Genomic DNA, 71,514 nt, shown 5'->3' on the forward strand with positions numbered 1-71,514 from the left:
GTTACAGGCTGGAATCTAATCATGGGGTTCGGGGGTTTATATATAGAATAACTGATACCCGGGAGTGAGTTACAGGCTGGAATCTAATCGAGGGGTTCGGGGGTTTATATATAGAATAACTGATACCCGGGAGTGAGTTACAGGCTGGTAGCTAATCGAGGGGTTTAGGGGATTTATATATAGAATAACAGATACCCGGGAATGAGTTACAGGCTGGAATCTAATCGAGGGGTTTGGGGGGTTTATATACAGAATAACGGATACCCGGGAGTGAGTTACAGGCTGGAATCTAATCGAGGGGTTCGGGGCGTTTATATATAGAATGACAGATACGCGGGAGTGAGTTACAGGATGGAATCTAATCGAGGGGTTCGGGGAGTTTATATATAGAATAACCGATACCCGGCAGTGAGTTAGAGGTCGGAATCTAATCGAGGGGTTCGGGAGGTTTATATATAGAATAACGGATACCCGGGAGTGAGTTACAGGCTGGAATCTAATCGAGGGGTTCGGGGGGTTTTATATATAGAATAACGGATACCCGGGAGTGAGTTACAGGCTGGAATCTAATCGAGGGGTTCGGGGGGTTTTATATATAGAATAACGGATACCCGGGAGTGAGTTACAGGCTGGAATCTAATCGAGGGGTTCGGGGGTGTTTATATATAGAATAACAGATACCCGGGAGTGAGTTACAGGCTGGAATCTAATCGAGGGGTTCGGGGGTTTATATATAGAATCACAGATACGCGGAAGTGAGGGACAGGCTGGAGTCTAATTGAGTGGTTCGGGGGGGTTTATATATAGAATAACGGATATCCGGGAGTGAGTTACAGACCAGAATCTAATCGAGGGGTTCGGGGGGGTTTATATACAGAATAACAGATACCTGGGAGTGAGTTACAGGCCGGAATCTAATTGAGGGATTCGGGGGGTTTATATATAAATTAACGGATACCCGGGAGTGAGTTACAGGCTGGAATCTAATCGAGGGGTTCGGGGGTTTATATATAGAATCACAGATACGCGGAAGTGAGGGACAGGCTGGAGTCTAATCGAGGGGTTCGGGGAGTTTATATATAGAATAACCGATACTCAGGAGTGAGTTACAGGCTGGAATCTAATCGAGGGGTTTGGGAGGTTTATATATGGAATGACAGATACCCGAGAGTGAGTTACAGGATGGAATCTAATCGATGTGTTCGGGGGTTTATATATAGAAGAACGGATACTCAGGAGTGAGTTACAGGTTGGAATCTAATCGAGTGGTTCGGGGGGGTTTATATATAGAATAACGGATATCCGGGAGTGAGTTACAGACCAGAATCTAATCGAGGGGTTCAGGGGGGTTTATATACAGAATAACAGATACCTGGGAGTGAGTTACAGGCCGGAATCTAATTGAGGGATTCGGGGGGTTTATATATAAATTAACGGATACCCGGGAGTGAGTTACAGTCTGGAATCTAATCGAGGGGTTCGGGAGGTTTATATATAGAATGACAGATACCTGAGAGTGAGTTACAGGCTGGAATCTAATCGAGGGGTTCGGGGGGGTTTATATATAGATTAACAGATACCCGGGAGTGAGTTACAGGCTGGAATCTAATTGTGGGGTTCGGGAAGTTTATATATAGAATAACAGATACCTGGGACTGAGTTACAGGCTGGGATCTAATCGAGGGGTTCGGGAGTGGTGGTTTATATATAGAATAACAGATACCCGGGAGTGAGTTACAGGCCGGAATCTAATCAAGGGTTTTGGGGGGTTTATATACAGAATGACAGATACCCGGGAGTGAGTTACAGGCTGGAATCTAATCGAGGGGTTCGGGAGGGTTTATATATAGAATAACGGATACCCAAGTGTGAGTTACAGGCTGGAATCTAATCGAGGGGTTCGGGGGGGGGGTGAGGTTTATATATAGAATAACAGATACCTGGAAATGAGTTACAGGCTGGAATCTAATCGAAGGGTTTGGGGGGTTTATATATAGAATCACAGATACCCGGGAGTGAGTTACAGGCTGGAATCTAATTGAGGGGTTCGGGGAGGTTTATATATAGAATGACAAATACCCGGGAGTGAGTTACTGGCCGGAATCTAATCGAAGGGTTTGCGGGGTTTATATATAGAACAGCAGATACCCACAGGTGAGTTACAGACCGGAATCTAATCGAGGGGTTCGGGGCGTTTATATATAGAATAACGGATATCCGGGAGTGAGTTACAGGCTGGAATCTAATCGAGGGGTTCGGGAAGTTTATATATAGAATAACTGATACCCGGGAGTGAGTTACAGGCTGGAATCTAATCGTGGGGTTCGGTGGGGGGAGGGGGTTTATATATAGAATAACAGATACCCGGGAGTGAGTTACAGGCTGGAATCTAATCGTGGGGTTCGGTGGGGGGAGGGAGTTTATATATAGATTAACAGATACCCGGGAGTGAGTTACAGGCTGGAATCTAATCGTGGGGTTCGGTGGGGGGAGGGGGTTTATATATAGAATAACAGATACCCGGGATGGAGTTACAGGCTGGAATCTAATCGTGGGGTTCGGTGGGGGGAGGGAGTTTATATATAGATTAACAGATACCCGGGAGTGAGTTACAGGCTGGAATCTAATCGTGGGGTTCGGTGGGGGGAGGGGGTTTATATATAGAATAACTGATACCCGGGAGTGAGTTACAGGCTGGTAGCTAATCGAGGGGTTTAGGGGATTTATATATAGAATAACAGATACCCGGGAATGAGTTACAGGCTGGAATCTAATCGAGGGGTTTGGGGGGTTTATATACAGAATAACGGATACCCGGGAGTGAGTTACAGGCTGGAATCTAATCGAGGGGTTCGGGGCGTTTATATATAGAATGACAGATACGCGGGAGTGAGTTACAGGATGGAATCTAATCGAGGGGTTCGGGGAGTTTATATATAGAATAACCGATACCCGGCAGTGAGTTAGAGGTCGGAATCTAATCGAGGGGTTCGGGAGGTTTATATATAGAATAACGGATACCCGGGAGTGAGTTACAGGCTGGAATCTAATCGAGGGGTTCGGGGGGTTTTATATATAGAATAACGGATACCCGGGAGTGAGTTACAGGCTGGAATCTAATCGAGGGGTTCGGGGGGTTTTATATATAGAATAACGGATACCCGGGAGTGAGTTACAGGCTGGAATCTAATCGAGGGGTTCGGGGGTGTTTATATATAGAATAACAGATACCCGGGAGTGAGTTACAGGCTGGAATCTAATCGAGGGGTTCGGGGGTTTATATATAGAATCACAGATACGCGGAAGTGAGGGACAGGCTGGAGTCTAATTGAGTGGTTCGGGGGGGTTTATATATAGAATAACGGATATCCGGGAGTGAGTTACAGACCAGAATCTAATCGAGGGGTTCGGGGGGGTTTATATACAGAATAACAGATACCTGGGAGTGAGTTACAGGCCGGAATCTAATTGAGGGATTCGGGGGGTTTATATATAAATTAACGGATACCCGGGAGTGAGTTACAGGCTGGAATCTAATCGAGGGGTTCGGGGGTTTATATATAGAATCACAGATACGCGGAAGTGAGGGACAGGCTGGAGTCTAATCGAGGGGTTCGGGGAGTTTATATATAGAATAACCGATACTCAGGAGTGAGTTACAGGCTGGAATCTAATCGAGGGGTTTGGGAGGTTTATATATGGAATGACAGATACCCGAGAGTGAGTTACAGGATGGAATCTAATCGATGTGTTCGGGGGTTTATATATAGAAGAACGGATACTCAGGAGTGAGTTACAGGTTGGAATCTAATCGAGTGGTTCGGGGGGGTTTATATATAGAATAACGGATATCCGGGAGTGAGTTACAGACCAGAATCTAATCGAGGGGTTCAGGGGGGTTTATATACAGAATAACAGATACCTGGGAGTGAGTTACAGGCCGGAATCTAATTGAGGGATTCGGGGGGTTTATATATAAATTAACGGATACCCGGGAGTGAGTTACAGTCTGGAATCTAATCGAGGGGTTCGGGAGGTTTATATATAGAATGACAGATACCTGAGAGTGAGTTACAGGCTGGAATCTAATCGAGGGGTTCGGGGGGGTTTATATATAGATTAACAGATACCCGGGAGTGAGTTACAGGCTGGAATCTAATTGTGGGGTTCGGGAAGTTTATATATAGAATAACAGATACCTGGGACTGAGTTACAGGCTGGGATCTAATCGAGGGGTTCGGGAGTGGTGGTTTATATATAGAATAACAGATACCCGGGAGTGAGTTACAGGCCGGAATCTAATCAAGGGTTTTGGGGGGTTTATATACAGAATGACAGATACCCGGGAGTGAGTTACAGGCTGGAATCTAATCGAGGGGTTCGGGAGGGTTTATATATAGAATAACGGATACCCAAGTGTGAGTTACAGGCTGGAATCTAATCGAGGGGTTCGGGGGGGGGGGTGAGGTTTATATATAGAATAACAGATACCTGGAAATGAGTTACAGGCTGGAATCTAATCGAAGGGTTTGGGGGGTTTATATATAGAATCACAGATACCCGGGAGTGAGTTACAGGCTGGAATCTAATTGAGGGGTTCGGGGAGGTTTATATATAGAATGACAAATACCCGGGAGTGAGTTACTGGCCGGAATCTAATCGAAGGGTTTGCGGGGTTTATATATAGAACAGCAGATACCCACAGGTGAGTTACAGACCGGAATCTAATCGAGGGGTTCGGGGCGTTTATATATAGAATAACGGATATCCGGGAGTGAGTTACAGGCTGGAATCTAATCGAGGGGTTCGGGAAGTTTATATATAGAATAACTGATACCCGGGAGTGAGTTACAGGCTGGAATCTAATCGTGGGGTTCGGTGGGGGGAGGGGGTTTATATATAGAATAACAGATACCCGGGAGTGAGTTACAGGCTGGAATCTAATCGTGGGGTTCGGTGGGGGGAGGGAGTTTATATATAGATTAACAGATACCCGGGAGTGAGTTACAGGCTGGAATCTAATCGTGGGGTTCGGTGGGGGGAGGGGGTTTATATATAGAATAACAGATACCCGGGATGGAGTTACAGGCTGGAATCTAATCGTGGGGTTCGGTGGGGGGAGGGAGTTTATATATAGATTAACAGATACCCGGGAGTGAGTTACAGGCTGGAATCTAATCGTGGGGTTCGGTGGGGGGAGGGGGTTTATATATAGAATAACAGATACCCGGGAGTGAGTTACAGGCTGGAATCTAATCGAGGGGTTCGGGAGGTTTATATATAGAATGACAGATACCTGAGAGTGAGTTACAGGCTGGAATCTAATCAAAGGATTTGGGGGGTTTATATATAGAACAACAGATTCCCGGGAGTGAGTTACAGACCGGAATCTAATCGAGGTGTTCGGGGGGTTTATATATAGAATGACAGATACCCGAGAGTGAGTTACAGGCTGAAATCTAATCGATGTGTTCAGGGGTTTATATATAGAAGAACGGATACTCAGGAGTGAGTTACAGGCTGGAATCTAATTGAGTGGTTCGGGGTGGTTTATATATAGAATAACGGATATCCGGGAGTGAGTTACAGACCAGAATCTAATCGAGGGGTTCGGGGGGGTTTATATATAGAATAACGGATATCCGGGAGTGAGTTACAGACCAGAATCTAATCGAGGGGTTCGGGGGGGTTTATATACAGAATAACAGATACCTGGGAGTGAGTTACAGGCTGGAATCTAATCAAGGGTTTTGGGGGGTTTATATACAGAATGACAGATACCCGGGAGTGAGTTACAGGCTGGAATCTAATCGAGGGGTTCGGGAGGGTTTATATATAGAATAACGGATACCCAGGAGTGAGTTACAGGCTGGAATCTAATCTAGGGGTTCGGGATGTTTATATATAGAACAACAGATACCCAGGAGTGAGTTACAGACCGGAATCTAATCGAGGGGTTCGGGGGGTTTATATATAGAATAACAGATTCTCAGGAGTGAGTTACAGGTTGGAATCTAATCAAGTGGTTTTGGGGGTTTAGATATGGAATAACGGATACCCGGGAGTGAGTTACAGGCTGGAATCTATTCGAGGGGTTCGGGGGGTTTATATATAGAATAACTGATACCCGGAGTGAGTTACAGGCTGGAATCTAATCGTGGGGTTCGGTGTGAGGGGGGGGGGGGTTATATATAGAATAACAGATACCCGGGAGTGAGTTACAGGCCGGAATCTAATCGGGACAGGAGGTTATATATCGAATAATATCCGAATGTCATAACTTCTTTTTGTGAAGCCCACTGACCAGAAAGAAACAGTTACAGAGCAGGACTCCAAACTGCAAGGATCTGTTACGGAACGCATTGCTATCTTTGCCCACCATCTAAAGGTGAACCAATAAAGTAAAATTATAGCCTGTTATTTTCCTGTCTTGTTTGTGAAATTATTGAACTGCTCCGTTATCACTGTGAAGAGCAGCATTGTCTGCCTTGGGTGCCTCTCCGGAAGTAACAGTACTGGAGGCAGCATTGAGATTCGTATGTAGTGCGCAGTACTTAGATTTATCTGTTTCATAGGAGCAGGAGTCGGCCATTCGGCCCCTCGAGCCTGTTCTGCCATTCAATGAGATCGTGCTGGTCTGTAGCTACTCGCTGTAATGTACGCCCCGGTGAGTAAGCTCACGGGTTTGTAGAGCTGTTGCGTTGTGAGTGGCTGAGCCAGTCACGTGATGTTCACAAGACTCAATAAAACCCCGGCCAGTTGGGTCTAGGTCATCCACGATGAGGTATGCAGTTGTGAGCCTGGTGGATGAACCGGTACTGTGTAGTGCGATTGTTAAACCTTTGTTAATAAACCAACTGGTTCTTAATAGCAATGTATGGCTATGAATGCTTAAGCAAAGAACCCATGAAGCAAATACATTACACCCACCTTGGTTCCGTAACCCTTAATACCCATACCCAGCAAAAATCTATCAATGTCAGCTATGAAAGCTCCTATTGACCCCCGGCCTCAACAGCTTTTTGGGGGAGCGAGTTCCAGATTCCCACCACCCTTTTGGTGATGAAGTGCTTCCTGCCATCACCCCCTGAATGGCCTGGCTCTAATTTTAAGGTGATGCCCCCTTGTTCTGAACTTCCCCCACCAGAGGAAATAGTTTATCTCGATCTATTCCCCTACTGGATCCTTTAAACCACCTTCAACACCTCAATTAGATCACCCCTTAATCTTCTGTCCTCGAGGGAATACAAGGTTCCTCGGGGAGAGTTGCCTGTCCATACACTCCCAAAATAACGAGGGAGTGCAGCGTAGGTTTACCAGAGTGATACCCGCACTCCAAGGGTTAAGTTACACGGAGAGATTACACAAATTAGGGTGGTATTCCCTGGAATTTAGAAGGTTAAGAGGCAATCTGTTTGCAGTTTTCAGGATATTAAGGGGAACAGAGAGGGTCAATAGAGAGAGACTATTCCCGCTGGTTGGGGAGTCTAGGACTAGGAGTCATAGTCGAAGAATTAGAGCCAGACCTTTCAGGAGTGAAATTGAAACATTTCTACACACAAAGGGTGGTAGAGGTGTGGAACTCTCTTCCGCAACTGTAGTCGATGCTAGAAAATTGTTAACTTTAGATCTGAGATTGACAGATTTTTGTTAACCAAAGGTATTGAGGGATATAGGACAACGCTAGTTATATGGAACTAGATTGTGGATCAACTATGATCTGATTGAATGGCGGAGCAGGCTCGAGGGGCTGAATGGCCTCCTCCTGCTCCTATGAGACCAATGGTGAGCATTAAATCTCAGGCCTCCCAGTCTTCCAGATTTGTTTAGTTGTGAGGAAAGATTGGATAGGCTGGGTTTGTTTTCTTTGGAACAGAGGAGGCTGTGGGGAGACCTTATTGAGGTGTATAACATTATGAGGGGCCTGGATAGAGTGGATAGGAAGGACCTGTTTCCCTTAGCAGAGGGGTCAATAACCAGTTGGCATAGATTTAAAGTAATTGGGGGGAGGTTTAGAGGGGATTTGAGGGGAAATGTCTTCACCCAGAGGGTGGTGGGGGTCTGGAACTCACTGCCTGAAAGGGTGGTAGAGGCAGAAACCCTCACCACATTTACAAAGTATTTGGATGTGCACCTGAAGAGCCGTAACCTACAGGGCTACGGACCGAGAGCTGGAAAGTGGGATTAGGCCGGGTAGCTCTTTGTCAGCCGGCACGGACACGATGGACCAAAAGGGTCTTCTTCCATGCTGTACATTTCTATGATTCTATGAAGTCCAGTTAAGTCTAACACCGCAGCCGATCTCGAGGGTCGAGCTGTTTTGAAATGCAACCAGTTCTGATGAGAAGGAACCATTAGGTCTGTCAGAATCAGATAGCAAGACAGATAGTAGGGGACAGGTCGAGCTGGGGGGCTGCACTCCGACATCGTCAAATCCGGCTCCAACCTTGTCAGTTAGTGACTTGACCTTCTCTTCAGGTGTGACAGGCTCTGCGTCTTCATTTATGCCATCGAAACACCACCGGCTTTGCTTCAACATGTACCAACTCATGTCAGCTGTGGCTCAGTGGGCAGCACTCTCGCCTCTGAGTCAGAAGGTTGTGGGTTCAAGTCCCACTCCGGAGACTTAAGCACAAAAATCTAGGCTGACACTCCCAGTGCAGCGCTGAGGGAGTGCCGCACTGTCGGAGGGGCTGTACTGAGGGAGCGCCGTACTGTCAGAGGGTCAGTACTGAGAGAGCACTGCACTGTCGGAGGGGCAGTACTGAGGGAGGGGCAGTACTGAGGGAGCTCCGCACTGTCGGAGGGGCAGTACTGAGGGAGTGCCACACTGTCGGAGGGGCAGTACTGAGGGAGCACTGCACTGTGGGAGGGGCAGTACTGAGGGAGTGCCGCACTGTCGGAGGGTCAGTACTAGTGAGGGAGCGCTGCACTGTCGCAATGGCGGTACTGAGGGAGCACCACACTGTCGCTGGTGCAGTACTGAGGGAGCGCCGCACTGTCGCTGGTGCAGTACTGAGGGAGCGCCGCACTGTCGGAGGGTCAGTACTGAAGGAGCGCGCACTGTTGGTGGGGCAGTACTGAGGGAGTGCTGCACTGTCGGAGGTGCTGTCTTTCAAATGAGACGTTAAACTGAGGCCCCGTCTGCTCTCTCAGATGGCCATAAAAGATCTCACGGCACTATTTCGAAGAAGAGCAGGGGGAGTTATCCCTGGTGCCCTGGGGCCAATATTTATCCCTCATTCAACATCACTGAAACAGATTATCTGGTCATTATCGGATTGCTGTGTGTGGGAGCTTGCTGTGTGCAAATTGGCTGCCACATTTCCTACAGTGACTGCACTTCATAAAGTACTTCATTGGCTGTAAAGCACATTTGAGACGGCCGTCGTGAAAGGCGCTATATAAATGCAAGCTCGTTCTTTAATAAATATGGCATTGCCAGCGTCATTTAGGGTTTCTGCATTGTGTCAGCACCTGCTCGGGGCAGTGTCACTGCTTTGACCCAGTTGGCCTTTCCCAGCCCAGTCACTTGTCATTTACAGCTTCTTACATTTGATGTGCAATGGCAGATCCTCGGGTTGGGAACCGATGAGGATTTTTCACAGGAAGCTGTTCAGCGATCATTTCCTCTGCTCGGGGAGTCGGTGTTGAGCACTCATTACCATGTCGGCCGTGGCTCACGGGGTAGGACTCTGAGGTAGTGGGTTCAAGTCCCACTCCAGAGACTTGAGCACAAAACCTAGGCTGACTCTCCCAGGGCAGCACTGAGGGAGCACCGCACTGTCGGAGGGGCGGTGCTGAGGGAGTGACGCACTGTCGGAGGGGCAGTACTGAGGGAGCACCGCACTGTCGGAGGGGCAGTACTGAGGGAGCACCGCACTGTCGGAGAGGCAGTACTGAGGGAGCGCCGCACTGTCGGAGGGGCAGTACTGAGGGAGCGCCGCACTGTCGGAGAGGCAGTACTGAGGGAGCGCCGCACTGTCGGAGAGGCAGTACTGAGGGAGGGGCAGTACTGAGGGAGTGCGCACTGTCGGAGGGGCAGTACTGAGGGAGCGCCGCACTGTCGGAGGGGCAGTACTGAGGGAGTGCGCACTGTCGGAGGGGCAGTACTGAGGGAGCGTCGCACTGTCGGAGGGGCAGTACTGAGGGAGTGCCGTACTGTTGGAGGTGACGTCTTTCGAATGAGACGATAAACCAAGATCCCGTTTACCCAGTGTAAATGATCCCATGGCACTATTTTGAAGAAGTGCAAGGGAGTTATCCCTGGTGTCCTGACCAATATTTATCCCTCACCCAACACCTAAAACAGATTATCCGGTCATTATCACGTTGTGGGAGCTTGCCACGTTTCCCACATTACAACAGTGACTGCACTTCAAAAAGGTACTTCATTGGCTGTAAAGTGCTTTGGGACGATGTGAAAGCTGCTCCAATTCCACAATTGCTAAGTCTAAAATTAAAATACCAAGTGCTCCCTGCCAGACCCCACCATCCAGGTTTGGACTGGGAGAGTCACAGGAGTCCTCCCCTCCACCCTCCCCCCTCCCATCCTCTTCCTCTCCCATCTCCCCCTGCCCCCCTCCCCCTTCCCCATCCCCTCCCCCTCCTTCCCTTCTCCTCCCCTCCCTATCCTTCCCCCCTCCCCTTCCCCATCCTCCCCCTTCCCCATCCCCTCCCCCTCCTTCCCTTCTCCTCCCCTACCTATCCTTCCCCCCTCCCCTTCCCCATCCTACCCCCCTCCCCTTCCCCATCCCCTCCCCACCCCCATTCTCCCCCCTTCCCTTCTCCTCCCCATCCTTCTCCCCTCCCCTTCCCCATCCTCCCCCCTCCCCATCCCCTCCCCCCAATCTCCCCCCTTCCCTTCTCCTCCCTTCCCTATCCTTCCCCCCTCCCCTTCCCCATCCTCCCCCCTCTCCCATCTCCCATCTCCCCATCATCCCCCCCACCCCCCACCCCCATTCGCCAACCCCCCTACCACCATCTGCCTCCCTTTACCCATCTGTCTACATTCATCCCAACAGAAAGCAGCTGGTATTCCCAACAAAAGCAGCATCTCACATGGGATATGCCTCACGCAATACACTCGAGCAAATAAAACAGAGAGATTTTGAATAAACAACAAAAAACTACTTGTTTTTATACAGCGTCTTTTATGTCATAAAATGTCCCAGGGCGCTTCACGGGAGCGTTATCGAACTAAATTTGACACCGAGCCGCATAAGGAGAAATTAGGGCAGGTGACCAAAAGCTTGGTCAAAGAGGGAGGTTTTAAGGACTGCTTAAAGGAGGAAAGAGAGGTAGAGAGACGGAGAGGTTTAGGGAGGGAGTTCCAGAGCTTGGGGTCCAGGCAACAGAAGGCACGGCCACCAATGGTTTTTTTAATGAATTCCTAGGATGTGGGCGTCGCTGGCCAGGCCGGCGTTTATTGCCCATCCCTAATTGCCCCTTGAGAAGGTGGTGGTGAGCCGCCTTCTTGAACCGCTGCAGTGTGGTGAAGGTGCTCCCACAGTGCTGTTAGGGAGGGAGTTCTAGGATTGTGACCCAGCAACGATGAAGGAATGGCCGATATATTTCCAAGTCGGGATGGTGTGTGACTGGGAGGGGAACGTGGAGGTGGTGGTGTTCCCATGCGCCTGCTGCCCTTGTCCTTCTAGGGGGTAGAGGTCGCGGGTTCGGGAGGTGCTGGCGAGTTGCTGCAGTGCATATTGTAGATGGTAGAGCGATTAAAATCAGAGATGCACAAGAAAAGAAAGACTTGCATTTATATAGCACCTTTCACGACCACCGGACATCTCAAACACTTTACAGCCAATGAAGTGTAGACACTGTTGTAATGTGGGAAACACGGCAGCCAATTTGCACACAGCAAGCTCCCACAAACAGCAATGTGATAATGAGCAGATAATCTTGTTTTAGTGATGTTGATTGAGGGATAAATATTGGCCCCAGGACACCGGGGATAAGTCCCCTCCTCTTCTTCAAAATAGTGCCATGGGATCTTTTACATCCACCTGAGAGCAGACAGGACCTCGGTTTAACGTCCCATCCGAAAGATGGCACCTCCGACAGTGCGGCACTCCCTCATTACTGCACTGAAGTATTGGCCTAGACTTTTTATGTGCTCAAATTCCTGGAGTGGGGACTTGAACCCACGACCTTCTGATCCAGAGGCGACTGTGAGACCCATTGAGCCAAGAGGCCAGAATTGGAGGAGCACAGAGATCACGGAGGGTTGTAGGGCTGGAGGAACTCACAGAACCACAGTACAGAACGGGTCAGAGACAGAGCGATCACAGGTAGTCCATAACCCACCATGTGGAGGATGTTCAGAGTTGCTATTCCCAGTCTAACAATATTGCACTAATTCAGGGCAACTTCCACAACCAGAAAATAATAAAACTGTGTGACAAAATATTTTAGCAAAACGCGCTGCTCAATCAGAAATCCCTGCTAAATATAACCGGATATGTGCTACAACAAAAACTTGTATTTATATAATGCCTATAACATCCCAAGGCGCTTCACAGGAGTATTATGAGATGGAAATTTGACACAGTCACACAAGTAGAAATTAGGGCAGGTGAAAGTGGTAGGTTTTAAGGAACGTCTCGAAGGAGGAAAGAGAGGCAGAGAGGTTTAGGGAGGGAGTTCCAGAGCTTGGGGCCCAGGCAACAGAAGGCATGGCCACCGATGGTTGAGCGAGTATAATCAGGGATGCTCAAGGGGGCAGAAGTAGAGGAGTTCAGATACCTCGGGGGGTTGTGGGGCTGGAGGAGATTATAGCTGCCTTGAGAATTGGAGATGCGCAAGAGGCCAGGATTGGTGGAGCGCAGAGATCTCGGGGGGTTACATAAGAAATAGGAGTCGGCCATTCGGCCCCTCGAGCCTGCTCCACCATTCAACAAGATCATGGCTGATCTTCGACCTCAACTCCACTTTCCTGCACTGTCCCCATATCCCTTAATTCCCTTTGTTCCCCCAAATTTATCGACCTCCGTCTTGAATATACTCAACGACTGAGCCTCCACAGCCCTCTGGGGCAGAGAATTCAAAAGATTCACCACCCTCTGAGTGAAGAAATTCCTCCTCATCTTCAGTCCTAAATGGCCGAGCCCTTATCCTGAGACTGTGACTCCTGGTTCTAGACTCCCCAGCCCGGGAGGGAAACACCCTCCCTGCATCTACCCTGTCAAGCCCTTTAAGAATTTTGTATGTTTCAATGAGATCACCTCTCATTTTTCTAAACTCTAGGGAATTTAGGCCTAGTCTACTCAATCTCTCCTCATAGGACAATCCCCCCCCATCCCAGGAATCAGTCTGGTGAACCTTCGCTAAGGCAAGTATGTCTTTCCTTAGGTAAGGAAACCAGAATTGTGCACAGTACTGCAAGTTTGGGTTGTAGGCCTGGAGATAGGGAGGGGGCGAGGTCATGGAGGGGGCGAGGTCATGGAGGGGGCGAGGTCATGGAGGGATCTGAACACAGGGACGAGAATTTTAGAATTGGTGTGTTGGCGGATCGGGAGCCAATGTAAGTGAGTGAGCTCACAGGTTGTGGAGGTCATTGGCTAATGCAAGGACTGGCCCGTCCACCTATTTTGATGGGGTTTCCTCCGTCGAGGACCTCTATTTTAAAATTCTCATCCTGGTTTTCAAATCCCTCCATGGCCCCTTCCTATCTCTGTAATCTCCGCCAGCCCAACAACGCCGCCCCCACCCCCCGAGATATCTGCACTCCTCGAATTCTGCCCTCTTGCGCATCCATGATTATAATCACTCCACCATTGGCGGCCGTGCCTTCTGTTGCCTAGGCCCCCAAGCTCTGGAATTCCCTCCCTAAACCTCTCCCCTCTCTTAAAGCTCGCCTTAAAACCTACCTCTTTGAGCCAACGTTCGGTCTTTTTTTTTTAAAATTCGTTCACGGGATGTGGGTGTCACTGGCAAGGCCGACATTTATCGCCCATCCCTTGTGAAGGTGGTGAGCCGCCTTCTTGAACCATTGCAGTCCGTGTGGTCCCATCGTGCTGCCTTTGTCGAAGCGGTTTTGAGGCCATTTAAGAGTCAACCACATTGCTGTGGGTCTGGAGTCACATATCGGCCAGACCGGGTAAGGATGGCAGATTTCCTTCCCTAAAAGGACATTCATGAACCAGATGGGTTTTTCTGACAATCCGGTAGTTTCATGGTCACCTTTACTGACACTGGCTTTTTAATTCCAGATTTATTTAATTAACTGAATTTAAATTCCCCAGCTGCTGTGGTGGGATTTGAACTCCCGTCTCCGGATCATTAGTCCAGGAATCGGGATTACTAATCCAGTAACACAACCGCTATGTTACTGTTCCCTTACATTAAAAGAGATACTTGGATTTATATAGCGCCTTTCACGACCACCGGATGTCTCAAAGCGCTTTACAGCCAATGAAGTATTTTGGAGTGTAGTCACTGTTGTAATGTGGGAAACGCAGCAGCCAATTTGCGCCCAGCAAGCTCCCACACACAGCAATGTGATAATGAGCAGATCATGTTTTTTGTTATGTTGATACAACACATGCTGTGTATGCACACACACAAATCTTCAAATATTGAGCATTCTAGTTCAAAGATCAACTTTAATTTACTTTTTTTTTTTAAATACAAGCCAACACACAGCAAGAAGCTTCATTTTCTGTGGGCATGACCTCACTCAAGAACCTACTCGGGTTCTTTTAAATACTAACTTTTAATTTATATAGTGCTTTTAACGGAGTAAAACATCCCAAGAAGCTTAAAGATCATGAAAGGGTTTCGATAGGGTAGACATAGAGAGACCAGAACTATGGGCCATCGATATAAGATAGTCACCCATAAATCCCAATTGGGAATTCAGGAGAAACTTCTTTACCCAGAGAGTGGTGAGAATGTGGAACTCGCTGCCACAGGGAGGGGTTGAGGCAAATAGTATCGATGCATTTAAGGGGAGGCTGGATAAACATATGAGGGAGAAAGGAATAGAAGGATATGGTGAGATGGAGAGGGGTGGGAGGGGGCTGGTGTGGAGCATAAACCCCGGCACGGACTCATTGGGCTGGATTGCCTCTTGCTGTGCTGTCAGTTTTAACCTTTGTGACTTTCCATTTTCACTGACCTCCAGTGGCACGGATGGAGTATTGCACCGCTAGCTTGCCCTCGTGGGTCCAGCGGGCTTAATTCTACTGTTCCCGAGCTTCGGACAGTGTGATCCTCCATCACGTCATCATAGAGTACTGCGTGCAGTTCTGGTCACTGCTTTACAGGAAGGATGTGATTGCACGAGAGAGAGGGTACAGAGGTGGTTTACGAGGATGTTGCCGGGACTGGAGAATTTTAGCTATAAAGGAAAGATTGGATAGGCTGGGGTTGTTTTCTTTGAAACAGAGGAGGCTGAGGGGAGACCTTATTGAGGTGTATAAAATTATGAGGGGCCTAGAGTGGATAGGAAGGACCTATTTCCCTTAGCAGAGGGGGCATAGATTTAAAGTAATTGGTGGAAGGTTTAAAAGGAGATTTGAGGGGTAATGTCTTCACTCAGAGGGTGGTGGGGATCTGGAACTCACTGCCTGAAAGGGTGGTAGAGGCAGAAACTCTCACCACATTTAAAAAGTACCTGGATGTGCACTTAAAGTGCCGTAACCTACAGGAGACACGATGGGCCAAATGGCCCCCTTCCCTGCTGTAAATTTCTATTCAATAATGCGGAGGCAGTTCCTGCATAAACTGACAACTCCCTCAGAGAGTAAAATCAGAACCCAATTGAGAAAAACCAACATAAAATTACTCAGCTACCCACGGGGATAGGGATCTGCCCCAATGTTCCATGAAGGGAACAGGATTGTGGGGGGAATCCTGCACACAGAATTTTAAAAAAATGAATCCACTAAAAAAAAATAAAGTAGATTTAATCCAGTTTCCATCCTTGCCCAGTTGCTGGCTGGCAGGGGGCATGGGGGGGATTGGGGATAAAGCGTTCAGACCTTTGTGATGCAACTCGTTGAGATTAGGGTGTCTGGGCAGTATAGTTACCCACCCCCCCCCCCTCCACCACCCTCAGTCACACCAACCTCTCACTTCCCCCAGTTAGGGAAAAGGAGGAAGTTACGCAAGTTGATCCTTGGCCGCCCCCTACGGGCGAGGAGACTTAATGCACGCCTCTACTCTTCGCCGCCCCCTACGGGCGAGGAGGCTTAATGCACGCCTCTACTCTTCGCCGCCCCCTACAGGCAAGGAGACTTAATGCACGCCTCTACTCTTTGCTGCCCCCTGTGCATCCCCGGTTCTGGATGAGGTGAAAGAGCTCGTCACGGTCAAACCCATCATCTCCCAACCTCTTCCAGCAAGAACATGTCCAATGGCCTGACATAGGGAGCTTGCCGTGCAAAGAATCACAAGTGTCAGCCCAAGTGGCCACAAGTTTCCCCTTCCCACCCCCCGATCTCCGCCCCAGTCAGGAACGGATGCCGGTATTGTTCCCTCTCCAAGGCAACGAGTCGACACCCACCACACCACATCCGAGAGGCCCACTGCTCTTTGGGAGAAGAACACGGGACTAACCCCCAAGTGTCCTTCGACCAACTGTCCAATTCATATTTTTATTTGATATTGATTCACAGGATGCGAGCAAGGGCTGGCATTTATTGCCAGTCCCTAATTTCCCCCTCAAGGAGGTGGTGGTGAGCTGCCGCAGTCCCGTGCGGTGAAGGTGCTCCCACAGTGCAGATTTTGTCATAGCGGTTTTGGTGCAACAGAGTGGGTCGCTAGGGCTGTTTCAGAGGGGCGGCGAAAAGGGCTGATCGAACTGGACATTAGTGCAGTCAGGCAGCAGAGCAATAGGCAAGCAGGCAGAATTACACAGGTCGATACTTGACTGCTCCCTATGGGCCAGGAGGCTTATTGCATGCCTCTACTCTTGGCTGCCCTCTATGGGCGAGGAGGCCAACTGCATGCCTCTACTCTTGGCTGCCCTCTATGGGCCAGGAGGCCAACTGCATGCCTCTACTCTTGGCTGCCCTCTATGGGCCAGGAGGCCAACTGCATGCCTCTACTCTTGGCTGCCCTCTATGGGCCAGGAGACCAACTGCATGCCTCTACTCTTGGCTGCCCTCTATGGGCCAGGAGACCAACTGCATGCCTCTACTCTTGGCTGCCCTCTATGGGCCAGGAGGCCAACTGCATGCCTCTACTCTTGGCTGCTCCCTATGGGCCAGGAGGCCAACTGCATGCCTCTACTCTTGGCTGCCCTCTATGGGCGAGGAGGCCAACTGCATGCCTCTACTCTTGGCTGCCCTCTATGGGCGAGGAGGCCAACTGCATGCCTCTACTCTTGGCTGCCCTCTATGGGTGAGGAGGCCAACTGCATGCCTCTACTCTTCAATCACCTGATACAAGGAACTAAGGAAGTGCAGCCAAGCAGGAGCTCCCCAAGACCGGCGAGTGGGGAGACTGAATGTTCCCACCTTTAGAACTCCAAACCGTTTGGCTGACACGGGAGGAGAGGAGAGGAGATGAACAAGAGCAAGCATTCACTCATTTGCCCGAGTCACTCATAGATTGATTCAGGCCTCAGATCTATTGAGCCCTCGCTTTGGAAGTCACTAAGACAGAGCAGACCAAGGCCCACGGTGTTATACGGGAGGCGGTACTACTGCTGTGTCTGGGAAGTGCGTCTAAACCGTTAAGCATTGATTTTGATCTTGACAGCTCTGGCATTAGACACACACAGTGGCCCTTTTATAAAATAGGAGTTGGCCATTCCGCCCCTCGGGTCTGCTCCGCCACTTAATGAGATCATGGCTGATCTGATCTTGGCCTCAACTCCACTTCCCTGCCCGCTCACCATAACCCTCGACTCCCTTATCGTTCAAAGATCTGTCTATCTCCACTTTAAACATATTCACTTCTGCTTGGGCTCCTGTTCCCATATCCCTTTGATACGACAGCACCTAGCCTTGTACCTCAGGGCAAGCATCACAACGGAATGGGAAGGGGCGTGAATAAAAATGACCTCTTCCTTCCTCCCTCCCTCCCTCCGACGAGAGCAAAGCGTCTGCGACAGCGCGATCTGTCCACGAAGCGAAACTCGCCAAGGCTGGTGAACACCACCATCCTCTTTGATCAAACAGGAACGAGAGGCAGAGGGACAAATTACCAAGTGCACCCATGGACTCTGGCCTCACTGACATTGCGGCGCAAAGGTCACCAGCAAGTGACATCAAAGCAAAATAAAAATGATAAAACACACCACGGTGCAAAAATAAAGCAACGCCGGGGTTTGTTGATCGACAGTGCGGGGTGGGCGAGCGGCGAATGGGGAGGGGCCCCAGCTACACTTTGCTGCTCAAGGAATCCTCTGAAAACACGACAGTTCACGCGGGAACAGTTTGCACCATCCGCGATAATGGGGATAGGCCCTCGGGCATTAAATTTACCCAAAAGCAGTTTCTGCTCAGAGCACCCACACACACACAAATTAATCAAATGTAAGTTTTGTGCAGGGCTAGATCGAGGTTAGATGCGAGGAGGTGGTCTATCCCCAGAGAATAGCAGACCTTTGGAACAAGCTGCCGTTTCATGTGGTGGATCCCTCCGGACGAAAGCTGGATTTATTTCTGGCTGCGGGGGGAGATCGCCTCTTACAGAAGGGTAGGTAATGCAGGGAATTTAACGGCCAGAGAGATCTCCTGGACTAGTTTCGATCGCCTAGATGGTTCGGAGAGGAATGTCGCAGATTTTTCTTTTCCCAAATTGGCCTGGGTTTTTTTTTTTTTTCTCCTGCAGGGAGGTAGAGTTGAAGCCAAGATCACAGGGTTTGGGGTGAGGTGGAATGTGTATGTTGTGGTGCGCGGGGCATCGTAATTGTGGGGGGGGGGGGGGGGAAGACAGGCTCCCTGGTCCAGATGGTCAGCACCTGTCTGTCATTGTTCATAGGCTCGGGCCTTCAGCGACATACAGGGTTAGATTCCTTCTGTATTCAAAGTGGGTAATGGTCGCTCTGTCCCGTGACTGCACGAAGGTGCGGTTCAATCAGCAGGGTGAGGGTTTGGGAGGAAGGGCACGTTTAGTCAGCAGGAGTTGGGAGTCAGTAGGAAACTGAGCAGCGATTTTATATTTCCTCTTCTAAAATTAGACTCACGCAAGTTTAAAAAGAAATGGGGAAAGAGGGATACTGACTCGAGCAGGAGGGAAAGAGACCCGTTTGATTTTTGGGGAGGGTGGGAGGAAGGGAGAGAAGGCGCTACACGGCCTCAGCGAAGCCCACGCGATTACTGGCACGGTCGAAGACTGTGTAATAGCGCCCGATGAAGACGTCGCCCAGGATCCAGAGTGGGCCAGCAGGAGGTGGGATGTTCATGCCCAGGAAGCCACTGAGGCATATGGTCTGGCCGAACTTGCTGATCTGCAATAGACAACCAGAGAGAGAAGGAACAGGTGAGAACCGATCAGAAATAGGAGCAGTAGGCCACATGGCCCCTCGAGCCCGATGGCTTGTACATGAAACACAAAAAGTTAGGATGCAGGTACAGCAAGTGATCAGGAAGGCCAATGGAATGCTGGCCTTTACTGCAAGGGGGGGGGTGGAGTATAAAAGCAGAGAAGTCCTGCTACAACTGTACAGGGTATTGGTGAGGCCACACCTGGAGTACTGCGTGCAGTTTTGGTCTCTATTTAAGGAGGGATATACTTGCATTGGAGGCAGTTCAGAGAAGATTCACTCGGTTGATTCCGGAGATGAAGGGGTTGTCATATGAGGAAAGGTTGAGCAGGTTGGGCCTGTACTCATTGGAGTTTAGAAGAATGGGAGGTGATCTTACTGAAACATAAGATTCTGAGGGGGCTGGGCAGGGTCAATGCAGAGAGAATGTCCCCCCTCGTGGGGAAATCTAGAACTAGGGGGCAGAGTTTCAGAATAAGGGGTCGCCCATTTAAAACGGAGATGAGGAGGAATTTCTTCTCTCAGAGGGTGGTGAACCTGTGGGATTCTCTGCCCCAGAGAGCTGTGGAGGCTGGGTCATTGAATATATTTAAGGTGGAGATAGACAGATTTTTGAGCGATAAGGGAGTCGAGGGTTATGGGGAGTGGGCGGGGAAGTGGAGTTGAGTCCATGATCAGATCAGCCATGATCTTATTGAATGGCAGAGCAGGCTCGAGGGGCCGAATGGCCGACTCCTGCTCCTATTTCTTATGTTCGTATGAGCCTGCTCCGCCATTCAAGATCATGGCTGGTCTTCATCCTTGACTCCACTTTCCCTGCCCAATCTCCATATCCTGGTGATTCCCCTAGACTCCAAATATCTATCTCAGCCTTGAATATATTCAGAGACAACCTCCACAGCTCTCTGGGGCAGAGAATTCCAAAGGTTCACAACCCCGAGTGAAGAAATTCCTCTTCATCTCAGTCCTAAATGGCCGACCCCTTGTCCTGAGACTGTGACCCCTGGTTCTAGACTCCCCAGCCCGGGGAAAACATCCTCCCTGCATCTACCCTGTCAATCCCCTTCAGAATCTTGTGTTTCAATGAGATCACCTCTCATTCTTCTAAACTCCAGAGAGCATAGGCCCATTCTACACAATCTCTGCTCACAAGACAGCTCTCATCCCAGGAATCAGTCTGGTGAACCTTTGTTGTACCGCCTCCAAGGCAAGTATCTCCTTCCTTTGATGAGACCCCAACTGCGCACAGTACTCCAGGTGTGGTCTCATCAAGACCCCGTACAAGGCAAGTATCCTGAAACTGTGCAGAGTACTCTAGGATAAAAAGGGATTAATAATTAACCACAGAACCCACGTTGGGCTCACTGAAGGCCAAATGATGTCAACTATCGAATCCAACCTCAGCCAACGCAAGGCAAGTTGGCAGAATTAAAAACCCCTGCCCAGAGAGAAGGGTAACCGGATCAAGGTTTGCAAAAAATGGTAAAGGGGTTGCAACAGGGTAGAAGTAGAGAGGATGTGCAGGGGAGACCAGAACCAAGGGCCACCTTTGAGGGCAATTAGGGATGGGCAAGAAATGCTGGCCTTACCAGCAACACCCTCATCCAGTGAATGAATATTAAAAAAAAAATGAAAGGCTGTTTATTAAAGTTAATTTTTTTTAAATTCAAATGTTTGTACAGGCACTGGAGAAGATGCAAAGATTGACTGGAATTATACCAGAACTGTGAGGTTAGACCCATCAGAAAAGATTGAGGGGCAGGGGCTCTGCTCTAGAAGAGAGAGGTTTTGAAACGTTTTCATTTGCGGGCACGAGCAGAGCTAGGAGGCCATCACTCCGACAGAGCACTGCCCCTCCAGCAGTGCGGCGCTCCCTCAGCACTGCCCCTCCAGCAGTGCGGCGCTCCCTCAGCACTGCCCCTCCAGCAGTGCGGCGCTCCCTCAGCACTGCCCCTCCAGCAGTGCGGCGCTCCCTCAGCACTGCCCCTCCAGCAGTGCGGCGCTGCACTGGAATGTCGGCCTAGATTTGTGTCTGGCAAGGCGGGGGAAGTTGGATGTGAGGCACCTGGTGTTCTCCTTATAAACTGATCTGGGAGCATTTGCTGCCAAAAATGGAACACCTTCCATCCCAGAGCTCTTCTCCTTAATATCAGCACAATTCACAAGAGACAAATTCAAAACACAAAGCCCCAGTTAACAGTCAGCAGCCCACTGCACCTGCATCACGTACTGTTCCCCCGTCAGGGAGAACGCCTTGCCTCCCAGCGTGAAGGTGATGATGGGAAGAGTCGGAATCTTCTTACAATCGATCATGTACTGTGGTGAGCACAAAGAAAATTCATCACATCACCAGAAAGAAACTAACAGTTGAAAGGAAGAACTTGCATTTATATAGCACCTTTCACAACCTCATGTCCAAAAGCACTTTACACCCAGTGAAGGAGGTTTATATAAGAGTATAGTCGCTGTTGTAATGGAGGAAACAGCAATTTGCACACAGCAAGCTCCCACAAACAGCAATGTGATAATGACCCGGATAATCTGTTTTTAGTGATGTTGATTGAGGGATAAATATTGCCCCAGGACACCGGGGATAACTCCCCTGCTCAAAATAGTGCCGTGGGATCTTTTACGTCCATCTGAAGGGGAAGACATCAGTTTAACGTCTCATCTGAAAGACAGCCCCTCCAACAGTGCAGCGCTCCCTCAGTACCGCCCCTCCAACAGTGCGGCACTCCCTCAGCACTGCCCCTCCCTCAGTGCGGCGCTCCCTCAGTACCGCCCCTCCGACAGTGCGGCGCTCCCTCAGCACTGCACTGGGAGTGTCAGCCTGGATTTACGTGTTCAAGTCTGTAAAGCGGGACTCAAACCCACAACCTCCTGACTCAAGATGAGGAAGTGTGATATTTCACCTAATTTATCAAAAATAAATTCATTCTCGGGATGTGGATGTTGCTGGCTTTCATCGCCCATCCCAAGCTACCCAGAGAAAGGTAGAGGTGAGGCTTCTCCTTGAACCGATGGCAAAGGTTTGGCTCGCTTTCAAATCCCTCCATGCCCTCGCCCCTCCCTATCTCTAATCTCCTCCAGCCGCGCCCCCCCGCCATGTCTGCGCACCTCTCTACCTCTCTACCTCTCTACCTCTCTACCTCTCTACCTCTCTACCTCTCTACCTCTCTACCTCTCTACCTCTCTACCTCTCTACCTCTCTACCTCTCTACCTACCTCTTTGACCTGCCCTAATAACTCATGCGGCTCCGTGTCAAATCTTTTTGGTAATCGCTCTGGTGAAGCTCCGAGACGTTTTCGTCGTCAAAGACGCTATATAAATGCAAAGTGTTATCGTTGATGGTCAGAGACAGACCGTGTGACGATGTCACTGCGTACCTCGCCCTGAATGAGGGGCAGTGCTCCGATGGCTCTCTGCAGGGCTCGAATCTCCTCCACAGGCCCCACAATGAGCGAAGTTCCTGTATCCACTATCGCCTGGCACCCACCCTTACACAGAGTCAGCCCGTCTCCCACAGTCACCCTAAAAAGGGGGCGGGAGGAATAGAGGGTGTGGGTGTGGAGGAAGAGAGTGGGGGGGGGGGGGGGGAGGGAGAAAAAAAAAGAGGAAAAACATTACAGCGGGGTCAGGCGTAAAACACGTCCACGGCAACACTCGAGCTCTTGTGCCGACCCGGTGTGTTAGAGCCCGTTTCCAAGCCGGGATTGCGGATCCCACAGGTGCCGCCGGCGACTCAAGTGGCCTCGCCGGAACGGCTGCGCGTCGCGGGCGGGAGCCCCCCCCCCTCGATATCCCCGGAGCCCGGCACGCAGGGCGGGAATTCAGCCTCTGCTCCGACTCTCGGCGGGCGAGGGGGTAGGAGGGAATACAAGACCCCGTCAGGCGAGGTCAGCATTGGGCCCAGCGCGAAGCTCCCATGGCCAAACAGCCAGCCCCGCACTCCCAAGCTGACGAGCGCCGTGGGTGAAGGGCGGAAGACGTGGTGGGCGAGCGCGGTGGCGAGGAGTGGCGGGGAGAGAACGGTTACTCACTGGTCGGCCTCGATCTGCCAGTAGGCCTGGCGCGTGACGTTGATGTAGTGGAAGTCTCCGGTGTAGTACTTGGGGTCCACACCCCCGAGCAACAGCTCTCCCCCGGGCTGAGTGCTCGCGTTCCTGGACCAAAAACACAAGAGGCCTCAGACAGGGAACACATCACTCAGCGCACACACACACACACACACCTCAATAGGACACGGGGAGAAACAGGCAGGACATCAAACGGTCCTCGAGACTGGGCACCAGAGAACTAAACACAGACAGCACAGCAGCCCGAGGGAGGGAGGGAGGGAGGGAAAGAGAGGGAGGCAGGGAGGAAGGAAGAGTTGAGAAGGGGAAAGAGAAGGATAATGAGAGAAAAACACACCCCACCCCTACCCAGAGTGCGACAGCCACAGACCCACCTGTTGAGGTAGAAGGAGAAGATATTTTTCTCCACCAGTTTCTGCTCCATCATGTTATCGAAGACAGGCAGGACGCCATCGACGGAGATGCGGGGGTAGGCCATGCCGAGGATCCCGTCAAACTTCGCCGTGACAAACACAATCCCTGGCTGCTTTATCGCCTCACCAAACACCTGCCTTGGGGTCACCATGTCCCCAATCTGTAAAACCAAAGCACACGCCCAGATCCCAAGCTCGTCAAACGGGCCTCCGATAACTTTCAGCCGCACAACACTTTCACCCCGGTAACCTAGGCCCTTCCCCCATTCCCCGTCCGGCAACGTCACAATCTTAACGTTCTCACCCTCGTGTCCAGATCCTGGCCATGGTCTCGGCCCCCACCACCCAGACAACCAGCCACCACCCCACCACCCCCCTTCCCCACCGCTTCCCCCCCCCCCCCCCCCCCACCCACCCCCCACCCCTAGTGCAGTTCCAATAGAGAGCAGCATGGGGCACCACAGCCCACGGCCTCCGCAGATGGTTGCTCGGCTACCCCGCGCCTGCAGGCTGCGCCCTCAGTCGCCCTCGACACACTCTCTCCGTCAGTAGCAGGGAGCCGCGCAGTCTCAACCCCCTGCGGCCCCAGGGCACTGCCAGCTCAATCGAACCTTCGCCCGCGACGATCGCCCACCAGCTATTCGACTGGGGGAGGGTGCGCAAAAAAAAATTAAAACTCAGGGCCCAGACAACGCTTGCTCTCACCCGACGTCCAAACACCTTCCAGCAGGAGGCGCTGGGCAGCAATCAGGTGCACGAGTCCCCGCTGAATTTTTCTCATCCCAATCACTCGACACACTGGTGGTGGCAAGACTTAACTAGGGGAGATTCTAAACAGGCCATGCTAATTCACACTTCCTCGTGGATGCTACGCACACTTGCCAATTCAGGGAACTGCTCCCTCAGCTGGCACACAGCTATTTTTGTGGTGACCTCTGTGCCTAAAGAGCGTGATGTTGAAAACCAAACTACTTCCCTATTTCCACAAGTCTGTGGCATCATCAAACATTCCCAGGGCAGGTACAGCACGGGGTTAGATACAGAGTAAAGCTCCCTCTACACTGTCCCATCAAACACTCCCGGGGCAGGTACAGCATGGGTTAGATACAGAGTAAAGCTCCCTCTACACTGTCCCATCAAACATTCCCAGGGCAGGTAAGCACGGGGTTAGATACAGAGTAAAGCTCTCTCTACACTGTCCCATCAAACACTCCCAGGACAGGTACAGCACGGGGTTAGATACAGAGTAAAGCTCTCTCTACACTGTCCCATCAAACACTCCCAGGGCAGGTACAGCATGGGGTTAGATACAGAGTAAAGCTCCCTCTACACTGTCCCATCAAACACTCCCAGGGTAGGTACAGGGGGTTAGATACAGAGTAAAGCTCCCTCTACATTGTCCCATCACACACTCCCAGGGCAGGTACAGCAGGGGGTTAGATACAGAGTAAAGCTCCAGTCACTAAATGGTCAGTTTAGTGTGGGGTTGGGGTTTGATGTGTGCCGTGGGGCTGTGCCACTGTGAGCTGATTATGTCCAGTGTGGGGTGGTCTCAAAGGATCCTCACTGACAAAGCCGATGGCACCTGGCCACGGGGGGGGGGGGGTGGGTCTTTAACACCCTGCCACGATTAACGCTCCAAAATCCAACCATTAGTGTCAAATTCAGATGATCATGCACAGTGTGACGTTCTGCAGCACATTATTCTCACCTCTAATGGTATTTCAATCCTGTATTCAGGGAGGGTGTTTCCCCCGGGCTGGGGGGTCCAGAACCAGGGGTCACAGTCTCAGGATAAGGGGTCGGCCATTTAGGACTGAGATGAGGAGGAATTTCTTCACTCAGAGGGTGGTGAATCTTTGGAATTCTCTGCCCCAGAGGGCTGTGGAGGCTCAGTCTTTGAGTATATTCAAGGCTGAGATCGATGGATTTTTGGATATTAAGGGAATCGAGGGATATGGGGATCGGGCGGGAAAGTGGAGTTGAGGTCGAAGATCAGCCGTGATCTCATTGAATGGTGGAGCAGGCTCGAGGGGCCGAATGGCCGACTCCTGCTCCTATTTCTTATGTTCTCATTATCGGGTGAGGCTGTGTTGAACCCGAGCACCCCCCCGCCTCGCCGGGGCGGCTTTACTTACGGTGACGGTATCCTGGCTAAGGAATCCCGAAAGGCTGCCGCTTCCGTAGCGAATGGCAAACGCCGTTCCATTCTTAACATACGTGCTGGAAGCATCCGATTTGTACTTGTGGTGAATCCCTGAACAGACACAAACAGAGTGTCCCGTCAAACCAAGCTCATCACTGGAGAGCTCCGTCCCTCCTCCCGCCCCGGATAAATAAAAGGTTAGAGATCAATCACTGGTGTTAGGAAGCAATATGTGTCACTTTTTTGCACAAAGCATTACACACTCCCAGGGCAGGTACAGCACAGGGTTAGATACAGAGTAAAGCTCCCTCTACACTGTCCCATCAAACACTCCCAGGGCAGGTACAGCACGGGGTTAGATACAGAGTAAAGCTCCCTCTACACTGTCCCATCAAACACTCCCAGGGCAGGTACAGCACGGGGTTAGATACAGAGTAAAGCTCCCTCTGCACTGTCCCATCAAACACTCCCAGGGCAGGTACAGCACAGAGTAAAGCTCCTTCACCACACGGACTGCAGCGATTGAAGAACGTGGCTCAGCTCCACTTTCTCGGGAATTAATAATAAAGGCGTTGAATGAAACACTTGTGGGACTGTTTCCGTTACTCACAGCAAGCGATGTCCCAAATGGAGCAGTGTGACGAGGGGACCCACAGGTTGGAGGAGCCAGTGTCAAAGACAACGGTGAAGGGCTGAGGTGGAGTGCCGATGCTAATCTTGCCGTAGTACTGGGCCTGAAAGACAGGAGCGTTGGAGAGAGACAGAGACAAGGAGAAACGCGGCAACCAATTTGCGCACAGCAAGTTCCCACAAACAACAATGTGATAATGACCCAGATAATCTGTTTTTGTTATGTTGATTGAGCGATAAATATTGGCCCTAGGACACTGGGGATAACTCCCCTGCTGCTCTTCAAAATAGTGGCCGTGGGATCTGTTCTGTATTTAACCCCTTGTAACCTGCATTACACCTGTCCACCAGAAAGCCCACTTGTTGAGTCCCAAGGGATCCCAGCATCCCTTGGGAGTACAGTATATAAGCAGGCCACCCAAGAGGTACCTGCACTCGAACTACAATAAAAAGGAGCCAAGGTCACACTTGCTCATTACACACAATACTTGGTCTGACCATTTATTATGAGTATAACAGGATCTTTATTGCAGACAGGACCTCGGTTTAACATCTCATCTGAAAGACTGTCGCCCCCCCGACAGTGCAGCACTGCCCCCCCGACAGTGCAGCACTGCCCCCCCGACAGTGCACTGGGAGCGTCAGCCTAGATTTGTGTTCAAGTCCCTGGAGCGGGACTTGAACCCACAACCTTCTGACTCGGAGGCGAGTGTGCTGCCCACTGAGCCACGGGAGCCATCAGCCTGCACCAGGGCCTGGTTGAGTGCTCGTTAGTGACTCCCTCCCACTCGCCCACTTTCCGATCGCCGCTGCCAACACCAAATGGTGGCGGTGTGTATTCCAGCCGAGGGGAGAAAGATTTTCGCTGGCAGCGGGTTTCTGGGAGCACCACTATCCGTGCAAACCTGGCGGAGCTGCCCGCACATAGTCAGGTCGACTGTGCATTTGAGGTCCCACTTTCGGCAAGGAGTGTGGGCTCTCGTGTGGGAGTGTTCCCTGATCCCGAGCAGAGAGATTTCTGAGTGAAACCCAAAGAAAAAAAGTAAACAGAGACAGAGTGCAGTGCGCAGGAGCGAGAACACCAGTGAGCGCGCAGGGGGAAAAGAGTGCACGCACGAGAGTGAGCCGGCAGGAAAGTGCGCGGGCGAGCATTTGGTTGTCGGCCATACTCACATCCAAGTAGTTGGTGAGTATTTCGGGAGTCTCCCCTTCCTTTCCCGGGAATCCCGTGTACTTCTCATTTGCGTGTTGACCAACAGCAACGAGGCTCTCGATGGAGTCTGCGGCTTCGATCAGCACCCACCGCACTGACCGGAACTTGGTGAGCGGAATTCTGTCAAAGGAGGAAATAAAAATATTGAAATGTTCTTTCCTGTAAATCTTTACGCCCCCCGCCCCCAGGCACAGACTCTTGTTGGGGTGCGAGAACTGGGCCAAACCAACATTCTTCAAGCCTGAGAATCAGAAGCCGTCGGCCAGCTATTCGACTGTGAGGGCAGCACAGCCAAGTCCTTATCCCGTCTTTACTCAGCATCACTGGGTAGTGATCAGGCAGGACACTTGGCATTACCTCCCCTGTCTCTTCCCCCCCGCCCAATTTGTGTATACACTGAAGTTTGCACCACAAGTTGAGCAGGCCATTCAGCCCCTCGAGCATGTTCCGCCATTCGCTGAGATCCCAGCTGATCCACACCTCAACTTCATTTTCCCACCTTAGCTCCATATCCTGCAAAAAATCTTACCCAGTAAATTTTTTTTTTTTTTTTTTTTAAATATCCATCGATAAGAGTGTTGCAAACTTCAATTCACCCCCCCCCCCCCCCCCAGCATCCACAGCTTTTCCCCCTTAAATGGCCTGGCTCTATTTATAAGATTCTGTCCCTCCCATACTGGATTTCTCCACCACAGGCAACAGCCCAGGAACAGGCCATTGGGCCCCACCGCTCCGTGCCGGGGTTTATGCTCCACACCAGCCCCCTCTCACCCTCACCCCATCACCAGATCCTTCTGTTCCTTTCTCCCTCATGTGTTTATCCAGCCTCCCCTTAAATACATCGATACTATTCGCCTCAACTCCCTGTGGCAGTGAGTTCCACATTCTCATATAGTCACTGTTGTAATGTGGGAAATGCGGCAGCCAATTAGCACACAGCAATTGTGATATGACCAAATAATCTGTTCGTGTGATGTCGGTTTGTGAATAAATATTGGCCCCAAGACACCGGGGAGAACTCCCCTGCTCTTCTTCAAAATAGCGGCCTTGGGATCTTTTACATCCACCCGAGCACGCAGACGGGGCCTCTGTTTAACGTCTCATCTGAAAGACAGCCCCTCCGACAGGGCCGCGCTCCTTCAGCACGGCACTGGGGGAGTTAGCCTAGATTTTTGTGCTCAAAGTCTCTGGAGTGGGACTTGAACCTACAACCTTCTGACGAGAGTGTGTTGCCCACTGAGCCACGGCTGACACTATTGAATCCACGTAACGCCTCGATCAGACCAGCCTTCAATCTTAAAGTCCAACACAAGAGGAAAATCAGAATTTCACAAATGCCGATTAGCCTATAGTTTGTGGGTGATCAACTGTAGAATGATCGCAATCTCTTCTTGTTCATACACCAAGTTGCAGCAAAACCAAACTGGTTTGCATCAGACTCGAGCGGCAGAAAGAAAGACTTGCATTTATATAGCACCTTTCCCGACCACCGGACGGACGTCCCAAAGCGCTTTACAACCAATGAACTACTTTTGGAGTGCAGTCACTGTTGTAATGTGGGAAACGCGGCAGCCAATTTGTGCACAGCAAGCTCCCACACACAGCAATGTGATAATGACCAAAATCTGTTTGTGATGTTGGTTGAGGGATAAATATTAGTCCCAGGACACCGGGGAGAACTCCCTGCTGCTCTTCGAAATAGTGCCGTGGGATCTTGTGTCCACTTGAGGGGGCAGACAGGGACTCGGTTTAACGTCTCATCCGAAAGATGGCACCTCGGACAGTGCAGCACTCCCTCAGTACTGCCAACAGCGCCTCTCCGCCATATTTTAGCGCCTCAGCAGGGATTCCATCCGCACCCGTAGCCTTGTTGTTCTCGAGCTGTTTTATGGCTTTGCCTACCTTATGCAGCATTGGGGTTTCACGGAGTTGGTGGCAGGTCGCGTGCTGCGGGATGGAGTTGAGAACACTCGAGTCAAAGGCAGCGTCTCGATTGAGGAGATCTTCAAAGTGCTCCTTCCGGCGGGCCCAGACAGCCTCGGTGTCCTTGATGAGCGTTTCCCCGTGCTTGGCCAGGAGTGGGGTGGGGGGCCTTGGGAGTTTGGACCGTAAGTGGCCTTGACTGCAGTGAAGAATCCTCGCATATCGTGGCTGTTGGCCAGTTGTTGTATCTCCTGTGCTTTCTCCATCCACCACCTGTTCTTTAGGTCCCGGGTTTTTTGTTGGACCTCAGCCTTGATCCGTCTAACGTTGCTTTGCTGCTCGAGGCTCAGAAATGCTCTGCGCTTACGATCTATTAGTTCTTGGATCTCCTGATCATTTATCATCACCAGTCCTGGTGTTTTCTGGTTGAGTGACCAAGTGTCTCTTCACAGGCACTGATTATAGAGGCCTGGAGGGCAGACCAAGCGCTGTAGGCATTCAGCATCTCAGGGTCATCAAGGCACGCCAGGTTAGCTGTGAGGCCCTGGGTTTAGAGGTCTCTCTTAACCGGGTCTTTAAGTGCCCCGGCATTAACTTTTTTGCGGAACTGCTTCTGCTGTCCCCTCTGCTTTGGGGCTATGTTAATGTTGATGATGGATCGGATTAGACGGTGGTCCGCCCAGCAGTCGTCAGCTCCTGCCATGGCTCGGGTGACGCGCACATCCTTGCGATCCCTGGCTCGGACGATGATGTAGTCGAGCAGGTGCCAGTATTTTTGGAGCGAGGGTGTTGCCACGATGCCTTGTATTTGTCCCTCTGGCGGAACAGGGTGTTGGTGATGAGGAGTTTATGTTCTAGACATTGTCAGGAGTAGGGTACCGCTGGAGTTGGCTTTCCCTACCCCCTCTCTGCCAATCACGCCTCCCCAGAGGGCTGTGTCGTTGCCGACCCTGGCATTGAAGTCACCCAGGAAGATCAACTGGTCGCCCGTGGGGACGCGGGACAGGGATGTCTCCAGGTTGCAATAGAAACCCTCTTTAGCCTCACCCGTTGCATCAAGTGTTGGGGCGTACGCACTGATGACTGTGGCGCATTGGTTCCGGGATAGGGTAAGACGAAGAGTCATGAGGCGTTCGTTAATCCAGTCTTTGAGGCGGTCAACCAGTTCATTTTTGACGGCAAAGCAACTCCATCAAGGCAGCATTCTTCCTCTGGTTTTCCTTTCCAGAAAAAAAAAGTGCAACCTCCACCATGTTCCTTGAGCTGGACTTCCTCTGCTCGCCGGGTCTCGCTTAGCGCGGCGATGTCAATGTCCAAACGTTCCCGGGCAACTATGGCGTTCCGGCCTGTTGCTGTTGGGGTTGTCCATGAGGGTCCTGACGTTCCTGGTCCCGAACTTCATACTGACGAAGTGGAAGATGCCTGTGCGCGAGTTCTTTTAACGTGGGGTGGCCGCTGCACACCAGCAACCACACGGGCTTAGCCGAGAGAGGGGTCTTGGTCCAGTGGCAAGGGGGTCCAGGACGACTGGAGACCAGGCTCGGCTGAATGAGCCTCATGGCCGCACGCTCGGCACTGAGTAGCGCCCGTGATGGTAGGTTACCAGAGGTTTGGTTGGGGGCAGGCATTGGGAGGGTCAGCTGGGGTTCCCAGGGACGTTTTCGAAAGTTTCTTCCAAAGGTTAAAAAATTTCCCCAAAGGGTTTACAAGTTGTTTTAAAAGTTTAAAAAAAAAGAGTTTAAGAGTATTTCCAAATTATTTTTTAAAAAGCTACACAGGCAGAAATGGCGGACCAGTTGATCAAATACTTTGGTTCTGTCTTCACTAAGGAAGACACAAATAACCTTCCGGAAATACTCGGGGACCGATGGTCTAGCGAGAAGGAGGAACTGAAGGAAATCCTTATTAGTCAGGAAATGGTGAAGGCCGATAAATCCCCGAGGCCTGATGGTCTGCATCCCAGAGTACTTAAGGAAGTGGCCCTAGAAATAGTGGATGCATTGGTGATCATTTTCCAACAGTCTATAGACTCTGGATCTGTTGCTATGGATTGGAGGGTAGCTAATGTAACCCCACCTTTTTTAAAAAAAAAAACAGAGGGAGCGAGAAAACAGGGAATTATAGACCGTTTAGCCTGACATCAGTAGTGGGGAAAATGTTGGAATCAATTAAGATGTAATAGCAGCACATTTGGAAAGCAGTGACAGGATCGCCCCAAGTCAGCATGGATTTATGAAAGGGAAATCATGCTTGACAAATCTTCTAGAATTTTGAGGATGTAACTAGTAGAGTGGACAAGGGAGAACCAGTGGATGTGCTGTATTTGGACTTTCAAAAGGCTTCTGACAAGGTCCCACACAAGAGATTAGTATTGGGGGTAATGTATTGATGTGGCTAGAGAACTAGTTGGCAGACAGAAAGCAAAGAGTAGGAATAAACGAGTCCTTTTCACAATGGCAGGCAGTGACTAGTGGGGTACCGCAGGGTTCAGTGCTGGGACCCCAGCTATTCACAATACACATTAATGATTTAGACGAAGGAATTGAATGCAATCTCTCAAGTTTGCAGATGATACTAAGCTGGGTGGCAGTGTGAGCTGTGAGGAGGACGCTAAGAGGTTGCAGAGTGACTTGGACAGGTTAGGTGAGTGGGCAAATACATGGCAGATGCAGTATAATGTAGATAAATGTGAGGTTATCCACTTTAGTGGCAAAAACAGGAAAGCAGATTATCTGAATGGTGACAGATTAGGAAAAGGGGAGGTGCAACGAGACCTGGGTGTCATGGTAGATGAGTCATTGAAAGTTGAAATGCAGGTACAGCAGGCAGTGAAGGCGGCAAACGGCATGTTGGCCTTCATAGCGAGGGGATTTGAGTATAGGAGCAGGGAGGTCTCACTGCAGTTGTACAGGACCTTGGTGAGACCACAACTGGAATATTGTGCACAGTTTTGGTCTCCTAATCTGAGGAAGGACATTCTTGCTATTGAGGGAGTGCAGTGAAGGTTCACCAGACTGATTCCCGGGATGGCAGGACTGACGTATGAAGAAAGACTGAATCAACTGGGCTTGTATTCACTGGAATTTAGAAGAATGAGAGGGGATCTCATAGAAACATATAAAATTCTGACAGGATTGGACAGGTTAGATGCAGGAAGAATGTTTCCGATGTTGGGAAAGTCCAGAACCAGGGGTCACAGTCTAAGGATAAAGGGTAAGCCATTTAGGACCGAGATGAGGAGAAACTTCTTCACTCAAAGAATTGTGAACCTGTGGAAGTTGTTGAGGCCAGTTCGTTAGATATATTCAAAAGGGAGTTAGATGTGGCCCTTACAGCTAAAGAGTTCAAGGGGTATGGAGAGAAAGCAGGAATGGGGTACTGAAGTTGCATGATCAGCCATGAACTCATTGAATGGTGGTGCAGGCTCGAAGGGCCGAATGGCCTACTCCTGCACCTATTTTCTATGTTGATTGAAGGTTTAATAAATAGATTAAGAGTTGGTTAAAAGTTGGTACTGGCCATGTCAGCCTAAATTTTTGTGCTCCAGTCCCTGGAGTGGGGATTTGAACCCACAACCTTCTGACTCAGAGGCGAGAGTGCTGCCCACTGAGCCACAGCGAGGGTCACTACGCTCTACTGCGACACATAGGGAAGTGGTTCCCCGATAAACACTGATGGGACAGCCCCAGAGATTCCCTGAAAACACTAAATACATTCCCGGGAGAACCCCCACCCATCCTGACCTTTGAGAGGCAGCAACTTGCATTTGTATAGCACCTTTCATAGAATGATACAGCACAGGAGGCCATTCGGCCCATCGTGCTGGCTCTGCGAAAGAGCGATCCGATTAGCCCCACTCCGCCCCCCCCCCCCCTGCTCTTTGTTCATCGCCCTATAAATTTCTCCTTTTCAAGTATTTATCCAACTTCCCGTTTGAAAGTTACTATTGAATCTGCTCCCACCGCCCTTTCAGGCAGCGCGTTCCCGATCACAACTCGCTGCGTTAAAAAAAATTCTCCTCATTTCCTTCCTGGATTTTTTGCCAATTGTCTTAAACCGGAGTCCTCTGGTTACCGATCCTCCTGCCACTAGAAACACTTTTTCCTTATTTACTCCATCAAAACACTTCATAATTTAAATTTAAACAGAGCACAATGCCTCGAGGCGCTCCACAGACAAAATGGACGCCAATCTGAAGGAGGATATTAGATGGGGTGGCCAAGAAGCTTGGCCAAAGAGGTGGATTTTAAGGAGCATCTTAAAGATAGAGAGAGCGAGAGCGAGATATATATATTTAGGGAACGAGTTAGAGCGCTTGGGGCCAAGGCAGCTGAAGGCACAGCCGATGGTGGGTGAAGGAGGATGCACAAGAGGCCAGGATTGGAAGGACAGAAGGACATGGGGGGGGGAGGGCTAGGCTGGAGAGGGTTGCGGGACTGGAGGAGGGGACAGAGGTAGGGAGGGGCGAAGCCACGAGGGACAAGACGAGGACAAGAATTTCTCAGTCCTGTGTGAAGTACCCAAAGTAGAACAGCGCCATCATCGGTGCACAATAACCCGGGCCCAAATTACCCAAAGGAGAGAGACTCGGACAGCACGGAAGGAGGCCATTCGGCCCATCGAGCCTCTGCCATCTAGTTCGTCAAGGACAGTCTCTGTGCATCGTGGAGCAAGGGCAGGTTTGGTTAATGGAACAGATATACACAGCAATGTTTCTTTAAGATATTATCCTGCCAAGTTCCTGTAGCCCAACCTTTGGCATTGAAGTCAAACAGAAATTTGCAAGACTGTTAATTAATCACTACCATGGCAGTCATCTGCAAAGCTGTTACACCAGAGCATATGAACTTCTCGATTAGATTCCAGCCTGTAACTCACTCCCGGGTATCTGTTATTCTATATATAAACCCCCCTGACCCCCTCGATTAGATTCCAGTCTGTAACTCACACCCGGGTATCCTTTATTCTATATATAAACCCCCCTGACCCCCTCGATTAGATTCCAGCCTGTAACTCACACCCGGGTATCCTTTATTCTATATATAAACCCCCCTGACCCCCTCGATTAGATTCCAGCCTGTAACTCACACCCGGGTATCCTTTATTCTATATATAAACCCCCCTGACCCCCTCGATTAGATTCCAGCCTGTAACTCACACCCGGGTATCCTTTATTCTATATATAAACCCCCCTGACCCCCTCGATTAGATTCCAGCCTGTAACTCACCCCCAGGTATACAAGAACATAAGAAATAGGAGCAGGAGTCAGCCATTCGGCCCCTCGAGCCTGCTCCGCCATTCAATGAGATCATGGCTGATCTTCGACCTGAACCCCACTTTCCTGCACTGTCCCCAAATCCCTGGATTCCCTTAATATCCAAAAATCTATCGATCTCAGCCTTGAATATACTCAAAGACTGAGCCTCCAAAGCCCTCTGGGGCAGAGAATTCCAAAGATTCACCACCCTCTGAGTGAAGAAGTTTCTCCTCATTTCAGTGCTAACCTCAATTTAGGAATCAAAGGACGTGTGGAAACAATAAATCCCTAAAAAGCCAGCCTTTAAAACGGAAACCTGTGTGGCCATGGCATGTGGGGAACAATTGGGAAATTAATCACCAGCGTCGTCACTGCTGGAACGTGTTCCAGAGAGTTCGGACTGCAAACACCCAGACGCCAGGTGGCGGAACATTCCAGAGCTTGGCGACAGCCACCGACCAGTTGACAAGAGTTGGCAAGTCCTTTAACAACCCAAAACTGATCTTTAAATCCTCAGCCAGCCGAGTGGGGAAAAAGTGGCTGAATGGGTCACGAACCACCAACTTGGTCTGGTTTTCCAACAAGACATATACACACACACTCAATAACAATTTGCATTTATATCATAGTTAGTCCCTCAGAATCGAGGAAGACTTGCTTCCACTTTAAAAGTGAGTCCTTAGGTGGCTGAACAGTCCAATACGAGAACCACAGTCCCTGTCACAGGCGGGACAGACAGTGGTTGAGGGAAGGGGAGGGTGGGACTGGTTTGCCGCACGCTCCTTCCGCTGCCTGCGCTTGCTTTCTGCATGCTCTCGGCGACGAGACTCGAGGCGCTCGGCGCCCTTTAATGTAATAAAACGTCCCAAGGCACACCACAGCACTGTCATAAGACAAAACAGATAAACTTGACACTGAGCCACTGAAGAAATGACAGGCAGGTGACCAAAAGCTTGCTTAAAGAGGTCAGTTTTAAGGAACATCTTAAAAAGGAGGAAAACAAGAGGGAGAGGTGGATGGAAGAGAGACCCAAATGTAACTGCATTCACCCAATTAACTGTCTCTCTTCAATTCCTTCACCGCCCCCATCCCTGCAAACCACCACCATTAGAGTGAAGATTGCAGCAAAGTTGCAACACTTAGTATTTCCTGCTTAGGGCTCTTAAAGCTTTAAGTCAGCAAGCACCTCTTTGCACAAACACACACAGAATAAATGTCTCTCTGCTCACCTAACCAGGGCATCGCCAGTCACCCACAGCATGCAAAGCAACAGTACTTGGAACCACTTCATGACTGATGCACTATTTTTTTTTCTTAATCCACTCCAGCAGTGCAACAAACAAAATTACACAGGCACAGGCCAAGCTCCTTTGCAGAATGTGTGTGTGCCTGGAGGAAGGCACATTGCATTGGCCACAAAGGAACTTCTGGTTTCAATCCTGCGGTGCTGAATGGGCAAAGGCCCCTGTCAATCAGCTGAGCTCACACCATCTGAGGCTGGGCTGTGGTCATGTGACTGGCACAATCACATGATTGATCAGGAGACTGCAAGCTGTTTGCAACTAGGTCACAGGGGCACTTTAATGCAATCAACTCTTTTTGGGGACTACAAATAAACATTAGATCGAGTGCCCCCCCCGATCTGGGGGACACTCCAGACACTTATAACAGCCCTCTTTTTTAGGTTTTTTTTGCAGGTTTTTTTTTGGTGTTTTTTTTTTAGGGCATTAAAATTCAATATTTTACAAGTGCCCCCTATAAAACTGGAGGGGGACACTACTTTAATGCAATCAATCCTGCTCTGGGTTTGGGGAGTGCAGTTTATTAATTTCTCTCTCCCAATATAAAAGTTTCACTGGTATATTATGTTCCAACCAATTAAGTGTAAAGAGAAAAGATTAAAGAATTTGAAAGACTTGCATTTTTGACCGCTGTGAAGCACCTTCAGACGTGTCACTACGTTAAAGGCGCTATATAAATACATGTCGTTGTTGTTTATACAGCGCCAGACACGACCGCCGGACGTCCCAAAGCGCTTTACAGCCAATGAAGTACTTTTGGAGTGTAGTTACTGTTGTAATGTGGGAAACGCGGCAGCCAATTTGCGCACAGCAAGCTCCCACACACAGCAGTGTGATAATTGTCATGTATTCAACCAGCATTGTAACCCATGTATAATCTGACCTAAGTTGTACACCGTGAGAACACTGAGCACTAGGTGGGAGACACTCCTAACCTGGACCTTCAGGTATAAACGGGGAAGCTCCACCCACCTTCTTCACTTGAGTGCTAAGGAATAAAGGACAGGTCACAGACTGACCTCTCAAGCATGGGCATCGAGTGCATTTATACTGTGTAGTAAGGACCTATCAATGGCGACGAGAAACTGGGATTTAAACCACGCGAGCATGGCCACGAGCAGAACAGACGAGAGGTGCTGTGTTAAGGAATGGTTGGGACAGAGATTCAACATTGTTAAAGCAGCACACAGTTCTCCAGGCAGACAAGGGCACTCGGGCATGCCCCAACATGTAGTCGAACCCAGAGGGGGAGTTCGACAGAGACAATGGCAAGTTGAACGGTGATTCACGCCATTGCAAGGGACAATGCGACCAGTAATGGGGCAGTCAACACCTGTTAATGGCGCACTCAAGGACAGTCACAGGGGCAGTCAGGGACGATCGACTGGCAAGGGACCTTTTGTTTCCAACAACAGCTCATGCTGGAGGCGTGGAGGCACACACTCAGCCGGAGTTTGCAGAGATGAGCAAAATACCTGCAGAAATTGCAGAAATGAAGTTCAGCGAGTTCATGTGGAGCATGTATACAGTTCATACACCAGGACGCCACCGATAATGATGAAAGTGCTCCTCAATGGCATCCCAGTATCAATGGAGCTAGACACGGGGGCCAGCCAGTCCCTGATGTGTATCAAACAGTTCGAAAAGTTGTGGGCGTCCAAGGCCAGGAAGCCAAAATTATCGCCGATTGACGCACAGCTACGGACTTACACAAAGCAGATCATTCCGGTGCTAGACAGCGTCACGGTAGTCGTGACCCACAAAGATTCGGAGAACAGGTTGCCACTCTGGATTGTCCCAGGGGACAGTCCCGCACTACTGGGGAGGAGTTGGCTTGCTGTCATGAACTGGAAATGGGGCGATGCCAATGCAATTTCCTCTGTGGAGCGAGTATCATGCTCACAGATCCTGGACAAATTTGGCTCATTATTTCAACCCGGCATCGGCACTTTCATGGGGGCCAAGGTAGTGATTCACATGAAACCGGACGCCAGGCCAGTACACCACAAGGCCAGAGCGGTGCCGTACATGATGTGGGAAAAGATAGAAGGCGAATTGGACCGCCTGCTGAGGGAAGGCATCATCTCGCCAGTCGAATTCAGTGACTGGGCAAGCCCGATCGTGCCGATGCTCAAGGCGGATGGGTCGGTCAGGATACGTGGTGATTACAAGGCCACCATCAATCGGGTGTCACTCTAAGACCAGTACCCTCTACCGAGAGCGGAGGACCTCTTTGCGACGCTATCCGGTGGCAAACTTTTTTCAAAATTGGACCTGACCTCAGCTTACATGACCCAGGAGCTGGCGAGTGAGTCGAAGAAGCTGACCACCATCACGACACACAAGGGGTTGTTTGAGTACAACAGATAACCGTTCGAGATTTGCTCGGCCGCCGCAATCGTCCAACGAAATATGGAAAGCCTCCTCAAGTCGATTCCAGGGACGGTGGTTTTTTAGGACGACATCCTCATCACGGGTTACGATACTGAAGAACACCTCCACAACCTGGAGGAGGTGCTACGCAGACTGGACCAGGTAGAATTCCTGGGGATGAGGGTAGCAGCAGACGGGATCAGCCCTACTGCGTCCAAGACGGAAGCGATCCAGAGAGCACCCAGACCCCGTAACACGACGGAGCTGCGTTCGTTCCTGGGGCTCCTGAACTATTTTGGTAACTTTCTTCCCAAATTGAGCACGCTGCTAGAGCCGCTACACGTGCTCCTACGCAAAGGTCGCGAATGGGTCTGGGGGGACAGCCAGGAAAGGGCTTTTAATAGAGCACGCAATTTGTTATGTTCCAACACTCTGTTAACACTATACGACCCATGTAAGAAACTTGTGTTAACGTGCGATGCGTCGTCCTATGGTGTCGGGTGTGTGTTGCAGCATGTTAATGCCAAGGGTCAGTTACAGCCAGTAGCTTATGCCTCCAGGAGTCTGTCTGTCGAGGAAATATTTAGCTTAAATTAACTCAGGCGGAGACTTTCAGAATTGCACTTCGAGAGAAAGAATTTATTTTAAAAAGCGAGATATCTCGGAGAGCCTGCTTGGACCGTACCAAGGCAAAACTCTCTTGTACAAACAAATTGCACTTATCTTTATACAGAAATTGAATACAGAAATAGAAAAGGAATCTTATTCATTAGTCCCGCGAGTACAAAGGTCGTCTCGGGAGGTACACACTCTATCTGTCCTTGCATAGTTTCTCCCTGTTCACAGTCTGATAAGCAGAATAAAAGGAGACTCCCTTTTAATACCAGATGGTCATTTAATTGCATCTCTAAGTTTCAAGGCTAAAAAAGCGTGGCTATTTTTCTCATCCTATTATTTCTTTAAGCATAGCAAAAACAGAATTTAACCCTTCCCTTTTCCATAAGCCATAGATTCATAGATTCTTTCTTCCACAATTCCCTTCTTGTTGATCTTTTTATTTTTTAGATCAACACAATTTCCTATTATCTTCTTGAGCAAAAGGGGGTGTATACCCTTCAGGATAGGGTCGCATTTAGAGATTCGTCTTCATCAACCTTTTCCTCTAAGCGACTTAACCTTCCTTTCATGCATACACCTTTTCTTTCTATTTTGGAGAGCATGCCTATTACTTGACTAATTACATTTTTTAATTTTATCCACATTCCGCAAAGGATTATTAATAATACAAGCATAACCACACCTACGATTACTATGGGGTGTATAGCAAGCTTCAGTACTGCTGTAGCTTTTGGGGACCATCCGGTAAACACATCCCACCAGTGGTGTACTGTCAAAGAGGTGACTTCATCTGTGATTCTCACTAGCTGCCCCTTCTTGTAACTCATTTCGACTCTACATTGGTGGATGTCTCTGCCTTGCTTTGACAGAGCTTCCTCAATTTTCTTGTCATTCTGTATCAAATTGTGCAGTCTGGTCAGATTAATTACAGGGGGTAAGGGTTCAATCTTGTGCATAGACAGATACTTTTCTACATTTTGCCACTGCCCAAAGGTATAAGTTCTTTTTACTTCAGGGTCATACAGGGTGTAGACTCTTCTCACGCATTTATTAATGGGGGGGTTTATACAAAATTCCATCCAGATAGACAGGTTTATTTCCTGTCACACAGATCTCATTCTGTCCTATTTCCGTTATATCAGTGTCATTTGTTAGCTTTAATTCCCATTTACATACTCCAATGGAGTGCTGCAGTGAGCATGGTTCGTATATGGCAGTCTGATAGGGACATACCATTCCGAATGGCCACCTAGCACATCCTCTCTGGTGATGTGTCATATTCTTCTCATCGACCCAATCTCCTTTAAATTCTGGGTCCCAGAAGTTCTGTCCAAACAGCTGGGGCATTACTTGGAACTGACACCAAATTTATTTTCGTGTCATACTTACTATCTCTCCAGTAACATTACATCCTTTTGAATTACAACTGGTATATCTTTTTTGAGGGCTAATGGTTAAATTAAGAAGCTTATCTCTTTTGTTAATTTCCAGCAACCTTTCCCATGTGTTAGCATGGAAGGACAATATTTTCCTTTCTAACTCGGCTCTTAATAGCTGTCTGATCATTTCTTTAAACAGGCAATGGGTGTACTTGTTTACTCCCTGTTGTTCCTTCATTAGGTTCTCTATTTCCTTCGCTATCCCTTCATTCCACATGCCTCACATCGTGCCGTAAAATTCCCTACCTTACAACTTTGGCCTACTGGGCATATAAAATTGCCTTGCTGCCTTATACTATTACTTCTTTCCCATACCATATTTCCCTTCCATACTCTTCCTTCTTTTAGGACTTCTTCCTCCTGCCGGGAGTTCCCTGTCGCTAAAATGATCAGTATACCTAACGTCCATTTATAATTTTTCCAAGAGTCCCTTCCCATCTTCCCTTTCTTGTTTGTTTCTATACTACTCTTGAATTAAGTCGTTACAATAACAACACGTTAGTAACAGTGACCCAAATAATAAAGGCCCAAACTGGCACACAAATGAGCTCTGACATCCGTCCGTGAATTTTTGGGCAATTTTCAAGTCCAAATATTTAATACAAGAGCAGGTACAGTTCTTCAGCGAGAAGATGGCTGTTTTCTTAGTCGGGCGACCGCAGTACGTTCTGGTTCAATGCCTTTTCCTTCGGCTGTAATTCGTCGGGGAAATGATATTTACAGCGGGTTGCATGCACCCAGTTCGGGTGCTTTTCCAACTTCAAAGCGGTTCGTGTTGTGAGAATTATCTGATACGGTCCTTTCCACCTAGGAGAAAAGGATTCTTTATTTAATGTTTTTTACTAACACTTGATCTCCAGGTCTGAAAGGTGCATATTTCCTTCCGACGGGGGCACCTGTGTCTGCTTTATTTGTTCATGCAGACTCCTTGCTATTTCACACATGGCCTGAGCATACTTTAGTGATTTTTCATCATTCCAAATTAATGCTATTTTTTCAGCTGCCAGTGGTGGTTTTACGCCAGTAGGCATTGGTCTTCCCAATAAGGCTTCATGTGGTGTCAAATCAGTGTTTCGGTTCTTCTGGTTTCTCATTGTATACAATACCAATGGTAAGGCATCTGGCCACTTCAGTCCAGTCTCCTGACATACCTTGGTAAGGGTAGATTTTATTATCCCATTTACTCTTTCTACCATTCCCGAGGACTGTGGTTGATATGGTACATGTAACTTCCACTGGAAACCTAACGCTTCTGCAAGGTTTTGCACTATTTTTCCGGTGAAGTGGGTTCCCCTGTCACTGTTGATTCCCATAGGTATCCCATATCTTGGTACTATTTCTTTAAATAGAATTTTTACTACTGTTCGGGCATCGTCTTTCCTAGTGGCGTACGCTTCTACCCACCTTGTGAACATATCTACTATGACTAATAGATACTTGAGACCTGATACTGGAGGCATGTGGACAAAGTCAATTTGCAAATTTTCAAAGGGCATACTTGGTTGGGGTAGATGATCATATCCAGCAGGTGTTTTACCTCTGTTATTTTGTTGACAAATTTGGCATGTTCTAGCAACTTTCTCAATTACTACTGTTATTCCTGGTGCATACCACTGTGCATTAATAGCATGTATCATCCCTCCTTTGCTCATGTGAGCCTGACCGTGTGCTAGGCGAGACAGGGGCAAAAATAGAGATCTAGGGCAAACAGTTCGCCCATCAGGGTGATACCAAATGTCGTTTTTTAGAAAACAACCCTGGTTTTCCCAAGTTCTTCCTTCCTGCATGGTAACTTGTTGTTGGGCTGTTTGAAGTTGTTGGATGTCAAGTACCTGTGGAGGGGAGACTGAGACTGCTTGAAGGCAGTCTGCCTGTGCCGAAGCGGCCTGTTTGGCTGCCTCGTCAGCCCTCCTATTTCCTACTGATACTTCATCCTCACCGGTTGTGTGAGCTGCACATTTGATAACGGCTACCTTACTTGGCAACTGAATGGCGTCTAATAGATTAAGCACCAGTTGAGAGTGCTTAATATGCTTTCCACCAGAGGTGATAAAGCCTCTGTTTTTCCACAGTTGTCCAAAATCATGGACCACACCGAATGCATATCTAGAATCAGTATAGATATTAGTAGTTTGATCTTTAGCTATTATACAAGCTCTAGTGAGGGCAAACAATTCAGCAGCCTGAGCCGAGGTTCCGGTAAGCAGGGCGCATGCTTCAACAGTTTCGTGGGGATTTACAATAGCATAGTCTGCCAAAAACAAATCATCCGACGGCCTATGTGATGATCCATCCGTATAGAGAATAAGATCAGGATTGTCCATGGGCTCTGTGAGCAAATCTGGTCTTGGTAAGGTGGCTATTTCCACTGTTAACAGACAATCATGCTGCTCTGGATCCTCTATTTCTTTAGTCGGAAGAAAGGTGGTTGGGTTCACTACCGGTGCACGTCGAAAGGTATAGTTAGGGTGTGACAGCAGTAATACTTCATAACCTGTTCTTCGAGACGCTGTACCAAACACTGGTAAGTTTCAGCTTTTTGTCGAGTGTACCAGGCTGTACAGTGAAGCTGAACTGCCTCAAAGCTTGTCAAAATTATATACATCAATTCTTCAGTATTAGAGTCAAATTTAGCTTTTAAGTTTTGTATAACTTCATGTATAGAAGTTGCCATTCAATTGCCAACAATAGAGGGCAGCCTTTTCTTTGTTATCCTCCCTTTTCTCTTCTTTAATCCCATTAAAGAACTGATGGATTTTATCATTAACTGATTGTCCTTCAATTATCAATTTGGTAGGTTCAGATAAAAATTATTTCATGGGGATACCAGCCACACCCATACTTAAGACGGTGGTGTTGCTTACAGGTAATCCCACAGAGGATGGTACAGAAGACATAGTAGCACCGGTATCCACCAGGAACTTCACATAAGTATCTCCTACCTTTACTACTGCCAGAGGGTTTTCTTCTATGTCTGCCGATAAGCGGAGGGCTACCGCCTGTACCACTAAGCCTCCGGGGCATCCCTATGCTGATTATTCTGTGCCTGTCCTCGTCCCTTTTGCTGATAGTACTGACCTGCTGTTTTAGCCTTATTTTCCTTATAGGTAAATAGTCCCTCTCTATCCATGTTAGCCAGTACTGTAACTGTCTCTTTCCAACTTTTTCCTTGCCAGTCCAAAACCTTTATTTTGTATGTTCTTGCTTGTTGTGGCAACATACAATTTAACAAGGTTTGCACTGCCAAAGGTTCATTTTGATCTATTGGTATTCCTGCATGCTCGTCCCAACTATTTTTCCATCTGCCTGCAAAATCTATCATCGATTCTTCTGCTTTCTGCAAGCAGCGGGTGGCTTCCCCTATATCTCCATGATTTTTAGCTCCTTTTAATATGGCATCCTTGCCCCGGTGCTGCAACCAATGTTCCCGGGACTCATTTCCTTCTTCCTCATTATTTTCCCGCCAATCTCCGTTTTTGCCGGCGGGTATAGGGAACATATCTTTTACCCCCTGCCAAGAGGACCCATATGCTGCCTGCAGTAATAATTTCACATCTCCGGGGAGGGGGTTATAAATGGTACAGGTTTGCTCAAGCCAGTTGTGAAAGGCTACTGGCTTCTTAACAGGATTAGGGGCGGCTGATATCATATCCCGAGCTTCCCCCGGTGTCCAGGGCTTTAGGACAGCCGTTGTTCCGATCATTACATGGGGGGCTTGCACCGTGGGGGTAGTAGTGGTGGAATCAGCCTGTCTTACAGTGGTCGTGGTACTCATTCCTGGGGCAGGGGTTGTGCTATCATCCACGACTCCTCCCCCCGCCCCCCCGTCTCCATTTTCATTTTGTAGTGGGTTTTGTGGATTTTCTGGTAGGTTTTATGGATTTACTGGTGGGTTTTGTGGATTTTCTCGTCGCCTAGAGGCCTGATCCAGCTGAGCGGCCACTATTTCTATAATCTCCTGCCAATCATCCGGCTTGGTGGTTGGAAGACGGGGGTATAAGCCGACAGGGGAAGCGGTCATAACCAGGGCACTCGGGGGGCTGTAATAGGGAAGGGGCTTCTCCTTACCCTCCTCCTCTTTCTTTTTATTTTTAGGGGGCTGGTGCCTCTTTGCCACCTCTGTCCATTTTTTAAAACAATTCTCCATATAATCTTTATCCCAAGTGGGGTCCCCAGCCCCATCTTTGGTGGTCTGTCTCCATTCCTCAATTAAGGACAATTTAAAACTTCCTCCATATGGCCAATCCCCATCAGACCAGCCGTACAAATCGCTACTAAACGTTACCGCGTATCTGTTGTCTCCTGTTTCTTTCATTACAGTGTCCGCCGGCGAGCCGGGCGGCACAATGGGATCTCCTACCTTCTCTCGTTGCTTTACTACCTTACTGATTCTTTTCTCGGTCTTAGGATGTACTTTCATTCTTTCAGTCGAGAGGTCGTCTTTCTTTCCTTTTCTAGGAGCTGGGCGCGAGCGCCCTGCTCGACTAGAGCCATTTCCCACTCTGGATTGTCCCAGGGGACAGTCCTGCACTACTGGGGAGGAGTTGGCTTGCTGTCATGAACTGGAAATGGGGCGATGCCAATGCAATTTCCTCTGTGGAGCGAGTATCATGCTCACAGATCCTGGACAAATTTGGCTCATTATTTCAACCCGGCATCGGCACTTTCATGGGGGCCAAGGTAGTGATTCACATAAACCAGTACACCACAAGGCCAGAGCGGTGCCGTACGTGATGCGGGAAAAGATAGAAGGCGAATTGGACCGCCTGCTGAGGGAAGGCATCATCTCGCCAGTCGAATTCAGTGACTGGGCGAGCCCGATTGTGCCGGTGCTCAAGGCGGATGGGTCGGTCAGGATATGTGGTGATTACAAGGCCACCATCAATCGGGTGTCACTCCAAGACCAGTACCCTCTACCGAGAGCGGAGGACCTCTTTGCGACGCTATCCGGTGGCAAATTTTTTTCAAAATTGGACCTGACCTCAGCTTACATGACCCAGGAGCTGGCGAGTGAGTCAAAGAAGCTGACCACCATCACGACACACAAGGGGTTGTTTGAGTACAACAGATATCCGTTCGAGATTCGCTCGGCCGCCGCGATCGTCCAACGAAATATGGAAAGCCTCCTCAAGTCGATTCCAGGGACGGTGGTTTTTTAGGACGACATCCTCATCACGGGTTACGATACTGAAGAACAACTCCACAACCTGGAGGAGGTGCTACGCAGACTGGACCGGGTAGGGCTGCGACTGAAAAAGGCGAAGTGCGTCTTCCTAGCTCCAGAGGTAGAATTCCTGGGGATGAGGTAGCAGCAGACGGGATCAGCCCTACTGCGTCCAAGACGGAAGCGATCCAGAGAGCACCCAGACCCCGTAACACGACGGAGCTGCGTTCGTTCCTGGGGCTCCTGAACTATTTTGGTAACTTTCTTCCCAAATTGAGCACGCTGCTAGAGCCGCTACACGTGCTCCTACGCAAAGGTCGCGAATGGGTCTGGGGGGACAGACAGGAAAGAGCTTTTAATAGAGCACGCAATTTGTTATGTTCCAACACTCTGTTAACACTATACGACCCATGTAAGAAACTTGTGTTAACGTGCGATGCGTCGTCCTATGGTGTCGGGTGTGTGTTGCAGCATGTTAATGCCAAGGGTCAGTTATAGCCGGTAGCTTATGCCTCCAGGAGTCTGTCTGTCGAGGAAATATTAGCTTAAATTAACTCAGGCGGAGACTTTCAGAATTGCACTTCGAGAGAAAGAATTTATTTTAAAAAGCGAGATATCTCGGAGAGCCTGCTTGGACCGTACCAAGGCAAAACTCTCTCGTACAAGCAAATTGCACTTATCTTTATACAGAAATTGAATACAGAAATAGAAAAGGAATCTTATTCATTAGTCCCGCGAGTACAAAGGTCGTCTCGGGAGGTACACACTCTATCTGTCCTTGCATAGTTTCTCCCTGTTCACAGTCTGATAAGCAGAATAAAAGGAGACTCCCTTTTAATACCAGATGGTCATTTAATTGCATCTCTAAGTTTCAAGGCTAAAAAAGCGTGGCTATTTTTCTCGTCCTATTATTTCTTTAAGCATAGCAAAAACAGAATTTAACCCTTCCCTTTTCCATAAGCCATAGATTCATAGATTCTTTCTTCCACACTGTCCTAGGCAGAAAGGGGTTACGGGATGGTAGAAAAGGAGGCGCTCGCATGTGTATATGCGGTAAAGAAAATGCACCAGTACCTGTTTGGCAGGAAATTTGAGCTGGAGACAGATCACAAATCCCTAACGTCCCTTTTGGCCGACAACAAGGCCATAAATGCAAACGCATCGGCCCGCATACAGAGGTGGGCACTCACGTTAGCCGCCTATGACTATACAATTCGGCACAGACCGAGCACTGAAAACTGCGCCGATGCACTCAGCAGGCTCCCACTAACCACCACTGAGGGGGCTACCGAGCATGGTGCTGAGATGGTCATGGCTGTTGAAGCTTTCGGAAGCGAAAACTCACCCGTGACAGCCCATCAGATTAAAGTCTGGACAAATAGAGACCCGCTGTTGTCTCTAGTCAAGAAATGTGTCTGAATGGGGACTGGGCAGCCACGTACAGGGCATGCCCTGAGGAATTTAAACCATTTCACAGGCGCAGGGATGAACTCTCGATTCAGGCCGATTGCCTACTGTGGCGAAACCGCGTAGTCATGCCCCAGATGGGCAGAGAGGTGTTCATCAGAGAACTCCACAATGAGCACCCGGGCATTGTCATGATGAAGGCAATTGTCAGGTCACACGTTTGGTGGCCAGGATTAGACGCAGATCTGGAACTTTGTGTTCGCAGGTGCAACACGTGTGCCCAGCTGGGCAATGCGGCCAGGGAAGCCCCCCTTAGCCCCTGGCCATGGCCCGCCAAGCCTTGGTCACGCATCCATGTGGACTACGCAGGTCCTTTCATGGGGAAAACGTTTTTGGTTGTAGTAGACGCCTACTCCAAATGGATCGAGTGTGACATTTTAAATTCAAGCACATCCTCTGCCACGGTAGAAAGTCTACAGGCAATGTTCGCCGCCCATGGTCTACCGGACGTCTTGGTCAGCGACAATGGCCCGTGCTTCACAAGCATTGAATTCCAGGACTTCATGGCAGGCAATGGAATTAACCATGTTAGAACGGCACCGTTCAAGCCGGCCTCAAACGGCCAGGCAGAACGAGCAGTGCAGATAATTAAACAGGGGATGCTCAGATTCCAAGGGGGTTCCCTACAAAGCCGCTTATCACGCCTCCTGTTGGCCTATAGATCCCGACCACACTCGCTCACAGGGGTTCCACCCGCAGAGCTACTCATGAAAAGGACGCTTAAAACCCAGTTATCCCTTATACACCCCACCATGAAAGAAATTGTCGAGAGCAGGCGCCAGTCACAATATCACTACCATGACAGGAATGCGAGGGCGCGATGTATTGATGTAAATGATCCTGTTTTTGTCCTCAACTACGCTGCAGGGCCCAAATGGCTCGCAGGCACTGTGGTTGCCAAAGAGGGAAATAGGATTCTGGTAGTTAAACTTACCAATGGACAAATCTGCCGCAAACATGTGGATCAAACAAAAAGGAAGTTCAGCATCCCCATAGAAGAAGCAGAGGAAGAACACGATGTAGAGTTTACTCCACCACAGGTGACCGCACACCGGAACCAAAGGGAGGAGAGCCCAGTCACTGTGGGCAGTCCGGACAGGCCTGAGGCACCGCAAACAGCAGACACTCAGGCCAGCGCCCAACAACCGGAGCCCCAACTCAGGCGCTCTACAAGGGAGCGTAAACCATCAGAGAGACTTAACCTGTGATCCCAATAAGACTTTGGGGGAGAGGTGATGTCATGTATTCAACCAGCATTGTAACCCAGGTATAATCTGACCTAAGTTGTACACCGTGAGAACAATGACCACTAGGTGGGAGACACTCCTAACCTGGACCTTCAGGTATAAAAGGGGAAGCTCCACCCACCTTCATCACTTGAGTGCTAAGAAATAAAGGACAGGTCACAGACTGACCTTCTCTCAAGCATGGGCCTCATGTGCATTTATACTGTATAGTAAAGACGTATCAATAATGACCAGATCTGTTTTATTGATGTTAGTTCAGGGATAAATATTGGCCCAGGACACCAGGGATAACTCCCCTGCTCTTCTTCAAAATAGTGCCATGGGATCTTTTACATCCAGCAGTGAAGGCAGACGAGGCCTCGGTTTAACGTCTCATCCGAAAGACAGCATCTCCAACAGTGCAGCACTCCCTCAATACCGCCCCTCCGACAGTGCGGCTCTCTCAGTACTGCCCCTCCGACAGTGCGGCGCTCCTTCAGCGCTGCCCCTCCGACAGTGCGGTGCTCCCTCAGTGCTGCCCCTCCGACAGTGCGGCGCTCCCTCAGTACTGCCCCTCCGACAGTGCAGCGCTCCCTCAGCACTGCCCCTCCGACAGTGCGGCGCTCCTCAGCACTGCCCCTCCGACAGTGCGGCGCTCCCTCAGCACTGCCTCTCCGACAGTGCGGCGCTCCCTCAGTACTGCCCCTCCGACAGTGCGGCGTTCCCTCAGTACTGCCTCTCCGACAGTGCACCGCTCCCTCAGTACTGCCCCTCCGACAGTGCGGCGCTCCCTCAGCACTGCCCCTCCGACAGTGCGGCGCTCCCTCAGCACTGCCCCTCCGACAATGCGGCGCTCCCTCAGCACTGCCTCTCCGACAGTGCGGCGTTCCCTCAGTACTGCCCTTCCGACAGTGCGGCGTTCCCTCAGTACTGCCTCTCCGACAGTGCAGCACTCCCTCAGCACTGCATTGGGAGTGTCAGCCTGGATTGTGTGCAGAAGTCCCTGGAGTGGGACTTGAACCCACGATGTGCTCGACTCTGAGGCGAGAGTGCTACCCACTGAACCACAGCTGACACTTGGCCTTGAGGTCATTGAAACCGTTAGTCAGTGTTCCATTGTGTTCTCGGTTGACGTGAGTAGGGCCCCAATTATGTTTTTTCAAATTAAGTGGAAAAGAGGAAATGGAACACTTTCGTCTTAAAACCAAGTAAAAGATTGAAAAAGGGACGATCGCAAGATAAATACAGCTACGGAAAGCGTAGCAAAGTTCAACCACTAAAAAGACCAACTGTCCTGTCATCACAGCTGTGACGCTGTGGGTCACACGCTCGTCTGAGTCAGATGGTTGTGGGTTTCAGGAACTTGAGTACATAAAAAATCTAGCCAGACACTCCAGTGTAGTGCTGAGGGAGCGCCGCACTGTCGGAGGGGCAGTACTGAGGGAGCGCCGCACTGTCGGAGGGGCAGTACTGAGGGAGCGCCGCACTGTCGGAGGGGCAGTACTGAGGGAGCGCCGCACTGTCGGAGGGGCAGTGCTGAGGGAGCGCCGCACTGTCGGAGGGGCAGTGCTGAGGGAGCGCCGCACTGTCGGAGGGGCAGTGCTGAGGGAGCGCCGCACTGTCGGAGGGGCAGTGCTGAGGGAGCGCCGCACTGTCGGAGGGGCAGTGCTGAGGGAGCGCCGCACTGTCGGAGGGGCAGTGCTGAGGGAGCGCCGCACTGTCGGAGGGGCAGTGCTGAGGGAGCGCCGCACTGTCGGAGGGGCAGTGCTGAGGGAGCGCCGCACTGTCGGAGGGGCAGTGCTGAGGGAGCGCCGCACTGTCGGAGGGGCAGTGCTGAGGGAGCGCCGCACTGTCGGAGGGGCAGTGCTGAGGGAGCGCCGCACTGTCGGAGGGGCAGTGCTGAGGGAGCGCCGCACTATCGGAGGGGTAGTGCTGAGGGAGCGCCGCACTGTCGGAGGGGCAGTACTGAGGGAGCGCCGCACTGTCGGAGGGGCAGTACTGAGGGAGCGCTGCAATGTCGGAGGTGCCGTCTTTCAGATGAGACGTTAAACCGAGGCCCCGTCTGCTCTCTCAGGTGGACGTAAGAGATCGCACGGCACCATTTTGAAGAAGAGCAGGGGAGTTATCCCCGGTGTCCTGGGGCCAATATTTATCCCTCAATCAACATATCAAAAACAGATTATCTGGGTCATTATTACATTGCAGTTTGTGTGAGCTTGCTGTGCGCAAATTGGCTGCCGCGTTACAACAGTGACCACACTCCAAAAAATACTTCATTGGCTGTAAAGCGCTGTGGGACGTCCAATGGTCATGAAAAGCTCTATATAAATGCAAGTATTTCTATCCTACTGAAGGAGTGCTGCACTGTCGGAGGTGCTGCCTTTTGGATGAGATGTCCTGTCTGCCCTCTCATGGATTTATTTTCAAAGAATTGCAAGGGATAACTCCGTGGTATCCTAGGCCCTCATCCAACATGATTAAATCAAATTACCTGGCCATTTATCACGTTGCTATTTGTGGAGCTTGACTGCCTCGTTTCCTACAGTGCAACAGTGACTACACTCCAAAAGTACTTCGGTGGCTTTAAAGCGCTTTGGGATGTCGTGATAACGTGAAAGGTGTTGTATGAATGCAACTTAGAATCCTAGAAGTTTACAGCACGGAAGGAGGCCATTCGGCCCATCGTGTCCGCACCGGCCGACAAAGAGCTACCCAGCCTAATCCCACTTTCCAGCTCTCGGTCCGTAGCCCTGTAGCTGACGGCACTTCAGGTGCACATCCAGGTATTTTTTAAATGTGGTGAGGGTTTCTGCCTCTACCACCCTTTCAGGCAGTGAGTTCCAGACCCCCACCACCCTCTGGGTGAAGACATTTCCCCTCAAATCCCCTCTAAACCTCCCCCCAATTACTTTAAATCTATGCCCCCTGGTTGTTGACCCCTCTGCTCAGGGAAATAGGTCCTTCCTATCCACTCTATCCAGGCCCCTCATAATTTTATGCACCTCAGTAAGGTCTCCCCTCAGCCTCCTCTGTTGCAAAGAAAACAGCCCCAGCCTATCCAGTCCTGGCAACTTCCTCGTAAATCTCGAAAAGTTATTTCCTCTTATTTTCTTAGAAATCTCTCAACGTACAATTATTAACTGATGGTTAGGTCACTGAATGAGGCAGCCATTTTGTCCACGCAAACAGGACTGAGATGATCGATGAGCTCATCGGGTCTTTCTCTCATGATGCCGTCTTAACTGGAGTAGGAGTTGGAGAGAAAGTGGCCAGAAAATCACTTGGGGATCTCATGTGGGAGGGGGAATTATATATGTATTGGACGTAACTATTGAGATACATTATTAAAATATCTTATATTCAACCTCTGACTCTGCTCCCAGATCTCAACCCAACCCCTTAAAAGCCATCATCCGAAAACACAGCATCAGTTTCCACATGTACGCTGACGACACCCAGCTCTACCCACCCCCACTTCTCTCGGCCCCTCCTCGGTCTCTAAATTGTCAGACTGCTTGTCCCACATCCAGTTCTGGATGAGCAGAAATGTTCTCCAATTTAATATTGGGAAGACCGAAGCCATTGTTTTCGGTCCCCGCCACAAACTCCGTTCCCCAGCCACTGACTCCATTCCTTTCCCCAACTCCTGTCTGAGGCTGAACCAGACTGTTCGCAACTTGGTGACATATTTGACCCTGAAATGAGCTTTCGACCTCATATGCGCACCTAAAACCGCCTATTTCCACCTCCGTAACATCGTCGGTCTCCTCCCTCTGCCTCAGCTCATCCACTGCTGAAACCCTCATCCATGCCTCTGTTACCTCTAGACTTGACTATTCCAACGCACTCCTGGCTGGCCTCCCACATTCTACCCTACGTAAACTAGAGGTGATCCAAAACTCCGCTGCCCCGTGTCCCAACTCGCACCGAGTCCCGCTCACCCATCACCCCCTGTGCTCACTGCCTCGTGTCCTAACTCGCACCCAGTCCCGCTCACCCATCACCCACTGTGCTCACTGACCCGTGTCCTAACTCGCATCAAGTCCCACTCACCCATCACCCCCTGTGCTCGCTGCCTCGTGTCCTAACTCGCACCGAGTCCCGCTCACCCATCACCCCCTGTGCTCACTGCCCCGTGTCCTAACTCGCATCAAGTCCCACTCACCCATCACCCCCTGTGCTCGCTGCCTCGTGTCCTAACTCGCACCGAGTCCTGCTCACCCATCACCCCTTGTGCTCGCTGCCTCGTGTCCTAACTCGCACCGAGTCCTGCTCACCCATCACCCACTGTGCTCGCTGCCCCGTGTCCTAACGCGCACAATCACATGATTGATCATGAGACACAAGCTGTTTGCAACTAGGTCACAGGGGCACTTTAATGCAATCAATCCTGCTCTGGGTTTGGGGAGTGCAGTTTATTAATTTCTCTCTCTCAATATAAAAGTTTCACTGGTATATTATGTTCCAACCAATTAAGTGTAAAGAGAAAAGATTAAAGAAATTGAAAGAAAGACTTGCATTTTTGACCGCTGTGAAGCACCTTGAGATGTTTCACTACGTTAAAGGCGCTATATAAATACATGTCGTTGTTGTTTATACAGCGCCAAGCACGACCGCCGGATATCCCAAAGCGCTTTACAGCCAATGAAGTACTTTTGAAGTGTAGTCACTGTTGTAATGTGTGAAACGCAGCAGCCAATTTGCACACAGCAAGCTCCCACACACAGCAATGTGATAATGTCCAGATAATCTGTTTTATTGATGTTAGTTCAGGGATAAATATTGGCCCAGGACACCGGGGATAACTACCCTGCTCTTCTTCAAAATAGTGCCATGGGATCTTTTACATCCAGCAGTGAAGGCAGATGGGGCCTCATCTGAAAGGCAGCACCTCCAACAGTGCAGCACTCCCTCAGTACTGCCCCTCCGACAGTGCGGCGCTCCCTCAGTACTGCCCCTCCGACAGTGCGGCAATCCCAGATGGAATGGCTTCTCTGTTTTCCCAACATTCTGCTCCGATGACTGGGACTCTAAAAGTGGCCTGAAGTGGGGCTGTCGAGCTCTGCTATAATTAAAGGGTTAAGAATGGATCTTCGAACTAAAAAGGGCTTTTGTAATGGTCAACTTTAAAAGCTGTGTAAGCTGAGGACAATTACAAATAGCCAAACTGTTGAACCACAGGAGGCCCAGAGGGCAAGGGTCAAACAGGGCAATGGGTCAGAGGTAACACATTGGAGAAACTCCATCTGGTGTGAGACATAGGCCAATGATTGTGTGACGCGAAAGGGATTTCATTAGCAGCAATTGTGCACGCGGGCTTTGGGTCAATTAAACGGCATGGGGGGACCATGCTCAAGGCTGACATGCATCATTAAGTGTATAAAAGGTTGCTTGGAATTTTGTATCATTGGAGAGGCCTGGCTACAGACAAACCACAGCAGGCAGGCTCCCCACCTGTGCAAAGTAAAGACTACTTGAATCTTCGAACCCAGACCTGGCGTTGAGTGTTTATTTTAAAGACTCCACTACACATGGCCATTCTTCATGTCCTGGCTCTCCATTTCTTCTTCGTCAGCTTTGCTCAATTTCAATCAGAAGATTGTATGTTCAAGGCCCACGCCAGGCCATCAGCAACAACTGCATTTATAAAACATCCCAAGGAGCGGTTATCAAACACAATTTGAAACCATGCTACATGAGCAGATATCGAAACATAGAAACATAGAAACATAGATGCAGGATCAGGCCATTCGGCCCTGATTCAATAAGATCATGGCTGATCATGCACCTCAGTACCCCTTTCCTGCTTTCTCTCCATACCTCTTGGTCCCTTTAACTGTAAGGGCCATATCTAACTCCCTCTTGAATATATCTAATGAACTGGCCTCAACAACTCTCTGCGGTCGGGAATTCCACAGGTTAACAACTCTCTGAGTGAAGAAGTTTCTCCTCATCTCAGTCCTAAATGGCTTACCCCTTATCCTTAAACTGTGTCCCCTGGTTCTGGACTTCCCCAACATCGGGAACATTCTTCCTGCATCTAACCTGTCCAATATTGTCAGAATTTTATATGTTTCTATGAGATCCCCTGTCATCCTTCTAAACTTCAGTGAATACAGGCCCAGTCGATCCAGTCTCTCCTCATATGTCAGTCCTGCCATCCTGGGAATCAGTCTGTTGAACCTTCGCTGCACTCCCTCAATAGCAAGAATGTCCTTCCTCAGATTAGGAGACCAAAACTGAACACAATATTCCAGGTGGGGCCTCACCAAGGCCCTGTACAATTCAGTAAGACCTCCCTGCTCCTATACTAAAATCCTCTCGCTATGAAGACCAACATGCCTTTTGCCTTCTTCACCGCCTGCTGTAGCTGCATGCCAACTTTCAATGACTGATGTACCATGACACCCAGGTCTCGTTGCATCTCCCCTTTTCCTAATCTGTCACCATTCAGATAATATTCTGCCTTCGCACAGGTTGGTCAAAGATGTAATTTTAAGAAGTATCTTAAAGGAGCGAGCGGTTAATTCCATAGCTTAGGGCCCAGGCAGCTGAAGGTCCTAAGCTCTAGGAATAAATCTGGAATTAAAAAGCTAGCATCAGTAATGGTGACCATTATATTCACTGGAATTTAGAAGAATGAGAGGGGCTGCCATAGAAACATATAAAATTCTGACGGGATTGGACAGGTTAGATGCAGGAAGAATGTTCCCGATGTTGGGGAAGTCCAGAACCAGGGGTCACAGTCTAAGGATAAGGGGTAAGCCATTTAGGACAAAATTAGTCAAAACTTCAGAAGTGTTGTGAGAAGAATCAGTGCTCACAGTGTTGCTTTTTGCTAAGTGTGGAAGAAAGAATCTATGAATCTATGGCTTATGGAAAAGGGAAGGGTTAAATTCTGTTTTTGCTATGCTTAAAGAAATAATAGGACTAGAAAAATAGCCATGTTTTTTTAGCCTTGAAACTTAGAGATGCAATTAAATGACCATCTGGTATTAAAAGGGAGTCTCCTTTTATTCTGCTTATCAGACTGTGAACAGGGAGAAACTATGCAAGGATAGATAGAGTGTGTACCTCCCGAGACGACCTTTGTACTCGCGGGACTAATGAATAATATTCCTTTTATATTTCTGTATTCAATTTCTGTATAAAGATAGGGACGGCAGAGTTTTCTGCCTTGGTACGGTCCAAGCAGGCTCTCCGAGATATCTCGCTTTTTAAAATAAAATTCTCTCGAAGTGCAGTTCTGAAAGTCTCCGCCTGAGTTAATTTAAGCTAATATTTCCTCGACACTAAGTGTAAAAGATATTGAGCAGAAGTCTCCTAAAAAAGGTTAATGGTTTTTGTTTTCAAGATATTCTTAAAGATGGATCACCTTCATAGAATTTTTTTTAAGGTGAGAAAAGAATTGTACCTTTTGATAATTCATGCATAAGCAATGTAACAAAGTGCTTTCTTTACTACGTGTTTTGGTACAATTTATACCATTGCATTATGCTTCTAAATAACCTTGATAAAGATCTTTTATCACAAAAATTAATGGCAGTTTTTTTTAGCCTCATTATACTCTTAACTATGTTTAAAACATAAGAATGCAAGAGTGACAAAACGCCATTTAGCCCATCTCGCTCAGAATGTTATTCATCTCCTTTTTGAGTACATTCATTTTACAAATCTTTCGTGCTCCTGTAGCAAGCCCATGTCTCTACTATCTGCAGAACCATGTTGCTCTTTGAATTCACTCCACTACTTGTATAGCTTCTCACAGCTACAGTGACCACAGCTGATCACAATACCATATCCTGTTTTTTTTTAAAAGTTCAGATAAGATGGATGAATATCTGGTTAAGGAAAGATTAAAAATAATAAGTATTTGCTTCATGAGTTCTTTGCTTAATAATAATGTGTTGCTATGAATTCTTTAGAACTAGTTGGTTTATTAGCAAAGGCTGAACAAGCACACTACACATTACTAGTTCATCCACGAGACTCACAACTGCATGCCTTATTGTGGATGACCTAGACCCAACTGACAGGGGTTTTATTGAGTCTTGTGAACATCACGTGACTTGCTAAGCCACTCTCAATGCAACAGCTCGACAAACCTGTGAGCATCCTCATAGGTGCATATATTACAGTAAGGATAAATATAGAGATGGCCAAATGTTGTATGTAACATGATAGCACCTGAGTTACTGCAACCAGTGAAATGTCATACAAAGGGCAACATCCAGTCTAGGATGTATAAACAGTTTGTAATATAGCTTGATTTGCCTTGTGGATGGTGTGGAGCAGGCAAAAACTATGTGGGATCTTCAAGATGTGAATGGGTTGAATAGAGTTCATGACCGCATTGTGGAAGCACCTTAACCATATGGACTGCAGCAGTACAAGAAGGAGGTCTACCACTAGCTTCTCAAGAATTGTACGTGGTCAATGAAATGAATGGGCATATTGAGTCAAAAGGCCATTTCTTGTTTCATGTTCTTTTTTCCATATATTTCCCCTTTTTCTCCTGAGGGCAGTCACTCGTGTTGTGGGATGCTTTCACTGGCACTAGTAGCCATCCAATACTTTGTTCTTCATGTATAATCCAAGCAGCGATTATTACCAGGTTATTCTATCATGGATGCATTATACCTGTAGTAGAATATGATCTTTTCCTCAACCAATACCCAAGTGAGTGGGCAAAAGTTTGGCAGATGAAGTATAATGTTGGAAAGTGTGAGGTCATGCACTTTGGCAGAAAAAAATCAAAGAGCAAGTTATTATTTAAATGGAGAAAGATTGCAAAGTGCTGCAGTACAGCGGGACCTGGAGTTACTTGTGCATGAAACACAAAAGGATAGTATGCAGGTACAGCGAGTGAGTGAGAAAGACCAATGGTATCTTGTCCTTTATTGCAAAGGGGATGGAGTATAAAAGCAGGGAAGTCTTGCTACAGCTATTCAGGATATTGGTGAGGCCACACCTGGAATACTGCGTGCAGTTTTGGTTTCCATATTTACGAAAGGATATACTTGCTTTGGAGGCAGTTCAGAGAAGGTTCACTCGGTTGATCCCGGGGATGAGGTGTTGACTTATGAGGAAAGGTTGAGTAGGTTGGGCCTCTGCTCATTGGAATTCAGAAGAATGGGAGGTGATCTTATCGAAACATATTAGATTATGAGGGGGCTTGACAAGGTGGATGCAGAGAGGATGTTTCCACTGATGGGGGAGACTAGAACTAGAGAGCATGATCTTAGAATAAGGGGCCGTCCATTTAAAACAGAAATTAGGAGAAATTTCTTCTCTCAGAAGGTTGTAAATCTGTGGAATTCACTGCCTCAGAGAGCTGTGGAAGCTGGGATATTGAATAAATGTAAGACATGTCTTCAACAATAAGGGGATAAAGGGTTATGGGGAGCGGGCGGGGAAGTGGAGCTGAGTCCATGATCAGATCAGCCATGATCTTATTGAATGGCGGAGCAGGCTCGAAGGGCCATATGGCCGACTCCTGTTCCTATTTCTTATGAACTTATGTTCTTATGTTCTTATGAGATGAGGAGAAACTTCTTCACTCAGAGAATTGTGAACCTGTGGAATTCTCTACCGCAGAAAGTTGTGGAGGCCAGTTCGTTAGATATATTCAAAAGGGAGTTGGATGAAGCCCTTACGGCTAAATGAATCAAGGGGTATGGAGAGAAAGCAGGAATGCATGATCAGCCATGATCATATTGAATGTTGGTGCAGGCTCGAAGGGCCGAATGGCCTACTCCTGCACCTATTTTCTGTGTTTCTATGTTTCTACGAAATTAGCGGATTGTTGTAAGAAACCCATCAGGTTCACTTATGTCCTGCAGGGAAGAAAATCTGCCGCCCTTACCCAGTCTGGCCTGTATGTGACTCCAGACCCACAGCAAAGTGATTTGACTCTTAAATGGCCATCAGCAAGCCACTACAAAAAAGACCCACACCACACGGACTGCAGCGGTTCAGGAAGGCGGCTCACCACCATCTTCTCAAGGGGCAATTAGGGATGGGCAATAGAACATAGAACATAAGAATTAGGAATAGGAGTAGGCCATCTAGCCCCTCGAGCCTGCTCCGCCATTCAACAAGATCATGGCTGATCTGGCCGTGGACTCAGCTCCACTTACCCGCCCTCTCCCCGTAACCCTTAATTCCCTTATTGGTTAAAAATCTATCTATCTGTGACTTGAATACATTCAATGAGCTAGCCTCAACTGCTTCCTTGGCCAGAGAAGTCCACAGATTCACAACCCTCTGGGAGAAGAAATTCCTTCTCAACTCAGTTTTAAATTTGCTCCCCCGTATTTTGAGGCTGTGCCCCCTAGTTCTAGTCTCCCCGACCAGTGGAAACAACCTCTCCGCTTCTATCCTGTCTATCCCTTTCATTATTTTAAATGTTTCTATAAGATCACCCCTCATCCTTCTGAACTCCAACGAGTAAAGACCCAGTCTACTCAATCTATCATCATAAGGTAACCCCCTCATCTCCGGAATCAGGCTAGTGAATCGTCTCTGTACCCCCTCCAAAGCTAGTATATCCTTCCTTAAGTAAGGTGACCAAAACTGCACGCAGTACTCCAGGTGCGGCCTCACCAATACCCTGTACAGTTGCAGCAGGACCTCCCTGCTTTTGTACTCCATCCCTCTCGCAATGAAGGCCAACATTCCATTCGCCTTCCTGATTACCTGCTGCACCTGCAAACTAATTTTTTGGGATTCATGCACAAGGACCCCCAGGTCCCTCTGCACTGCAGCATGTTGTAATTTCTCCCCATTTAAATAATATTCCCTTTTACTGATTTTTTTCCCCAAGGTGGATGACCTCACATTTTCTGACATTGTATTCCATCTGCCAAACCTGAGCCCATTTGCTTAACCTATCTAAATCTCTTTGCAGCTTCTCTGTGTCCTCTACACAACTCGCTTTTCCACTAATCTTTGTGTCATCTGCAAATTTTGTAACACTATACTCTGTCCCCTCTTCCAGGTCATCTATGTATATTGTAAACAGTTGTGGTCCCAGCACCGATCCCTGTGGCACACCACTAACCACCGATTTCCAGCCCGAAAAGGACCCATTTATCCCGACTCTCTGCTTTCTGTTAGCCAGCCAATTCTCTATCCATGCTAATACATTTCCTCTGACTCCGCGTACCTTTATCTTCTGCAGTAACCTTTTGTGTGGCACCTTATCGAATGCCTTTTGGAAATCTAAATACACCACATCCATCGGTACACCTCTATCCACCATGCTCGTTATATCCTCAAAGAATTCCAGTAAATTCGTTAAACATGATTTTCCCTTCATGAATCCATGTTGCGTCTGCTTGATTGCACTATTCCTATCTAGATGTCCCGCTATTTCTTCCTTAATGATAGCTTCAAGCATTTTCCCCACTACAAATGTTAAACTAACTGGCCTATAGTTACCTGCCTTTTGTCTGCCCCCTTTTTTAAACAGAGGCGTTACATTAGCTGCTTTCCAATCCGATGGTACCTCCCCAGAGTCCAGAGAATTTTGGTAGATTATAACGAATGCATCTGCTATAACTGCCGCCATCTCTTTTAATACCCTGGGATGCATTTCATCAGGACCAGGGGACTTGTCTACCTTCAGTCCGATTAGCCTGTCTAGCACTACCCCCCTAGTGATAGTGATTGTCTCAAGGTCCTCCCTTCCCACATTCCCATGACCAGCAATTTTTGCCATGGTTTTTGTGTCTTCCACTGTGAAGACCGAAGCAAAATAATTGTTTACGGTCTCAGCCATTTCCACATTTCCCATTATTAAATCCCCCTTCTCATCTTCTAAGGGACCATCATTTACTTTAGTCACTCTTTTCCGTTTTATATATCGGTAAAAGCTTTTACTATCTGTTTTTATGTTTTGCGCAAGTAATCTTTCTTTCCTTTCTTTATTGCTTTCTTAGTCATTCTTTGCTGTCATTTAAAATTTTCCCAATCTTCTAGTTTCCCACTAACCTTGGCCACCTTATACGCATTGGTTTTTAATTTGATACTCTCTTTTATTTCCTTGGTTATCCACGGCTGGTTCTCCCTTCTCTTACCACCCTCCTTTTTCACTGGAATATAGTTTTGTTGAGCACTATGAAAGAGCTCCTTAAAAGTCCTCCACTGTTCCTCAATTGTGCCAACGTTTAGTCTGTGTTCCCAGTTTACTTTAGCCAACTCTGCCCTCATCCCACTGTAGTCCCCTTTGTTTAAGCATAGTACGCTCGTTTGAGACACTACTTCCTCACCCTCAATCTGTATTACAAATTCAACCATACTGTGATCACTCATTCCGAGAGGATCTTTTACTAGGAGATCGTTTATTATTCCTGTCTCATTACACAGGACCAGATCTAAGATAGCTTGCTCCCTTGTAGGTTCTGTAACATACTGTTCTAAGAAACAATCCCGTATGCATTCTATGAATTCCTCCTCAAGGCTACCCCGTGCGATTTGATTTGACCAATCGATATGGAGGTTAAAATCCCCCATGATTACTGCCGTTCCTTTTTCACATGCCTCCATTATTCCCTTGATTATTGTCCGCCCCACCGTGAAGTTATTATTTGGGGGCCTATAAACTACGCCCACCAGTGATTTTTTTCCCCTTACTATCTCTAATCTCCACCCACAATGATTCAACATTTTGTCAATTTCATCTCTCACAACTGCCCTGATATCATCCTTTATTAACAGAGCTACCCCACCTCCTTTCCCTTCTTGTCTATCTTTCCAAATTGTCAGATACCCCTGTATGTTTAATTCCCAGTCTTGACCACCCTGCAACCATGTTTCTGTAATGGCCACCAAATCATACCCATTTGTAATGATTTGTGCCGCCAACTCATTTACTTTGTTTTGAATGCTGCGTGCGTTTAGGTAAAGTGTTTTAATACTAGTTTTTAAACCATGATTTTTAGTTTTGACCCCTCCTGCAGCCCCTTTATATTCAAACATATTGTCCCTTCCTATCATAAATGCTGGCCTTGCCAGCGATGCCCACATCCCATGAATGAATAAAAAAAAACAATTCTCATGTCCACGGTTCGAATAGAACTACCTATGTAAGTGTTCCATGCTGTAACCATGCCCTCCTGCCAGTGCAGTGCCTCCATTAGGCAGAAACATGTTACTACAGTGTGTTGTGTTTACATAGAGAGAATCTTTATAAATGCAGGCATAGATATTTATAATACTGCAGATAAAAATTGACAGGAATTCCGTGGAGGTAAGATTTTTATACATTATTGCAGATCAATTAGCTGAAGTGGTTTTATTGATTTGAAAATCAAAGAGTCACTTTAATTGATTGCAAAGCATTGAACAAATACTGAGTTCTGTTTGCAAAAGTTTTAATAATTTCTATGAATCTATGAATTTTCTAAAAATATAGTTTTTGAAAACATTTTTGAATAGTTATATGCTTGATGGAGGTGCTTGCATTGTCAGCCGTGGCTCAGTGGGTGGCACACTTGCCTCTGAGTCAGATTCAAGTCCCACTCCAGGGACTTGAGCACAAAAATTAAGGCTGACACTCCCGGTGCAGTGCTGAGGGAGTGCAACACTGTCGGAGGGGCAGTGCTGAGGGAGTGCAACACTGTCGGAGGGGCAGTACTGAGGGAGCATTGTACTGTCGGAGAGGCAGTACTGAGGGAGCGTCACACTGTCAGAGGGGCCGTACTGAGGGAGTGCTGCACTGTCGGAGGGAAAGTACTGAGGGAGCGCCGCACTGTCGGAGAGGCAGTACTGAGGGAGCCCCGCACTGTCGGAGGGACAGTACTGAGGGAGTGCTGCACTGTCGGAGGGGCAGTGCTGAGGGAGTGCTGTACTGTCGGAGGTGCCGTCTTTCGGATGAGACGTCAAACCGAGGCCTCATCTGCTCTCTCATGTGAACATGAAAGATCCCATGGCACTATTTTGAAGAAGAGCAGGGGAGTTAACCCCGGTGTCCTGGGGCCAATATTTATCCCTCAATCAACATAACAAAAACAGATTATCTGCTCATTATCACATTGCTGTGTGTGGGAGCTTGCTGTGCGAAAATTGTCTGCTGCATTTCCCACATTACAACAGTGACTACACTCCAAAAAGTACTTCATTGGCTGTAAAGCGCTCTGGGATGTCCAATGGTTGTGAAAGGCGCTGTAGAAATGCAAGTCTTTCTTGTTTTAGATGGGTTTCAGGACAAACCTTTTGCAGAAAATGTCAAGAACATTTTTTTAATAAGTTTTATTTATAATTTCAAGTTTATTGTTTGCTGCCCCTCCTTAAAATAAAATAGGATGGGGGTGGGGGTGTTCTGCAGGGGTAGCACTTTTATAAATGTGATCGTTTTTGCACTGGGAGCAGCAAGTTATCATGTTTGTCTCACCCGGCAGTGCGCGTGCGCGGGCGGTTGTCAGGGAGCGGCGGCGGCGGTTGCCAGGGGCGGTTGCCAGGGGCGACGCTGTCCTTTCCCGGCGTGCCTCGGGACAGTGAAGGGGCCCCATTGACAAAACAAGATGGCGGCCAGCGTGCAGCTGCTGTGCCTGGCAACCAGCAGCGGGGTCCCTCTGTACTGCAGGAGCAAGGGGGAGAGCAGACAGGTAAATGTTTTTGCAAGATAAGAATGTTTATTATACAAGCTTCTTTATATATATTTTTGTAAATATTTGCAATTTGAATTTTCTTTTTAAACAGTCAAATAAAGACTCGCATTCATACAGCACCTGTCACATTATCAGGACGTCTCAAAGCGCTTTACAGCCAATGAAGTACTTTGTGAAGCGCGGTCACTTGTTGTCATGTGGGAAATGCGGCCAAGGGGGGCATCAGCTGGTCCAGGCGGCGGGCGGTCGAGGGGGTCGTTCAGCCCGACTGCCTGCCTCTCTTCCGCGGTTACGCCCGAGCCAGGGTGCCCCTGGAGATGGAGCATGCGGTGTCCACCGGTACGCTCGCGGCCTTCCGCGAGAGGTGGGCGCCGGAGGGACTGGAGTGCATTATCATCACCGTAGTTCAAAAAGTTTTATTTGTTAATTTGTCGGTTCTAGTGCCCCCCCCCTTTAATAAGGGGGGGGGGGCGTGTGTATTAACGTTACTTTAAAATAGTTGTAATGTGGGAAACGCGCGCCAATTTGCGCACAGCAAGCTCCCATGAACAGCTGTGTGATAATGAAGTCATCCTCGACTCCGAGGGACTGTCTATGATGATGATAATGACCAGATAATCTGTTTTTATAGTGATGTTGGTTGAAGGACAAATATTGACCCCAGAACACCAGGGAGAATTCTTTCTCCCTTCCCCCTCTCCGCCCCGGCTGCCCCTGTTCTTCTTTGAAATAGTGGCTGTGGGATCTTTCACGTCCAGTACCAAAGTTCCTGGGGTGGGGACTGTGAACCTTGTGAGTCAGAGGCGAGTGTGCTACTCCACTCGGCCAGTGGCTCCGTGAGTAACACTCTTGACTCGCCTCTGAGCCAGAAGGTTGCAGGGTCACAGTTCCCGCTCCACAGACTTGAGCACAAAAATCCCAGGCTGACGCTCCCAGTGCAGTGCTGAGGGAGTGCCGCACTGTCGGAGGTGCCGTCTCTCACATGAGGCCCCAGTCTGCGTGGATGTAAAAGATCCCACGGCCACTCTTTCGAAGAAGAGTTCTCCCCGGTGTCCTGGTCAATATTTTACCCTCAACCGACGTCAGATGATCTGGGTGCTGTGTGTGGGAGCTTGCTGTGCGCAAATTGGCTGCTGCGTTTCCTACATTACAACAGTGACTGCACTTTGAACGGACTTCAGTACTGCAGGGCACGCTGGTTGGGCGGGACTCAAAAGTCGAGCCGGTGTCGTAACCAGAGGCGTTGGACACCGGCTCGCCTCATCCGGGCGGTACTGCTCCGTGTCCTGCCGAAACCGATAAAACCCCGGCGGGCCCTGGAGGCGGGCCATCCACCCGGAAGAGCTCACAGCCGTCATTCCTGCAGTCCGGGGCAAAAACACAGGCGGACAACGCCGGGAAATCCAGCCCTATGATCCTATCATCGGGTTTAATGGGCTTAATGGCCCTTTGATTTGAGTATAGGAGCAAGGAGGTCGTACTGCAGTTGTACAGGGCCTTGGTGAGGCCACACCTTGAGTATTGTGTACAGCTTTGGTCTCCTAATCTGAGGAAGGCCGTTCTTGCTGTTGAGGGAGTGCAGCGAAGGTTCACCAAACTGATTCCTGGGATGGCAGGACTAACATATGAAGAAAGACTGGATCGACTAGGCTTATATTCACTGGAATTTAGAAGAATGAGAGGGGATCTCATAGAAACATATAAACCTCTGACAGGATTGGACAGGTTAGATGAAGGAAGAATGTTTCCGATATTAAGGAAATCCAGAACCAGGGGTCACGGTCTGAGGATAAGGGGTAAACCATTTAGGACCGAGATGAGGAGAAACTTCTTCACTCAGAGAATTGTGAACCTGTGGAATTCTCTACCACAGAAAGTTGTTGAGGCCAGTTCGTTAGATATATTCAAAAGGGAGTTAGATGTGGCCCTTACGGCTAAAGGGATCAAGGGGTATGGAGAGAAAGCAGGAATAGGGTACTGAAGTTGCATGATCAGCCATGATCATATTGAATGGTGGTGCAGGCTCGAAGGGCCGAATGGCCTGCTCCTGTAACTATTTTCTATGTTTTTATTACCTTCTCAGTAAGTCATTTTCTATTTGCAGCTTCCGTTCTCTGTGATCGGCTCTCTGAATGGTGTGCACATGTTTGGGAGTAACCAGGATGTTCTACTGACCAGCACCTGCACTGACAACACTCGGGTCTGCTGGAGGGTGTTCCAGGACAGGTGAGGTGCAATGCAGGCCACTCCTGGAGTACTGCGTGCAGTTTTGGTTTCCATATTTACGAAAGGATATACTTGCTTTGGAGGCAGTTCAGAGAAGGTTCACTCGGTTGATTCCGGTGATGAGGGGGTTGACTTATGAGGAAAGATTGAGGAGGTTAGGCTTCTACTCATTGGAGTTCAGAAGAATGAGAGGTGATCTTATCGAAACGTATAAGATTATGAGGGAGCCTGACAAGGTGGATGCAGAGATGGGGGAGACTAGAACTAGAGGGCATGATCTTAGAATAAGGGGCCGCCCATTTAAAATGAGACGAGGAGAAATTTCTTCTCTGAGGGTTGTAAATCTGTGGACTTCGCTGCCTCAGAGAGCTGTGGAAGCCGGGACATTGAATAAATTTAAGACGGAAATAGACAGTTTCTTAAACGATAAGGGGATAAGGGGTTATGGAGAGTGGGCAGGGAAGTGGAGCTGAGTCCATGATCAGATCAGCCATGATCTTGTTGAATGGTGGAGCAGGCTCGAGGGGCTGTATTGGCCTACTCCTGCTCCTATTTCTTATGTTCTTATGTAGGTCCAAGAATGGTCACTGGGCCAGGCTCAGCCCGACACATTAATTCAAGGCCACATTTAAAATGCCCTTTTTCTTAAACCAAAAAAGCAGCAATGATTGTCCTCGTAGGCTTTTCCACAGCTATGAGGAACGATTGGATAGGCTGGGGTTGTTTTCTTTGGAACAGAGCAGGCTGAGGGGAGACCTTATTGAGGTGGATAAAATTATAAGGGGGGTGGATAGCGTGGACAGGAAGGACCTATTTCCCTTAGCAGAGGGGTCAACAACCAGGGGGCATAGATTTAAAGTAATTGGGGGGAGGTTTAGAGGGGATTTGAGGGGAAATTTCTTCACCCAGAGGGAGGTGGGTGTCTGGAACTCACTGCCTGAAAGGGTGATAGAGGCAGAAACCCTCAGCACATTTAAAAAGTACTTGAAGTGCCGTAACCTACAGGGCTATGGACCGAGAGCTGGAAAATGGGATTAGGCTGGGTAGCTCTTTGTCGGCCGGTGCGGACACGATGGGCCGAATGGCCTCCTTCCGTCCTGTAAATTTCTGTGATTCTATTCTATGAGGCAGCCTGCTCTGATGAGAAAAGCATATTTAATCGAAACACACCGGGGGTCAATTTTCAACTCGTGGTTCCCTGACGTTTGGCAATGCTGGGTGGAGGAAAGAAAGGGAAATTTTTGCCGGTAACATGATTTAAGAGTCCAGCACGTTCAGTAAAGGGATGTGCAGCCATCTCTGCCAGAATTTCCTTTCTGCCTTTTTGTTTCATATTTTAGCCCAAACTAACTACCAGCTATTGTGGCCCTTCTGCCTCCCTGGATAGGCTCGTGAAGTGCATAGAATGATCCCAATTACTAATAGCAGTAAAACCAACTTTCATTTTTATAGCTCACTGAAACCTATAAAATTCTGAGGGGGCTTGACAGGGTAGATGCAGGGAGGATGTTTCCCCCGGGCTGGGGAGTCTAGAACCAGGGGTCACACAGTCTCAGGATAAGGGGTCGGCCATTTATGATTGAGATGAGGAGAAACTTCTTCACTCAGAGGGTGGTGAATCTTTGGGATTCTCTGCCCCAGAGGGCTGTGGAAACTGGGTCATTGAGTATAGTTAAGGTGGAGAGAGACAGATTTTTGGACTCTAGGGGAATCAAGGGATATGGGGACAGTGCAGGAAAGTGGAGTTGAGGTCGAAGATCAGCCGTGATCTTATTGAATGGCGGAGCAGGCTCGATGGGCCGAATGGCCTACTCCCGCTTCTAATTCTTATGTTCTTATAGCAGGAGCAATTATCAAATAAAATTTGTACACCGAGTCGCAGAAGGAGATGTCAGGAGAGGTGACCCAAAGCTTGGTCAAAGAGTTAGGTGTTAAGGAGCGTTTTAAAGGAGGAGAGAGAGAGAGAGAGAGAGAGAGAGAGAGAGAGAGAGAGAGAGGCAGAGAGGTTTAGGGAGGAAATTCCAGAGCTTGGGGCTCAGGCAGCTGAAGACTAATGTAAAGAAAGGATGGGGGGAGGGGGAGAGGGGGGAAGGGGAGGGAGGGGGAGAGAGAGGGGGGGAGGAGGGAACGGAGGGGGGGAGGAGGAAGGGGAGGGAGCTAGCGGGGGGAGGGGGGAAGGGGAGGGAGCGAGCAGAGGGAGGAGGGAGCGGAGGGAGGGGGAGAGAGAGAGAGAGGGGGGGAGGAGGGAGAGGAGGGAGGGGGAGAGAGGGGGCGGAGGGGGGAGGAGGGAGCGGGAGAGAGGGAGCGGGAGAAGGGGAGAAGGGGGAGTGTGGTGAAGGGCGAGCAGGATACAGGCGGAAGGCGGGCACGCTGGCCAGCTCCCTCGGGAAGCTCTGTTGGTTTATATGGCGTCAGGCGCTGTGGGTAATGAGCTGTGCAGGCATGCTAAAGTCCCAAGGTGTTGGGTTGCTGATCAGTTGATCGTTGATGATCTCATTGAGTGGCGGAGCGGGCTCGAGGGGCCGAATGGCAGACTATGCCTTATGTTCTTACGTTGATGCCTGCCACAAACAGCTCGCTGACGATCACTGTCCAAGCACACACAATAGGATGCAGATGGGTCACCCGGGTGAGTTACTGGGTGGCCGCCGGTTCGGTGTCTTCGAGAGAGGAGGGAAGAAAGGCAACACTTGGAAGAGAGCAGATAATTCCATTAAAGAAATGTAATTTGTTTGGACAGTACTCGATGTCCGTGTTCCAGACACTTCAGTAGCTGATGAGCGTAGCTGCACAGATTTCCAAGAATATATCTGGAAGATGTAGTCCGTACTGAGCTAACAGATTGTTCCCATGGTTACGCAGCATCACACTCATCGTCATGACCTCTGAGGAAGATGCCAGCGACCTTTACCTCGGCCGCCTACTGGACAACATATTCAGTGCCATGGTGAGTTTGCAGAGTGACGTCCCATCCAGATTGGCAGAGTTGAAAAAATATCTATACAGGTTTCAGCTGTCGCAGGTCAATGGCAGGAAAGACCTTCTGGTCTTTCTAGCCTGTTGGGTGCCAGCTTCCTGCCGGCAGATTTGTGTCATCAATGCCCAGCATTGCGCCTCAAGCCAAAGGAAGGTCGGTGCGGGAAATGGGAGCATTGCCGCACTGGAGGGGTTACAGGTGCCAGCTCTCGCCTCAAGTTCCACACCAGAGACTTGAGCACAAAAATCGAGGTGACACTCCCAGCACTGTCGGAGGGGCAGTACTGAGGGAGCGCCGCACTGTCGGAGGGGCAGTACTGAGGGAGCGCCGCACTGTCGGAGGGGCAGTACTGAGGGAGCGCCGCACTGTCGGAGGGGCAGTACTGAGGGAGCGCCGCACTGTCGGAGGGGCAGTACTGAGGGAGCGCCGCACTGTTGGAGGGGCAGTACTGAGAGAGCGCCGCACTGTCGGAGGGGCAGTACTGAGGGAGCGCCGCACTGTCGGAGGGGCAGTACTGAGGGAGCGCCGCACTGTCGGAGGGGCTGTCTTTCAGATGAGATGTTAAACCGAGGCCCCGTCTCTCCTGGCAAAGATCCCACAGCATTACTTTGAAGAGGAGCAGGGGGCGTTTTCCCCGGTGACCTGGGGCCAATATTTATCCCTCAACCAACATCATTAAAAGAGATCATCTGTTCATGATCACATTACTGCGCAAATTGGCGGCCGCGTTTCCCACATTACAACAGTGACCGCACTTCCGAAAGTAATTCAATTGGCTGTAAAGCGTTTTGGGACGTCCTGAGGTTGTGAAAGGCGATATAGAAATCCAAGTAAATACAAGTCTTTCTTTATTTCAAGTTTGGGACAGAGGCGGCTTGTTCGGATTCCGCTGCGAATTCCTTGATGCCGAACACCAGCGGCTGGGTATAGAAGGTGGTCTGTTCCACACCACAAACTGCATTCACTAAGTAAAGGGCAAATCTAAACCGATTATCTTTGACGTCTGGGCTGCTTGGCACGAAATGTGGGTGGCTGCTATGACTCCCAGCATAATCAATGTATTTTTGCACTCCCAATTCTTCCCTCTGATATTTAGAATTCTCATCCTCGTGTTCAAATCCCTCCATGACTTTGGCCCTCCCGATTACTGTGACCTGCCCCAGCTCTACACCACCATCATCAAAGGCAGTCCCTCGAAGCGAGGATGACTTGCTTCCACGCCAAAAAGGGATGAGTTCACAGGTGTTTCAATGAAGGACCTGATATTCCGGATCCCGAACTACATCCTGAAGGGTGGAAGGTGCCTGTGTGTGGATTTTTTTAACGCATGGTGACCGTTGCACACCAGCCACCACACGGGCTTGACAGAGCTAGGTCTTGGTCCAGTGGCAAGGATTAACCAAGACGACTGGGGACCTGCTCTGCTGCACGGACCTAGTGCGCTCACATATCACACAGTGTGGGCTGGGCCCGTGCTGCCCCTGGGCCCTCGCCTCTTCTGGGCCCCGAACTCTCGGCCTCTCCTGGGCCCCGATCACGTCCCTCTACGGACTCTCGCCGCTCCTTCGCCCCCCCGACCTCACCGCTCCTGCTGTACCTGCCCGCACTGCAGTCAGCCGTCGCCCTCCTGCAGCAGCACGCGCTGCTCCCTGCCGTGGCATGCTGGAGAGGCGTGCATAATCTAACCGGTGCGAAAGCAAAATGCTGCAGATGCTGGAAATCTGAAATATAAGCAGACAGTGCTGGAGACACTCAGCGGGTCGGGCAGCATCTGTGGAGAGAGAGAAACAGAGCTAACGTTTCAGGTCGGCGACCCTTCGTCAGAGCAGTTCTAACTGTAGGTCAGTTGGAGCATTCAAGAATGAGATCGATTGATTTTTGTTGGGTAAGGGTATCAAGGGATATGGAGCAAAGGCGGGTAGATGGAGGTGTAGATCAGCCACACTCTAATTGATTGGGTCGAGGGGCTGAATGGTCGAGTCCTCCTGTTCCCAAGTCCCACTCCAGGACTTGAGCACAGAATCTAGGCTGACTCTTCAGTGTAACGCTGAGGGAGTGCTGCACTGTCTGAGCTCCCAGCTGCATGGAGAATCCCTGGCAGACTGTGAAGGGTTACTCACTGGCTTTGATTTCACCCTAACGTTGTGCTCTTGTTCCCGCAAGGTGCTGCTGATTGGCTTGGACGACCTGGTGAACCTCAAGAATGTGGAGCGCTTGAAGCGGGAGCTCCGGGTGAGTGAGACTGGGGAACGATGAGACACATTGTTAGTGCCAGCCGTGGCTCAGTGGGCAGCACCTTCGCCTCTGAGTCAGAAGGTTGTGGGTTCAAGACCCACACCAGGGACTTGGGCACAAAAATCTAGGCTGACACTCCCAGTGCAGTGCTGAGGGAGCGCCGCACTGTCGGAGGTGCCGTCTTTCACATGACACGTTAAAATCGACTCCTCGTCTGCTCTCTCAGGTGGACGTAAAAGATCCCACGGCCACTATTTCAAAGACGAGCATGGGAGTTATCCCCAGTGTCCTGGCTAATGTTTATCCCTCAATCAACATCAGTAAAACAATCATTTGCCACATTGCTGTTTGTGGGAGCTTGCTGTGCGTTAGCCAAGGGTCCAGCACCTGATCGCTACCCTTTAACTCCAGGTCTGATACAATCTGGTGAGACCTCATCTGTCAAGTAATTCCCACAGATAACTGGAAGTACAATAACAGCATGTGATTCCCACCAACCAATTAGAGTAGGAATGGGCCACGTGGTTCCGGCATGTTGGCAAATTGGCCTTCATAGCAAGAGGATTTGAGTATAGGAGCAGGGAGGTCTTACTGCAGTTGGTGAGGCCACACCTTGAATATTGTGTACAGTTTTGGTCTCCTAATCTGAGGAAGGACATTCTTGCTATTGAGGGAGTGCAGCGAAGGTTCACCAGACTGATTCCCGGGATGGCAGGACTGACATATGAAGAAAGACTGGATCGACTAGGCTTATATTCACTGGAATTTA

General features: G+C 49.1%; 2 protein-coding genes across 5 annotated transcripts in view; one reads left to right on the forward strand and one right to left on the reverse strand.

Moving 5' to 3' along the window:
• Nucleotides 1–14,592: 14,592 nt before the first annotated feature.
• LOC139230058 (cathepsin D-like) lies at nucleotides 14,593–36,528 on the reverse strand. Of its 2 annotated transcripts, XM_070861832.1 has the most exons (9): nucleotides 36,337–36,527; nucleotides 27,887–28,046; nucleotides 26,694–26,817; nucleotides 26,076–26,194; nucleotides 23,899–24,098; nucleotides 23,489–23,611; nucleotides 22,835–22,979; nucleotides 21,665–21,763; nucleotides 14,593–19,411 (listed from the first exon to the last, which is right to left on the reverse strand). In XM_070861832.1, exons 1-9 carry the CDS (start codon nucleotides 36,396–36,398, stop codon nucleotides 19,250–19,252), a joined length of 1,194 nt encoding a protein of 397 aa, XP_070717933.1. In that variant the 5' UTR covers nucleotides 36,399–36,527; the 3' UTR covers nucleotides 14,593–19,249. The 2 variants fall into 2 exon arrangements, with proteins under 2 accessions (XP_070717933.1, XP_070717934.1); XM_070861833.1 differs by lacking the exon at nucleotides 21,665–21,763 and having other exon boundaries at nucleotides 36,337–36,528.
• Nucleotides 36,529–63,205: 26,677 nt separating this feature from the next.
• The window catches only part of fuz (fuzzy planar cell polarity protein), a 40,735-nt gene continuing 32,426 nt past the window's right edge, over nucleotides 63,206–71,514 (forward strand). For all 3 annotated transcript variants that reach the window (XM_070861839.1, XM_070861838.1, XM_070861840.1), the window contains exons 1-4: nucleotides 63,206–63,304; nucleotides 65,412–65,533; nucleotides 68,396–68,480; nucleotides 70,674–70,742. In XM_070861839.1, coding sequence (XP_070717940.1) covers nucleotides 63,221–63,304; nucleotides 65,412–65,533; nucleotides 68,396–68,480; nucleotides 70,674–70,742 — 360 coding nt within the window. In that variant the 5' untranslated portion in view covers nucleotides 63,206–63,220. The remainder of the gene's footprint in view (nucleotides 63,305–65,411; nucleotides 65,534–68,395; nucleotides 68,481–70,673; nucleotides 70,743–71,514) is intronic.

This window comes from Pristiophorus japonicus, chromosome 19 (genome assembly GCF_044704955.1).
Source record: "Pristiophorus japonicus isolate sPriJap1 chromosome 19, sPriJap1.hap1, whole genome shotgun sequence".
In the NCBI taxonomy this organism is placed as follows: Eukaryota; Metazoa; Chordata; class Chondrichthyes; family Pristiophoridae; genus Pristiophorus; species Pristiophorus japonicus.

Bases quoted from the DNA above. Each gene is read 5' to 3' on its own strand.
- LOC139230058 (XM_070861832.1), bottom strand. From the start codon at position 36,398: ATGAAGTGGTTCCAAGTACTGTTGCTTTGCATGCTGTGGGTGACTGGC. The intron at 28,047-36,336 runs GTGAGCAGAGAG...CTCCTTTGACAG, and splicing joins ACTGGCGATGCCCTGGTTAG to AATTCCGCTCACCAAGTTCC. The intron at 19,412-21,664 runs GTGCAGTGGGCT...TGTCTATTGCAG, and splicing joins GGGAACAGTACGTGATGCAG to ATCAGCAAGTTCGGCCAGAC.